At 42.8% G+C, this 71834-nt stretch overlaps 3 protein-coding genes and 1 non-coding gene across 5 annotated transcripts in view; 3 read left to right on the top strand and 1 right to left on the bottom strand.

Annotated features, from left to right (window-relative positions):
* Nucleotides 1-11798: 11798 nt before the first annotated feature.
* LOC110070120 (neural cell adhesion molecule 1-B-like) lies at nt 11799-25729 on the top strand. The gene is made up of 6 exons (XM_078380235.1): nt 11799-14775; nt 16645-16779; nt 17795-17985; nt 19060-19153; nt 20338-20521; nt 21102-25729. The coding sequence occupies exons 1-6, from the start codon at nt 14673-14675 to the stop codon at nt 21160-21162; spliced, it is 768 nt and encodes a 255-aa protein (XP_078236361.1). The 5' UTR covers nt 11799-14672; the 3' UTR covers nt 21163-25729.
* Nucleotides 22672-22837, bottom strand: LOC140702135 (U1 spliceosomal RNA). The gene has a single exon (XR_012081187.2). It is a non-coding gene; the product is annotated as a U1 spliceosomal RNA (small nuclear RNA).
* RAB42 (RAB42, member RAS oncogene family) lies at nt 23495-41487 on the top strand. 2 transcript variants are annotated; one of them, XM_072979528.2, is made up of 3 exons: nt 23495-33398; nt 33916-34326; nt 40238-41487. In XM_072979528.2, the coding sequence occupies exons 2-3, from the start codon at nt 34079-34081 to the stop codon at nt 40653-40655; spliced, it is 666 nt and encodes a 221-aa protein (XP_072835629.1). In that variant the 5' UTR covers nt 23495-33398; nt 33916-34078; the 3' UTR covers nt 40656-41487. The 2 variants fall into 2 exon arrangements, with proteins under 2 accessions (XP_072835629.1, XP_020633424.3); XM_020777765.3 differs by lacking the exon at nt 23495-33398 and having other exon boundaries at nt 33458-34326.
* A 30082-nt stretch (nt 41488-71569) lies between these two features.
* LOC110070121 (serine protease 1) overlaps nt 71570-71834 on the top strand; it is a 13135-nt gene continuing 12870 nt past the window's right edge. Inside the window, exon 1 of the mRNA XM_020777763.3 lies at nt 71570-71662. Within this exon, the coding sequence (XP_020633422.3) occupies nt 71617-71662 (46 nt within the window). The 5' untranslated portion in view covers nt 71570-71616. The remainder of the gene's footprint in view (nt 71663-71834) is intronic.

The raw sequence follows: 71834 nt of genomic DNA, 5'->3' as shown, positions 1-71834 counted from the left end.
AATTCTGAAATTGTCCCCTGCTTCTCGCTCCTAATTTGTGAAATCTGTGTAATTTCACTTTTTCTATTTTGCTTGTGTGGTTGTAACTTATAAATGCCATTAAAGGATTCAGAACAGAACAGTTATAAATATTTGGAAGGGCTGACCCCTAATTTTTTTTATTTATTTTTATTTTAAATCAGTCTGAGTTTTATAGCTTTTTATAGTTAGTCAGTCACAACGGCAGTGGAGGCCGGGGCAAGATCCATAGGAGGTGATGAGCTTTTACTAGAGCATTCTTTCTCAAGGAGATGGGTGTTGGGAAACGCCTCCGTGATGCTGATAAAGAGGATTTGCTTTCCTTTCCTGCTTCAAAACAAACCAAGATAATGGACTTTTTTACTGCAGAGCCTGAATTTACACTCCCCACTCACATTTCCAACTCCTTCTCTCCTTTGGTGGAAAGTGATAACGAAGGTAATCAAAAGGGAGAGAACAACACTCAAGCAGCAACCTTGTTATAGAGACGGGGCAGTTTCATGAGGAGGTAAACTCTCAAGAAGGACTCAAGACAACGCAAGAGGAACCCAAGGTAGGGATTGAACCAGCTGATATAATAAAACTGATGAAGAGAACTATGGAAAGAACTATAGACTTTATCCTGAAAGCTGTTAAAGATCTATCCATATTTTTGGAAAAAGTCTCCTCTTTGGGGAAGATCTTTGATGGAAGGGAGAGCCTAACATCTGTGGGTAACAGTGCAGACCTCCTTGGAAAAATACCAGAAGTGACGAGGATCAAGAGTAAGGCATCCTCAACAACAATTCCCCCCAACTTTCAACAGACTGGGCAGCAATTAGATGGAAGTCTAAGAAAAACAGGGGAGGAATTTAAAACATTTGCTCTCTCTTTGCAATCCCGGAAAATTTGCTTAACTGTCTGCCTCTATAAAGGAAAAGAAATAAACTGGTCTACCAAAAGCCAAGCAGCAAGACATCTAAACTTCCTCCTGAAGACTCCTCCCTTACTAAAGGACCTAATCTCAGTTGAAACCATGAACAAATCTAACCAGATACAAAAAGTAGTGCTACTGTTTCAAACCAAAAAAATATCATCGTTGATACTGAGGAAGAGACCCTTATTAAAGAAATTTGGAATTTTTCCAACTAGAGTGTTCCAAAACACCAAGATTTATCCCCTCCTCCCAAATCTTACTCACAAGCCTCCTGATAAAGAGCCGGCAAGAATAACATTGCTAACACCGAAACCAAGGACAGAAACAGCCATGGAAACGGAACTAATCATGTGGCCGGACCTAACGGATACTGCACATAAGGAGGACAGCTGTAGGGTAGATCCGGTGGAAACAGGGACATCTGCCGTTTTCCCAGGTCCGTCAAGGGAAGCACAATCAGAGATTCTGGACAGACTAAAAGATCTGCGCTCATGACTCCAGAACTCAGTAAGGCCTGTTAATACACCAGAGGGAAATATACAGGACAATGTGGGCCCATATGACACAGAGGAGATCCCTCTAATCGATATGGACCAACTTCCAGCTAGCAGCGGGGGAGACACCCCCATGTTAGCAAATGGCACCACATGTGGGTTGGAGTTGTCAAACGTAAAGGAGGATAGGATACCGTTGTCCACACCATCGACATCTATACTAGGAGCTACAGATCAAGAGTTAAATGGACAAACAGCTAGAATGGTATCTCCTCCACCACCTCTGGTATTAAAACACAGCGACCCCCCCAATCGCAATGGATGTGTATTCAACAATGCCGAAAAAATCCTGGATAACATTGATAAAACAGAATGACAAATATTAACCTCCACGCTTAAGATACTCTCATGGAATGTTGCAGGATGGTTTCGCTGTTTAACAAACTCACATGATAATCCCTTTGTCCGCCAGAAATGGGATATTATAGCAATCCAAGAGCCTTGGACCAACCAAGACATCACCCTGCAAGGGTACAATAACTATTGGGTGAAAGACAGAAAGGCTCTAGGAAGGATGAAAGGAGGGTTGGCAATTTTAATCTCAGATACCCTAAATTTCAAATGTCAAGAGAAACCTCCCATGGATTCAAGGGCTATGGCAATACTCCTGGAAAGTAGGGAAGATAGCCTAATTTTAATAAATGTATATATCCCCCCCATTAACTTTAAAACTACAAATAAATGAAGCATGGTGCTCTCTAGAAACATAGATAGCAAACCTATTAGTAGATCACTCTAAGGCAAAGGTGCTACTCTTAGGAGATTTTAATGCATGCCTCGGCCCTGATGGTACTAATCTTGAATCCAAGTGCAAGGAATTTTTCAGTGATCTGGATGATTTTGATAAACTTCTTCCCATCCCTAGGCTTTTCAAGGATTCATATTCAAACCTCGCAGGATTGTTTCTGGCCAAGACAGCCTCCAAGATGGGTTTGTACCTTCTGAATGGCACTTTTCCAGAGGATCCTCCCGCAGAGTTCACCTACATGTCAGGCCAAGGTTCCAGGACTATTGACTATATGCTAGTTTCTGCCTCTCTAATTCCGCTGATAACCAGCTTTCAAGTCTTACCTTATCTAGAGAGTGACCATTTCCCCTTACTGCTTCAGGCTAAACCTTTATTTACAACTCAAACTATGACTGAACAGCCTTCACATGAAGATTCACAAACACTAACTTGTAAGGTGAGCTGGTCTGCACTAGTGCAATCCAGGTTCAGAGAAGTACTGTAATAGTGATCAAAAATCACTGTATTCTTAAATTTGAAAACCTGGACTATAATATACAGAATGATCCCATTAAGACTTACAACAGTCTAGTACAGGAACTAAAAACAAATTTAAATGAATCTAAAGACCAACCATTAACAACCTATAGGAAATCCAAACCCTGGTTTGATAAAGATTGCCTAGGAGCAAGAAAAGCCCTAACAGCTGTCTATTATCAGTTTAAAAAAGCAAACAACAAACAAAGACAGGAAATTCAACAGAAGCTTAGGGTTCAAAAAGCAGCATATAAACATCTGATTTATCAAAAGAAAAAAGAATATACACACTCGCTATGGGCAGAAGTAATCCTAGCTGCGAAACAGAAAAATTCTTCCAAGTTCTGGCAATTGGTTAATGTTAAGAAAGAAAACCTCTCTTGTCAAATTGATCCTCCAATCTCCCAGTGTAAATGGGTTGCCTTTTATAATCAATTTTATAAAGACTTTCCTCCAATACCAGTCTCAGCTGGTGAATTTGATGTTCTACCAGTCTGGCCACCAGTTTCCCAAGAGGGAATTATATCCCATACAGTTGGCCCTCGACTTACGAACATAATCCATTCTGGGAGCAAGTTCGTAAGTCGACCTACCATTTCCCATTGAAATGCATGGGAACGGAATTAATCCGTTCCAGCATTTAAAAAAAAAAGAAAAAAGCAAAAAGAGTCCCACGTTGGGACTGCAAAACACACACACACACACACACACACACACACACACACACACACACACACACACACACACACAAACCACAGAAACATAAACCCCCAGTTCAAACCCACCCTCCAAAACCCACACAGAAAAGATTTAAAAAGAGAGGACTTACCAGTTCGAAGTCGCGTGGCGGTCCCCTGCCTCCACGTGGCCGGGGCCGAGCGGCCAGGCGCCCGGCCTGCTCTAGCCGCCCGGCCCTCCACTGGTTCTGCTGCCTTTGGAGCTTCCAAAGGGCTTCCTCCGATGTCGGGGAAAGCCCTTTGAACCCTCTCAAGGCACTGATCGCGGCGGCGAGGACCCCCAGGAAGGCCTCCCATGGTGGCGTGCAAGCCCTGGGAGACCCTCCTGGAGGTCCCCACCGCCGCGATGGGCGGCTTCGGAGCTCTCTGAAGCCAAAAAGGCAGGGAGAAAGCGTGGAGGGAGAGGGGAGGGCAAGAGACTCAGGCTGCCACCCGCCATCCCCCCTCCGAGGGCTCCCCTTTCCCTCAGAACCCCCCACCTCCACCCCGGGGAAAGAGCCCCCCTGCCCAGCTCCCCTCAGGAGCCCCAATTAAAGGAAAAAGAACGAGAAACAGGGGGCATCCCCGACTCACATGTCTCTCGCCTGCTGCGCCAACGAAGTAGCCAGCAAAATGGAGCCTCTCAGGCCCACTCAGGGGAGGTCATTCCGGACGCAGGACGTGTCACAATGGCCGGTGCCAACGGGCAGCCAAAGTAGGGGGGGAACCTGGTCGTGCCCATGTGGGAAGCCTGGTGGGGACCGGCTGTCTCTGAGGGAACCCCAAGGGCTCCTCCGGTCGGGCGCGAAGGAGGGATCGCTTAAACATAAGAAGGAAAGGTCGCCTCCCAGGGCGAACTAAGGGGCCACAATATTTCCTGTGGAGAAATAAAGTGCCAGAAAACAGAGGCTTTTATTTATCCTGAGTTGCCTTCCTTGGGGTTCCTCACACTTAAGGACCACACGAGTGCCCAGACTAGTGTCTGGTATAGAATGCTTCACCTCAGCATTCATTTGAAAACAAAATCAAGTTTCTAGCCCACATGGGTGTAAAGGGAGTGATGGAGACACATGTTTCAGGCCCTGAAACTCAAATGGTTCTGGAGGCCCTTTCACAACCAGCAATGAGGCCTGGGGTAAACAGGATCAGGGCTCGTAAAGCTGAAGCTCCCTTAGAGTCCAGGTAGAGTCACCTCCATGCCCAGTTTTTGGGGTGGGTGAGACATAACTCTTCTTAGTCTTTCAGGCTGGAAACGGTTTTTAGAAACTGAATATTGGTGTCTGTGTGGGGAATGTCTGCCATTTGGAGATTGCTAAAGACCAATATCCCTTAAAACGCAATGGTGGAATAAAGGCAGTCTGAGGGGAGGTCTCAGTTCTCAGAGCCCCTTCCTGCTGAGCATCATCTGAACTTTCCTTGCGCCCATCATCCTGGTTCTGCCTCCATTCTGTCCACACAACGGAAGGGTTGACAGAATCAAAGCAGGTCAAAACACGGAGCATTTCTGGATATTTTTGTTCTGCTTTGCTCTGATTTTCTCAGCCCTGGATCTGTTCCCATGGGCCATGAGGGTTCCATGCATTTGGGAGGTGGGCGTCAAGGGATGATGTTTCCTGAGGGCATGGCTGTCATTCCCCTTACACCCCTCAACCCCCTTTGGATGAGTAAAAAGAGGGAGGAGTGCCACTCTTGGCTACTGCAAAAATTTGGTACTCCAGGCTGAGTGTTCATGTAAAAAGAAATCCAAGTTCCTAGTCCACATGGAGAAAAAAGCAGTGGACGGGACATTTCTGGACGTTTTTGTTTTGAGTAAAAGGAGGGAGGAGTGCCATTGGTGGGAAAGGGCAGAGAAGAAATGCAAGAGGGGATGGCGTTTTACAGACCAAGTTGCTCAGATTCGCTCTCTTGTGGGCGCTGTATTTTCTGCAGGTCCGGTGGGTGCAGCCTGGGCTTCTGCCTGTCCCGTCAGGGTGGGAAAAGGATGCTGCTTTTTATGCTGTGCATCCAGAGGATGTGGCAAAAAGGAATGGCCATTGTGTTGGTTGTGAGATTCGCGGAAGCAATTCCAACAACACTTGGAGTGGTGGTACTGGGAAAACCCAGTGCCTTCCAGTATAACCAGTAACAAATATCTTCCCCATGGTTGGATGCTAATCATAGGGTGATCTATTCTAACCTGTAACCAAAAGTTCCAGAATGACTCACAACCACTCCCCAGCACAACTGGAGGATCCAAGAGGACTTTAGCATTGTTAAAAGGTATACCCAGCTTTTTAATTAATTAAAGAGTACTACAGTACTCCCCCCCCCGGATCAGTATGCACTGAGTCACTTATCTGCTCGCTGAAAATAATAAATAAAAAATATATATGTATTTCCAGTATGTATTTACGAGAACATACCACTACAGGGAGCCAGAAACCATGCAATGCAGAGTGTTCAGTATATACACCAATCCCCCATGGATACCATAGTCCCATTGAATAAAATAAAAGAATTAATGATAGCTTTACCAGATAGCCTCAATCCAACTGTGATCGCCAACAGGAGCGGACTGATTGAACCTCTTAGCAAAAAGAACATTAAGCCTTATGTAAATCCTTCTGACTCCATGGGTCTCCTCTTGCTGTGACTAGCAACTGCATTTAATCTAGTATGTTTATTGTTACTGTGACAAACCCAGACCTACTGGGATCTATCACACAGTTACTAAGCTGCCACCAACCATTCCCTATAATAAGTCACACAGACCAGGGATGGATTTTTAAACAACAAAAGAATAAGGTTTATTTTAAATACAAACAGGGTAAATAAAACAATCAGGTGAATAAAATAAAGTAACGTGGCTTATTCTCACACACACAAGCATACAGTTTGGTTCACCTAGAACCTTTAACTTAAAGCACAGACCCTGAACCCATCAGTTCTGGCTAACCCACAGACACCTGAACTTATCAGGTTGGTACTCTGACACACAGTAGTACCCTGTCAGACACCCAGATTCCCACAACAGCTTCTTCTTCCCCAGCTGCTGCTTCGTCCCACCCCAGTGTCTCACAGTCTGTCTCAGCATCTCCCTTCACCACACAGGCATCACATATTTATACAGTACAGCCCCTCCTCCTGATGTCCCGCCTTCCACTCCCCATAGGATGGAACTTTCCCTCCAAACCCATGACAGACAGGTAACATCAGTGCTGTTATGTAACACCTCCCCTCTTTATAAGTTGTTTTGTAGGGGGAAAGCTAAAAGTGCTTTTCACCAAAAAAACAACCTGCATAAAATACACAACAACATTTATACATACCATATAATACTTACATACATTCTAAGTTAAACATTTCAAATAGGCATTTAAACATTTACCATATACATTACACCAATTTACCTTTATTAATACAAACCAATTTAAAACCAGGTACATTTTAACTTTTTGTTTTCATTATATACATATAGTCCATGTTCTTTCGCCGTCTTCAGTCTTCAGGTCTTCTTGATAAGGCGTCAGCAACACAGTTCACTGACCCTCTGACCACCTTCACTTCAAAGTCATAGTCCTGTAAGTTCAAAGCCCACCTCATAAGTTTGCTATTGTGGGTTTTCATTGTCTTTAACCATTGCAATGGTGAATGGTCAGTACACAGAACAAAATGTCTTCCCCAGATGTAAGGCTTGGCCTTCTGGATCGCGTAGACTATGGCCAAACACTCCTTCTCCACGGTTGCCAAATGTCTCTCACCTTTTTGAAGTTTCCTACTCAGGTAGGACACTGGATGCTGGTCACCATTCTCATCCTCTTGGCACAGAACTGCTCCTACCCCGCTGTTAGACGCATCGGTGTAGATGATAAACTCCCGGTCGAAGTCTGGAGCACGCAGGACAGGATAGTTGATTAACGCCTCCTTCAACCTCTGGAACGCCGCCTCACAGTCGCTGGTCCACGGGATGCGGTCATCAGCCGTCTTCCTCGTCAGATCGGTCAGCGGAGCCGCAATCTCGCTAAACCTCGGGATGAGCTTTCTGTAGTAGCCCACCAACCCAAGAAATGATTTGACCTTTTTCTTGGTGTTGGGTCTAGGCCAATCACGAACAGCTTCTATTTTGGCCTCCAGGGGTTTTATCATTCCTCCCCCTACCATGTGACCCAAGTATTTTATTTCTGGGCTACCCAGCTGACACTTGCTGGCCTTTACTGTTAGCCCTGCTGCACTTAACCTCTGCAGCACTAACTCCAGGTGTATCAGGTGATCTTCCCAGGTATTACTGAAGATCCCTATGTCGTCAATGTAGGCCACTGTAAAGTCACTGAGCCCTGCCAAGGTCTGGTCCATCAGCCTTTGGAATGTGGCTGGTGCATTCCTGAGACCAAAGCTCAGGACTCGAAACTCATAGAGACCAAAAGGGCTGCAAAAGGCAGTTTTTTCTTGATCCCTGGGATCAATTCTTAATTGCCAATATCCCTTTACCAGGTCCAATGATGAGATGAACCGACAACCCCCTATGGTTTCAATCAGGTTGTCTAGCCTGGGCATTGGGTAGGCATCAGGAGTGGTTACACGGTTTAATTTCCTGTAATCAACACAAAACCTAATGCTCCCATCAGGCTTGTCCACAAGGACTATCGGAGAGGACCAAGGACTAGAAGAGGGGACGATTATGTTCTCCCTAAGCATTTCGTCCAGCTCCTTCCGCACCTTGTCCCTATAGGGTCCCGTTACTCGGTATGGGGATACTGCCTGCGGGGGTGCATCCCCGGTGTGGATCCGATGCATCACTCCCTTCACTATCCCCGGCTTGTTGGAAAACACCTGTTGATATTTACTAAGCAGCATTTTTAGTTCTTGCTGCTGGTCTTGGGTGAGTGCAGGACTGATCTTTACCTCCTCTGGGTTGTATTTTACTTCCCCTCTACCCTCCCAGAAGGGTAATTCAGCTTCCTCACTCTCAGCTGCTTTTATAGCAAATAGAACCCTCTGTTCCCCTCTGTAGTAGGGTTTTAGGGCATTCACATGAACCACCCTCCTTGCTTGGTTCTCCTCCTGCTCTATTAGGTAGTTCAGATCTGACATCTTGGAAATGACCCTATATGGTCCTGCCCATTTGAGCTGCAGCTTATTCTCTCTGCAGGGCCTAAGCCAAAGCACTTCCTCCCCTGGGTCAAAGTGCCTCTCTCTAGCTTTGTGGTCATACCATGTTTTCTGTTTGACCTTCTGAGCTTGCAGGTTTTCTGCTGCCAGCTCTAGATTTCTCCTTAGGTCATTCATCAAGGTGTCTATGTATGTCACAACGTCTTGTGGGTCATCCTGGGTGATCTGCTCCCAATTTTGTTTGAACAAATCAAGGGGCCCTTTCACCCCTAAGTGTGCAGCAAACATGTCAGAGTGACCCCTTTGTAAGATCATGGGGCGATACTTTTCAGGTACCACCAGCTGACTTCTGATCCCATCTCCCCCTTTTGAGATATTCCTCAGGGTTTCTCTATATAAAATCCCCTTTTCCTCCAGAAATCTCACTGGGGTTTCAGGTGTTAGCTGGGCGTCAGTCACCTGTTCAAAACACTTTTGGAGAGTGGCGTCTGCCTTTTGCTCTTGTCCAAATCTGCTGTCTGTGGTTAAGGTTTCCACCACAGCTTCTGAACTCCCCTCTGCTTCCGTCTCTGGCTCATCATTACCCCCTTGAACTGTCCCTGTGGTGGCTTGTGAGCGTGTAATCACTAGCACCCGTTTCACATGTTCAGCCAGGTCATTTCCCACGAGCACGGCTGCTGGCAGAGTAGATGAAATCGCTATCCGCCAATCTCCCCTCCAGCCTTGAAAGTTGACAGGTACCTCTGCTACTGGCAGAGAGATTATCTGCCCCTCAATCCCTGCCACCTTCATGCTCTCATTTGGGATTATAAACTCCCTAGGGATGATATCTGGATGGCACAGGGTTACCTGGGAACAAGTGTCCCGCAGCCCCCTATACTGACGGTCAAGTATTCCTACGTCCACCCCAGCTGTCTCAAACAACTGAGAATCTGTTTTTACCAGCAAGCAGCGCTTTACCTCCCCAAGAGGACCATTTTCCTCAGCCTGATCAGCAGAGGTAGCTGTTCCAGACTGAGTAGTCATGGCAACAGGCTCCCTCTGTGACAATGAGCTTTGCTCTTTCTGGACACAGAACACAGCTTTTGGCTTGGTCCCACTAGAATTCTGAGGCACCATTCCTTTTAGCTGCTTTAATTTCTCACACTCTGAGATTAGATGACCCTTTCCCTGACAGAAATAGCATTTTCTGGTATATTTTGATTCTCTCTCATCTTGTTTTGGTTTTCCCTCCAAAATCTGAGGTCTTGGTTTCATATCTGAGGGCTTCCCTTCACCATGGGCCCCTCCCCCTTGCTGCAATTTCTTCCCTTTTATTCTCAAATCCAGCTCCTTTCGCTTAGCCTCAAACTCAGCCCTGATCTGTAAAATTTCTTCCTCAGCCCTAGCTTTTATCTCTTTTACTTTTTCTTCAGTCTCATCTCTGATTTCTTTTAATTTAATGTCTTTTTGCTGATTATATTTTTCAAGATCTTGCTCACTTTGTCTGACCTGAGCCTCATACTTTTCTCTTTCCGCAATTTCTTCAACTGATAAGTTGTTATTTTTCTTATTTAGGAATGTTAATTTTAATTGTGCCATTCTAACTCTGTGTTCCAGTTCCATCTCTTCTATCCTCATGGCCATTCCCCTTTTCTTGGCATCTGCCTCTGCCTGACTGATTTCAGCTCTTTCTCTGGCCTCCCTATCCAATTGTCTCATTCTAAATTCATGCTGTTGGGCTAGGAGCATTTTTCTGAGTTCTAAGGTCTGTTCTCCCGTGCTGTCACCCTGCACTGAGCCAAATTCATCCTCAGAGCCTTGGTCAATCTGGGGGTCTTTCACTTCACTCATGTCTGCTACTTGGCTTCGAGTCAAGGGCATACCCCCCCTCAGAACAGGCTGCTTTAAAAAGTCAAGCCTCAAAATAAAACGACCACTTTTTTTTTTCCTTCTTGCCTCAGAACCAGCTCTCCCTAGAGATTGCTGCTGTTCTTCAGCACTTAAATTGCAACAGTATCGAGTCAGAGCCTACCCCCCTCTGCTGGGCCTCTCAGCTGGCAAGCTAGCTCACTGTTGCTACGCAGTTTTGCCTCAGCGTTTTCCCGCCAAAATCAGGCTGCCTCAGAGCACCTTAATCTAAGTCTCCCCAGTTGGCACGTTCTTCTACTAGTGCACCTCCCCGTGAGGTACACCTAGAAGATTACCTACGCGCCTCAGACTGTCCCTGACTAGACCCCCCTTGCTCTGGGCACACTTGCCAAGGCTTTGCTGGACCGCTGGACAACTGGACCAGTCGTATCCCACACGCTGGACACCAATCAATGTGACAAACCCAGACCTACTGGGATCTATCACACAGTTACTAAGCTGCCACCAACCATTCCCTATAATAAGTCACACAGACCAGGGATGGATTTTTAAACAACAAAAGAATAAGGTTTATTTTAAATACAAACAGGGTAAATAAAACAATCAGGTGAATAAAATAAAGTAACGTGGCTTATTCTCACACACACAAGCATACAGTTTGGTTCACCTAGAACCTTTAACTTAAAGCACAGACCCTGAACCCATCAGTTCTGGCTAACCCACAGACACCTGAACTTATCAGGTTGGTACTCTGACACACAGTAGTACCCTGTCAGACACCCAGACTCCCACAACAGCTTCTTCTTCCCCAGCTGCTGCTTCGTCCCACCCCAGTGTCTCACAGTCTGTCTCAGCATCTCCCTTCACCACACAGGCATCACATATTTATACAGTACAGCCCCTCCTCCTGATGTCCCGCCTTCCACTCCCCATAGGATGGAACTTTCCCTCCAAACCCATGACAGACAGGTAACATCAGTGCTGTTATGTAACAGTTACTTCTCCTTGGATTTTATCACGGCAAACCCATTAGGAAAGATGGTTCTCCTCCCAAACCTCTTGGTCTTTATCAAGAAAACAGAGACAATTTGAGATTGTTGCTCTCCTGTTCTCTTTTGGTTCGTGTCTCTTTGCATATAGAGCTTCAGAAAGTTCCCCATCTTAAATGAAACTTATTACATTCAATGGTCATTGTCTATGGAATTGACCGATTGCACTTTTTATGCTTGATCTTTAAAGGGGTGATTATGCAGCTCTAGAATATATTTCGCTCCTGTAATTGTTCTTATTGCTGCTGTTTTGCAATTAGTTACCAGTGAAGCCTCGCTAAGCCAAAAATAAAATGACTTTATGTCTTGAGGAGAAAACCCAGGTCTGGATGGAATGGTATATCAGAGAGGAGGAGGAGGAGCTAAACAAAAAAAGATCCATACTGCCACATTTTGTTGCAGTTCTAACTGGTAGATACAATATTGGTAAAGTATTATATGTTTAGAAGAGAAAGAATTTTGTTGTACTCCATTGTCCTGACAAGAGTAGCCTTCTTACACCTCCTGCACTGTGTTAGAAAAACAATGGTCCTCATCTTGAGTTCATGGGTGTTTCATAAAGAATGCATGCAAAACAACATACTCATTTTAAAATATGAACAGGAAAAATGCATACCATTGGAAGAAATTGCACAAACATGGGTTAGTTATAGGAGGTGAAAACATGATTAGGAAATATATGCACATGAAAAAATGTGTAAAAAAACCCCACAGAAATGTGTAAAAAAGACAGATTTCAATGCAGGAAGAATTGCTGGATAGCACTGTGGTTTAGGTCTGTTGGGAGTTCAATTCCCCGCTGTGCCTCCTTGACAGGGGCTGGACTCGATGATCCATCTCTGCAGTTTTAAGAGGTTGATGATGATTAAAAGGAATGTGGGATCTGTGGAATGTGATAAAATTGACTCCGATATTTCCACATCCATATTTGTATGCAGGGCTACAAAATCTCTAGCCATCAAAGTAATGGAGAAAAATCTAGGAAATTTCAACTTGAAAATGCATAGACAAACAGATGCACAAGTGACAGCTCCCTTCCCCTTTTCTGACAGGTCATGCTTATAAAGCTTTTCTTTTCTCCTTTTCCCCCTCCCCACCCAGTATAGTTTCCTGCTCCAACCCCCTTCTCCCCCTTATTTCCTGCCAAAGGGGTACCGAGGCGGATGGGAGGTTGAAATAAGAAGGGAGCTGCTCCGGATGGTGAGAGGGAAGCAATGGTGGGGATGATGGGAGATCTGCAAGATCTCAAAAGGCATCAGGTTGGAGGAGGCCAATGTAAGACATCCAGTGGGAACTGCAACAAAATTTTGCAATCTGCTCCGTTTCTTACTTTCTCACTCCAATAGATAGCAGAATAAATCTTGCTCATGATGACTCATAAGATTTCTATGTGCCTTGCAAATAATTTCTCTGCCTCCTCTCCTAATAGTTAATTAGTTAACAAAGTGACAGTATTTTTGCTTGTTACAAATGGTTATAGATCTGGGTTTTTTTAATAATAATAAATTTTGGAGAAAAACGGAAATGTAGTATATATCTGCTCAGTTATTTGGGGTCTTTCACTGCCTGTTTCCAGGTGGGGGCGTGGAAATGTGGTTTGATTCTAGAAGGAGTTTGTTTTTTTCTTCTTGCTGTTTATGAATAAGTTCTCTTTTAACCTGCTGTTTAATTGTGTGGCTTAGCTTTGTTTTGAGGTTACATCATTGTTCTGTTTGATGTGCTCATGTACTGTAACTTGGAAATGGAAATGCTGAGTTTACTTCTAGTAACTTTCCTTCTCTTGCTGCTGCTAAAACGAGGAACTGAGAAGATTCGTGGAACAATGCAGTGTCTGTTTCTTCTAACTGAAGGTGACGATTGCACAAATTAAGCTGACCAGACAACGCTTTTGAATAGGAACAGCTTGGTCCAGTTTTCTAATGCTTCTTCCATGGGATCCCATATAGACTTTATGTTGCTGACATAAGTGCCACCTCAAGCCATCTATGGTGCCAGGCTAGTAGCGAGAGGATCGCATTGTTAGAGACGCTAATTGCGACCTCAGATTTTGAAATCAGGTAGCTCACAAGCTTGCCCACGTCAAGATGGAAGGCTTCTCAAATGATCCAATCCTTCAGCTATGCTGCAGCTCAGTGGATCCCAGGCTTGGGTCTCCAGATGTTTTTGGACTAAAACTCCCAGAAACCTTCACGCCAAGCTGCATTGGCTCGGATTTCTGGGAGCTGTAGTCCAAGAACATCTGTGCCCCCAAGAGTAGGAACCACTGCACTTGCTCTTTCCCTTATAAACTATTGTAATTGCTGAGAAGATTTCTCATTTTGGGTGAGCTGTGATGATGTCAGAGGAAAAGACTACTTTTTGATGAGAGCTGAACTTTCCAACAGGTCTTTCTTCTTTCTCCTAGAGACTGCTCACTGTTCCAGAGAAGATTTGGAGATTATTCCAAGCACGGGGGATGTGGAATTGGGCAAGAAGTCATATTTTCTGTACAGAGATAAAGGCAGATAATTGAACATGTAGAGATCAGTGAGTTAGTTACCTGGCTATCAAGCTAGAGGTTGAACCAGCCTGTGTAGCCTTGGGCAAGCTGCACAGTCCCAAGGTGCCCTCAGAAGAAGGGAATGTCTTTTGAGTGTTCTGTGCCTAGAAAACCCTAGAAAGGGCCCTTATGAAGTTGGAATCGACCTGACAAATGGCAAGTAAATATTATCATAATCGTCATTATTATGCTCATTATTACAAGCATACCTAAAAGCAGGAGCCAGCTGTCTAGCTTTGCTCTTGTGGGTAGAGCAGAGTAGCAAGATATATATTTTGCAGGTGGGGTTGGTTGACTACAAGGTGGATGGTTCTTTTAATTTCGATTTCTCAGTTTTACAGTCTTACATCAATTTCCTCTTGTTTTCATATCAATTTGCACTCGCATATTGTCCTTCTGATAATTGTTCCTTTTTCTATCTCTTGATTTCTTTTATTTATCTGTCTGTCTGTCTGTCTTTTCTATCTTCAATCTTACTTCTCCCCCTTTCCTTCTTTCCTGTTGCCAAATGAGACACCTGCAATTATAAGTGTGCATGATTTAAACTCTTATGTCAAACAGTGAGAAATGGTGGGGAAGCTACATTGACGTGGCTTGACCCCAATGACAATGAAATTGATGCTGATTCAGAGCCCTACAACGAGAAAGCTGTTGATGAACTGTCCAAGGGGCTGGAGATGACCCTTTATGACCCACATCTGGGAGGAATCTTCACGTGCGCAGGGCAATTTGATCAATCTGGAGCTACTGCTAGAGCCCAGATTAGAATCCGTTTGATCGGTAAGTGGCATTCTGTTAGGGACTCCGCAGTTGTCAAAGGGCCCTGTTGAGCACAGTGTAGACCACGTTGCAGACAGACCTGGATATCCCAATATGGATTGGAATTCCAGGACTGAGAACTCTATATGAACCATGTGAGAGTCAAGAGCCACAGTCTCAGTCCATTTCCCTAGCACACATCTATAGGGCCTTACAAAGTAGAATATCCTGGTTTCCCCCAGAGAAAGGGGGCATTTTCACCCATTTAAATATGTGATATATGTGTCTTTAATATTGCTCAATGCTTATTCATTTTGGAGTATTTAAAATAAATACATTTATCACCCCTGCAGTTCAGGAAGTACTGGGCTAGGTGTACAAACAAGTCCGAACTGGCCAGAGCTTGAGAAAGTTACTATTTGATTCTACTGGGTTTCCCCAAAAATAAGCAGGATCTTATATTAATTTTTGCTCCAAAAACACATTAGGGCTTATTTTCAGGAGATGCTTTATTTTTCTGTGTGTGTACAACAATCTACATTTATTCAAATACAGTCATGTCATCTTCTTCTGGTTGCTGCACAAGGGTGGAGAGTGGGGTTTTACTTCACGGGGGCTTATTTTGGGGGTCGGGCTTATATTACCAGCATCCCGAAAAGTCAGATTCAGTTGTATTTTCAGGAAAACAGGGTACCAGAATCCTCCTGAAAGTGTGGAACTGTAGTATGAAATCCCCTCCCCCCCCCCATGTTCTGGATCTGTTGCTAGGCAACCTCCTACATTCTCCCACTTGCAGTAAAACTAGGCCTTGCCTGGCGGTTAGTCTCCTGAGAATCAAGAAGCAAAGGAATCATTGAAAAAAAAGTAAGGAAACTAGCCCAGATCCCTCTCCTACCATCTTCACTGGACACCCCCTCAACCTATTCCAGCACGATACCCTGATTTCATACTGTAGTGTTCCCTAACTGCAGCCTTTCGGATGGTGATTTTTTTGTTAACCTCTGGGTGTGCTTTCTAGAGTGACCCACATTTGTGACCCAAATGGAGCCTGTGAAGGAAGTTCTTGTGGGCACCCAGGTGGATTTCAACTGCCAGGCTAAAGGCATCCCACCACCAATGGTTAGGTGGATCTTTCAGAATCAAGCTCTCAGTAATACTGGCGATGGAAAGTAGATGATTTTTATATAGAGGGACTGATAAACGAGGAGTGGGCAGTGAGACCAGAGTCTTCTGACGCCATCTGCACTGGACCACCTCTAAACCTTCCATGGACTTCATTGCTAGAAAAGTTTTAGTGGTGATTGGTTTTGCAGTTATAAACACAACAATTGTGACCTTACTCGATGGTACAGGAAATACCTGAGTGTTCTATAACTCCCAGAAGCCTTCACTGTTAGCTGTTCTGGCAAGGGCTTCTGGGAGCTTTAGTCCAAGTACCTCTGGAGACTCGAGGTTGGCGACCATTGACCTATACCACAGAGCAATGATTCCCAACCTTGAGTCTCCTGATGTTCTTGAACTAAAACTCCCAGAAGCCTTCACCACTAGCTATTCTGGCCAGGATTTCTGGGAGTTGTAGTCCAAGAACATCTGGGGATTCAAGGTGGGAAACACTGCCATAGAGCCATGCTAATGTACAATTCAGAATATTTCCTTCCCTTCTGGAAGGAAATTTTGGGAGGGAGGGGAATGTCCAGTGGTGGTGGTGGTGGTGGTGGTGACAGTTTTGGTAGCTCAGTTGATCAGCAGTGGTAGTAACAAAGGCAGCCACGGAGATCGTGAAAGGCTGTATGTGGACCATGGAGTATGGGCCATGTGTTAATGACCTTTGCCATAGATGTCTCACCATCTCTCCTACTGATACTACATCATCTCCTTTCTGCCTGGCAGGACGAATCTCCGTTGAAAAAGGAGCACTGGTGATAGAGAACGTCCAGCCCTCAGATGCTGGCATCTACAGCTGTGAAGCCAGCATTAAAGAGCGGAATGAAGTGGCTTTCACAAATGTCTCTCTCAACGTTAAATGTAAGCACTGATCTGGCGTCTTGCTGTATCAACATAGTATATGAGTCTGCGTTGATTTGTGCTCAGGAATGTAAGTGAGGAGGGATACAGATATATTCCATGTATGGCAAATATAGAATGGGTCAGTCTATTTACCTGATACAGAATGATATTAGGGTTGGGTTTCGGATGGCAGGCCCAGATACCACTTGGGTGCCTGTTCCTTGCTGATGTGGTAGAAGGTATGTTTTGGGTAACCTTCAGCAGTTGTGGTGTTCAGGTCTACAACTTTCACACTCTCTTGCCATTGACAGCAGCAACAGCAACAATTCACACAGTACTATAAGCAGTTGCAGGTCTCAGAAATCATAGCACCATCAGAGCTTCCAAACAGGGCAATATTAGGAACAGCATATATACTGCGTCAATATTTAACAGATACTTACCGTAGGTTTTTGGTTAAAACTTGTATCTGCTATATAATACCAGTCAATATTTTTATAATTTTGACTGTGCCTGGTGTTTTTTGGATAATAATATTAGTGTGCCAGCATCAAGTGAATTCTGACTCTCGTTGTGTTTCTTCAAGTCCCTTAGCTTTTTGACCATCCAGCTCTTGCCTCTGGGTTTCCCATGTCAGAGTCATGACAGTGTTTTAGAATACATCATCCTCCCATTCAGGAATACATCTGACCAAGGAAGATGAGCAGTGGTGGGAAAGTTATATTTTAGAACATTGCTTTTGTGCCACTACTGTCGTTTTGTTTGGGGAACCTGTAAATGTTTGAGGAACCTCGGATTTGGAACACAACTTGAGAAATGGTGACAAGGATTCTTTTCAAGCAGCATTCTTTATCTAGTGGCACTGTCTGTTATATTATACATTTCATATATACTATGCATCGGCAACATGGCATGCCGGGTAGGGTATCAGAAGATAGTGCAAGCATCAGGTATACACAGGAAAGGAAGAACAAGACGTGAAGGGGAAGATGTCTCCTCAAATGCCAACAGCTAATCTGGTCTGCTTTCTCAGTCACTCCCAGGATACAGCTCCCTATGGCTGAATCCTCGGCCACCCAGATTGGGAATCCCACTCAATACAACTTCACCATATTGGCGAACCCGTCTCCTTCTGTCACTGTTTCCTGGAAGGGAAAGGTTTTTGAAGGTGATGATATCAAGGTGGTGGAAGAGGACCAAGGTACATACATGGTGTCTTTACAGGTGAGATGTGCCTCTCAGGTAAAACCCCAGGGATGGGGATGGGGAGGAAAGATCTTCAGATGCTAAAAGAATGGCTTCTACTTTCTATTTCACACTAACGACAATCCCATTAGCCTGAGGCCAGTCTAGTCCCTAGTTAGCTGAAGAGATTTGCTCATCTAATTCACAATCAGCTGATGATCAGAAAATGAGAAACGATCATTTGTGAGATGCAGAGATAGACAGATTTTTCCATTAAGAAAAAAGGAAACACCCACATAAAACGGGCATGCAATGGACTTGGAGCTGGGGAAAAAGCAAAAGGTTGTGGCAATGGTCTGGACAATTCTGCTTCTTCCTACTTCCAATTCCATTTATGAAGAAAAATGTGATTTTTTGGTAAGCCCATTTAACCCACAGATCATACCACATCCTCATCTATCAATGAGAGTTAAGTGGGAAGTCAACACTTATATGAAACCCATGAAGTTAATGAGTCTACTCTAGTTGGAACTAGAAATAGGTTACTGGCCAGAGGGCTGCGAGGCCATAACGATTTGGGTGAACTACAATGCAGGGGGAGATCTTCTCATATTCGGTGGATGCAATATCAGTCAGAAGAACCCTTCTGTCAGCAGAAGGCAGTTCCTAGATCCTCCTGGGTCTTCAGAGAAGCTTCTGCATATCGATCATTTTATGGAAATACCCATGTATCTTGTTACTGGCTTCAGGGACCTTCCTGAGTACATGCTACGAATATATAAGTGGACTTTGAAACTTGTTTTTTGCATAGTATGAGGTCCCACATAGCACTGTATCCTGTGTGTTATATGCTAACATTGAACCCCTCTTCCTAATTACAGTCTTTGAGTATCCAGAACGGTCTCATTTGCAAACAATAAGGAGGTGTGAACAGAACAACGAGCAGTTTGAATAGAAATTCCCCTGATTTATAACCCCCCAAAACCAAAATGCACTTGAGCATAATAACCAGAACTTTAGAGAACTTGGTGATGCAGAAAAATAAACCCACTAATGTTGCCCTATTCCACAGGGATAAAGCAGTAAATATTTTTTCCTAAATGTTTGTTTCAGTTCATGCCAACATCACAAGAAGATATTTCTGAACTTCTCATAACAGCCATCAATGAGTTGGGCAACACTACGAAAAAGGTTACTCTTAAAGAAGGTAAACTATGAACAGGTAGCCTTCAACCAGTTGGCCAGAAGTCAGGCTGTCAGGCCCAGCAGGGTAGTGGAATCAGGGCTGACAGGATCAGCTCCCTGGGACATACTAAGTACCAGGGACTACGACATCCCTTTGAGCTTCCCTGTTCCTTCTGAGCCCAGCTGCAATTCTCCCAGTTGCTGGGAAATTAATTGCAAGCCATCCCTGTTTGTAAAGCAAAGTATTTGAGGGTGGGTTGGTCTTGAATAGACCATGACAAGCCATTAACATTACAAAAAGCTTGCTTCTCAATTACTGACTGATCCAGCAGCCTGCATGTGTCGACTCCACTTATGGGGCAGGAATAAAATACCGCAGAGGCTGAAATCATGTTGCTTAGTGTGGGTGTAGTCACACTAGAGAAGGCTCATTAAATCAATGGTGAGCCAAGTTCTCCAAAGTTCCATTCATTCAAATGAACCTACTCCAGTTGTGACTAACTTTAGAGCAGTAAGTTACTAAAGTATTTATTTATTTATTTATTTATTTGTTTGTTTGTTTGTTTGTTTGTTTGTTTGTTTGTTTTTATCCCGCCTATCTGGTCGATATGACCACTCTAGGCGGCTTACAAAGTCATAACACGATAATGTAACAATAATAGCAATAAAAAAAGAATTATTACAATCAATATTAAACACTTCAAGATGGGAAAAATGAAAAATGAACTCCAAAGAAAAGAGAAGAGAAAAAGCAAATATTAACTGGAGGGGAAGGCGTGCCTGAACATCCAAGTTTTTAGTTAACTTTTAAAAATACTCAGCGAGGCGGCAGCATGAATCTCAGGAGGGAGATTGTTCCAGAGGCGAGGAGCCACCGCCAAGAAGGCCTGGTTTCTTGTTAATTCCTTCCAGGCTTCCCCTGGCGTCAGACTCCTCAGCCTCACCTCCTGGCTCGTGCGAGTGACATGGGTAGAGCTTGGTGGGAGTAGACGTTCCGCCAAATATCGAGGTCCTAAACCATTTAGTAGATCTCTATGAATCAATGGAAGGTATGGAGGAGTTGACTAACCAGATTCCCACTTATCCCTGCACCTATTCCATTGTGATTTACTATGTCAAGCAACAGGATTTCAGCCTAGGCATAAGACTCAGGCATCCTGGCCCCTACTTCCTTGGCATTTACAGAAAAAAGTTCTTCTCTTTCAGATATTCCTGACAAAGGTTTGGGGACAGGCAGCATCCTGGCCATTGTCTTAGCCGTCCTCCTTCTGTTGGTCTTGTTGGTGGTGGATGTCTCGTGCTATTACAGATGCCAACGAGGCTTCCTGATGTACTGCCGGAACAACATCCTAGGCAAAAATTCAGCTCGGACAGGCATTGAAAGCAACGGGTGAGTTTGTGAGAGAAAGAAAAGGGCAGGCCTTGGAGATGATGCAAACCAAGGATTGATGATCCATTGAATAAGAATTTCAACTGATGTCGCTCACCAATGGTGTACACTTCTCCCTCTGTCTCTCTCCTCCTTCCATCAATCTAATCAATTGATGGGGCAGTTGGGTAGCTGCATATCAGTCTCATTGTTGTAAGATACAATGGAAAGATCAGGAGATTTCAATATGTGCCTCTTGCAATCTGTCACACGGTTCTATGCTACTGAAACTGGAACCTTATTATGAAGCCAATATGTAGAATATTGTAGACAAAATGGGTTCAGCTGAACTTCATTCATACCAGGAGTGGATTAAGGAGATTGATGGGTTACGTTCTAAATATGTTGGTCTAGATCCAACCCAAAGCTTTTAGGCAGGGTGTTCAGTCCAGTTGATCATCTTGTAGAACCAGTCCCATGGATTTGTTCCTCTCACAGTTAAAGCTGAGTTGTTTTGTGGGGCAAACCAGAGAAAGAAACTGAGGAGGAGTTGAAGTCAAAGCATCTTCTGAAGAACCTAATTATTTCCCTCTTTCTACAGGAAAATGCTTTCCAAGTCTGGAAAAAATACAGTGGTCAATGTCTCTGGCATTGAGGCTTGATGAGTCCGAAGCTGTGACCTTGGACGATGAAGTCATCGGGACTATGCAGCAGGAGATAAAGAACTCCAAAGACCACTTCCACCTTACCACGTCCCCTTGACCCTTTGTTATGATTGTTAAGTGCCCAAGTAGACAATAAGGAGGAAAGCAGATCACCTGTGACTGACCGGTTTTATTGTTCGAAGAGGATTTTTTATTTCTGAAATGCACATCTCAGCAATCAAAAATCCAAATGAAGCTTGTGCTTACCTTTCAGGGACCAATCGCAGAAGAGAGCATAATAAATGCAAAATGCAGAGATGAGGCAGCAGAGATACTAAGTGTATTATCTGGATTGATCCAGATACACCCTGCTGCTCTAGAAACAGTGGCTGACAAAACCTCTGACATGTCAATTCCCAGCATTCCCTACAGCGATCGCCTTTGGTTGTCCTCTTTTTTTGGGATAATACTAGAATGCTTCATGTCCCCGTTCGTCTGCCATTCCCTTGCTTCAGCTGTGGCGCTTCTTTAACAATAGATCTTTACCATTGTGTGCTATGTTCTCTTTGAGATTCCATGATTTCATTTTATTAATGGGACAATAAGGATGTTCTGTCGCCCTTTCCCCAGTTTGTCATCAATCTATTCTTTTTTTAAAAAATGTAGTGTTTGGATGGAAAGTCCTCACTGTTCTTATTGCAACAATCTACAGTATTTCCTCATGATGGGCTTCAGATTGGAGGGCATGCAAGCCTGTAAAGTTATTGTGGAAGCAATTTGCTAATCAACTAAAAATTACAGGAAACGTGATTTGAACAAGTGTTTGCAAAATGGCAAATACCATATATATATATGGTATATATGTGTAATCCACACACAGTCACTATGTCATAAGCTTTTGCCATGGGATAGTTAAGAAATTCCCTTTGAAAACTGGGGCTGAAATCAAGTGCTTTTCCAAGAATCCTATGGGGGCAGTTTGTGGCACATGATCTTGTATGTTTTTGATATCCGTGTTATCCATTGTTTTTATAGATCTTTGCTCATTTATTGTTTTGAGGTATCGATTTTCCTGTACAGGTGCCTTGTACGGGTGCCCTTTTTTGAGCAATGTTGCGCTTCACAAAACGATTGTTCCTATGGGCAATATTCACTGGACGATGTTTGGGTCCTTGCCCACTGGACGATGTTTAGGTCCTTGCCACGCAAAACAGGGGTTTTTTTTACCCTGTTTCACAAGAAATGAAACACATTAATTACATAAGACCTACTTTTTTATCCCCAAAAAATGAGGGAGAAAGTGTATGCTGCTGGCTTTCCAGGGTCTGCCTCCTGGAAAAACAGCAGCATACACTTTCTTCCCCACTTTTTTGGAATAAAAAAAGTCGGTCTTATGCGACTAATGTGTTTCAATGGGTGGGGGGAACCATCTTGCAAAGCATCACCAACAGGGCTATGGCTGCAAATTTAAATAATAGAGGATGATGAAAACACAAAGGGTAAAGAGATTGTAAAAAAAAAAAAAAACCAGGGAAATCACAAATGTAATCTCTTGTTGACACAAATTATGCAATTGAGTTCCCCACATTTGGGGAAATCACAGGGATCAGCAACACACCCAAAGTGTAATGTATGAGCCTCCCCCTGGGAAAACCAGTTTTATGACATGGTATTTCCCCTACAAGGTATGAGTCAGAATGGCCCTTGCACCTCAAACCCCTTCTGTCCCCTGACCCTCCAAGGCATGGTGACCCCCTGGCTGCACCTCCCACTCAGTACAGGGCTGCACAGCCTCAGTCCTGCCAGAGGCCAAGAGAGCTCCTCAGTGTTTTGGGGTTCCCTGCGGGACCCCCATCAGGAGCTAGGTGTTCCTCCCACAATCCTTTAGTGCTTATACCTGTGCAAATGTGGGGAACACAACTGCATAATTTGTGTTAATGGGAGATTGTAGTTGTCATTTCCCTGGTTTTTCTAGATTTCTTTTCATCTCCCTTTCTCCTCATCAGGACCTATTGCAAAGGTAGCAAGTCCTGGTGATGTCTTGTATTGCATTTTCCTCTTTCTTTCCCCTATGGTAAAGGATCAGGGCAAAAGGAGTCACCATTATCAAGAGCCAGTGGGCTGCTTTGACTTCTTTCATTCTCTTTGTTGCTGGAGAGAGAAAGAAGAGGAAGGCCATCTGAGACCCACTGAATTTCCAAAGGCAATGCAGGTGAGGGAATTGTTTTTTCCCAATATGGTATGGTGAACTATGTTTTGCAAGACGGTGTCTTCTATAGACGATTTTCACAAGACAGTGATTTTTCCGCAGTTGGAACACATTAAATAGATTTCAATGCATTCCAATGGGGAACTGGGTTTCGCAAGATGATGTTTTTGCAAGACAGCGATTTCCATGGAACGAATTAAAATCGTCTTGCGAGGCATGTATTATTGTGAACTGCTTTGGACATTTAACATGAGAAATCATGATGCAGTACAGAAATTTCTAGCAAGCAGAGGCATGGCTTCTCGGAAGTAAGCCCCAATGAGTTCAGTGGGACTTACATCTGGCTCAGCGTGCAGCAGATTGCAGCCTAAGTTGTTAAGGTGCTAAGACTGGTTTTTCTGCAGCAAATGCTTTTAGCTGCACTCTTGGAGACTGTGCAGTTGTTTGCATAGGGTGTTGTTAAAAGCCAGGAAGGAAGGGAGGGAGGGAGGGAAGGAAGGAAGGAAGATAATTAGCTGGCAGGCTTTTCTTGAGTATTAGAGACAAAACTGAAATCAGACAAAGGAAGGAGGAGTTATTTGCCAGTTTCCATTTCATAGCTACCTGGCTTCTCTATCAGATACGTACAGTTATTGCCACATAGAATATGGTTCTTTTGAGTTAGAATCAAAAGGGGTGGGCAGTCTGCAAGCCTAAGGGCCACATGGGGTGATTTGATGCCACCATTAGCCTTATTTTCTGAGAATGGTAAGTTCAGGTTTGAACCACCAGATGGCAAGGATGAGGTAATGAATAAATTATTCACATGCCTCAAGTCAATTCTGACTTATGGTGACCTTTTTCAATGTTTTCCAACTAGACAATATAGTATTCATAAGTGGTTTACCATTACTTTCTTCTGGGGGGGGGGTGCCCTGGGACTGTGCAGCCTCCCCAAGGCCACATAGGCAAAGTGAGGAATTAAACTCCCAACCTCTGGTTTCCCAGCCAGAGATCTAAACCACTGAACTATCCAGCCAGCATCAAATTGCACAATTAGGCCAAACATAACGGCCAAGCATTCATGTTTAAAATAAGGCTTGAAATTTGCTTGTATTTCAGTAATCTCACAGGGATAATAAAGGTATCACCCAACCCCCCCCAACCCCATTTTTGCATTGTGCAGGAGGACCACACAGCTTTTTCTCTTTTTCCCAGCCTTAGTGTATCTTTTATGTAAGCAGTGTTAATCATTTCAAGCCGTGGGTTGCTTAAATTGGGGTGGGGAACCTTTGCCTCCCTGGAGTTTCGGATTGCAGCTTCCATCATCCCCACCCAACATAGCCATTGATAAGAGCCTGCACGACTACTAGTGTACTACTACTACTACTACTACCACCTGTGGTCCATCTCCAGCTATTTTTTTTTTAAAATCCTGAATTTCACCAACTGCAATGATAGGAAAAGCCAGAACATAATATTTCAAAAGAAAATAAACTGCAGATTCTGTAGGAGGGGTGGAATTAAAGAGAACACACAATTGCCTATGACATGCGTGTCTGTGCTGTTTCAGTCACTTTTCTAGGGGCAGCCCTCACTGTTTCTTTAAATGTCTCTGGAACACACGCTTTTGCCATGTGCAGCGACATTTGGTCTTCAAATCTGGAATTCGTCATCGTCGTTTAGTCGTGTCCGACTCTTCGTGACTCTTCGTCATGAAATCTGGAATTAATCCTTGTTTAATCCTTGTTGGTTTTACCAGACAGGCGGAGGAGGCGATCTTGTACGATCTTCGGCTCGCTGTGAATAAAACCTACACCAGCCAGCGAGCAGAATGTATTAGTTTATTAATTCAGTGGCAAAGAACTCAATTTTGAACAAACACACCTGTCTAATTTTATTGGATACAGTTAATCATTTATAAATTACAGATTATGGACAATGGCTAGGTGTTACCTTGAAACTATGTACTGCTGTTTTCTGTATTTTTATGCCAGTAAAGGTTATGATGATTATGTTTCTTCAAAGCAGAATTAAGTGGTAGCTCCCCCTCATGGCAGCTTCAGAAATAACACCATGCACTTGAATGGACTTGAAATTACTCAAGTTTAGTTGATGGTAATACACTTTCAGCAATCATGATTGCTGGCTATGGATGGATTAGTTCCAGGACTGCTGATGGGGCTTTAAATGATTATTTTAATAGAATTATACAGGACAGAGAGGAACATGCAGAGCAATATAAGAACAGTGGGACAGTGGGATGTTACTGTACTGCTTCACTCACTGCCAGCAGTAATACATCCATATAGCCGCCTAGAGTGGTCACAATTGACTAGATAGGTGGGGTATAAATAAATAAATAAATAAATAAATAAATAAATAAATAAATAAATATACTGTATGAGCTTTTCTTGGATTCATGGAAGAAAAAACAAACAAGGCTAATAATTTCTTTCTTGCTGGAGCATCAACCCTGATAAAATAAGCAGTGTTCTATGGGTCAGTTTCTCTGTATGACTTGCTGGATTCAGTCAATAAACTTAGAAACACTGGTGCAAGCCCCAGGCGAGTGGATTTGAGCACATTTCTCCATGTCCCAGGAAACATTCAGCCGGCAGAAATCAAGCACAGCTCTTCACAGTTGGCCACCAGGGGGCAGCATTGTGACAGCAGTTCTAACCTTGAGCACAATCATCCTCTCACTTTTAACAAAACCGGTGCTGTCTCATACCATATCTGCTCTCTTCCATTTGGTCCAATCCTCTTCCTGCTGGTGGGTCTGTTACTTCCGTTGTTCCTTTCCAGTGACCATGCTGATAAAGACTTCCCTTTATCAACATGGAGCTGGAGTCCAAAACATCTGAAAAGCCCATGGATCTGTTTTGCTTGCCTGATGGTAGAACTGGTCATGAAATTTGAGTGGAGCATCTAATTGGGGGTAAAAGGATAAACAAAAAAAAAAATCCTCTTTAAGTTGTCTCTGTCACAGCTGACAAGAATTAAGTCTCCCCTCAGGTACACCAGCACAGTGCATGCTGTTTGTGATGTGTGGCGAGTAAGTGGCTGCACACCTTTCTCAAGGGATAATTCTGACAAACCTGCCGTGCAGGACACGTGGGAAGGTTGCTGGGGGGGAGGAGGAGAGGACACCTCACCTCAAAAAAGATACTGTAATTTAATAACTACTGAAAGGGGCACAATTTGCAGTGTCTAATGCAGCAACACAGCCGGCCCTCCCATCAGGCAAAGGGAGAAGAGTATCTCAGGTAGCAGATGCTGAGGCAGCAAAGGGAACTTCCTTGGAGTGTCCACCCTGAACACACCGTTGGAGAATAGATACACTACACAACGTTTAAACGCCACGTGGCATCCCACTGTCCACTGTTGTAACACTATCTCATTGCCCCTGTGGAAATCTGGGTGTAACAACGTGACAGCAGAAATGCAGGCTGATCCACTGATTTTTGGAATTTCGGTTTCCCCAAGTTGGACCCATTGTAGAAATCTAGATTTTCAAAAGTCAAGAAGGATAGAGGCAGAGGACAATTTACACTAAGCTCCAAGAGCAGAAGCTGCCTTAAGCTATCTTGGAACTGCAGAGCTGAAAGGGACCCTGTGGATCATCAAGTCCAGCCCCTAACAAGGATGCACAGTGGGGGAACTGAACTCCCAACAGCTGGCTCAGAAGCCAGATGCCTAAGCTACTGAGCTATCGAAGCGCTGGTTGGCATTCTGTCTCTCTCTCTTTATTCATTTCTTAAGTGCTGTAGGAAAAGCTTATTCTTGCTGAAGAAGAAACACAATACTGTGGAGACAAGGGGGGACTGATACACCCACAAGTGCCGCCTTTGCTTTGGATCAGCAGTCACACCAGCAAAGAGCAGATGAAAGCAATACCCTGCTTTCCCGAAAATACAAGACCTAACCTGAAAATAAGCCCTAGTGTGATTTTTCAAGATGCTCGTCATATAAGCCCTACCCCCCAAATAAGTCCCAGTCCAGTGAAACCTCGCCCTCCACCCTTGTGCAGCAACCAGAAGAAGATGACATGACTATATTTGAATAAATGTAGATTGTTGTACATGAAAAAAAAAACATCCCCTGAAAATAAGCCCTAACGTGTTTCTTGGAGCAAAAATTAATATAAGAACCTGTCTTATTTTGGGGGAAACACGGTATCATTGCTTTTGCAGTAAGTTTGAACCAGTCCTGATGGCTGAACAAAAAAAGACAATTCCACAGCAGGCTTCCCCACATTCAGCTCTCAGATGTGTAGTCACCAAGCTTCGATTCAAATTCATCCATGCCCAATTGGATGTCAATTGTGGGGGTAAATGGCCAGTACTCTCATTCCTTCAGATTCAACTGCCAGTTCAGGCTGCTCCAGCCCAAGGAATGAGGAGGAGGGGCCATCTCATTTTTCACCTTAGGTAATAAAATGTGCTGCTTATATGCTGTCGATAGTGCTTAAAGCACTCTCTGGGCAGTTTGCAATTTAATTTTGCAGGCTACATATCCCCCCCCCCCGCAAGCTAGGTGCTCAATTTACTAAGTCAGCCTGCAGCCGGCTATGTGAGCCCATTGGAATCAAATCCAGGTCCTCAGCAGACTCTTGACTACAGAACTGCAGTTTCACCACCGCACCGCAAGGCTCTGATAAAATGTCTTCAGCTAGCGCTGTGTGGTTGCATCATTTGACACTGTGATAAACAAGCAGTGAAGCTTTGAAGATATCACAAACTGCATTTAATAAATTATATTTGCTGTCACCGATAGCAGTGCCTACTCTCTTCTTAGTAAAGAGAAGTAGAACCAAAAATATATAGATTGTGCTCACAAGCAGTAAAGAAATTGGACCTGGTAAAGATCCCGCTGACAGCAGTTACCTTGAGAAAATTGTTCGGTTTGCCTCTCTGTGAAGTAAACGACTGTCAGAAGTGGACGTTTAAGCTGGGATTGCCATTACTGGTTAGAATAAGTGGAAGTGCTGCTGGATTGATAACAACACAGCGCCATTTTCAACAGATTTTTAATCAGATCTCCCAGAATTGTGGGATTCTGGGAGCTATAGTCTCAAAAGATCAAGTTTCCTGTCAGTAAGTAATTTACATTCTGTCTTGAATTTTGCACTTTGCTGACATTTGTATGCTTAAGAAGCCGAGGGGGCGGAATCTGGCTAGCAAGACCTGAAGCCATGAATGCTGTATCAACTTGACTTGCTCCAATAGTCCAAGTCATGGGGAATCCAATGAACATTGTAGACAAAACATACAGGAAATTACTCACAAGAAGTAATGGCCTGCCCTAATGCTCTCTCTTGAGTAGAACCTAATATTGTCATTTCAGACTGAAAAGATTAAGGAGCATGCACAATTTCAATAAAGCAGAAATATGTACAGTACATTTAAATTGAGGAAGATGGTCTGTATAACATATTGCACGCTGCACTCCACCCCGCCCACCCCAAATAAACCCTGGTTTAAAAACTAAGAAAAAGGATTACGCCTTGCAGCAGTGACATCATAAATGTATGGTACTGAGTGTGCATGGTGCTTCATGGAGTACAGTACAAAAATAGAGGTCCCTGCCCCAAGGAGCTTACAGCCTCAAATATAACAGGATGAAAAGGAAATGAACTAGAGGCAACAGTGCATAGACAAGCAGCATGCCATTGTTTCATCTTGTACAATCTTCAGTCTTAGTTACAGACTCTTACAGGACAGCATCAGATCTAGCTAAATGTGAGTAGCAGAACACGCCATTCATTGCCTCTCGAACTGCGTCTGCCGTCTTCTTGCTTACCAGGGTATGGTCACAAGTGGCTTGTCGATATGGCTGGGTTGGATTAGGCTGGAACAGGCTTGACAAGGTTGCTAGGAGGTCTGGCATCCCAAGCTGTTGTTTTACTTGTATTGCTCTTGCTTATAATGTTTTAATATGATATTTGTATAATTCTTTTTAAACATTGTGATAATTTATTATTTTAGCTTCTGTCTTTTTCTTTTAATGCTGTAAGCCACTTTGGATCCTTTAGGAAAAAGGTGGCCTATACATATTTTACACAAATAAAGCAAACTTCGTGTGATCCTTGCATTCTGACCTCAAGTGACCCTGCTCGATCTGCTGTTTAAAATGTATGTAAGTATATGTTTTACAAGCGATATTTTTATACCTGTTCTTTTAATTAAAAATATTTTTAAATCTAACAACACATAAACAAAATTCCACTGACATATCAACTTAAAAAGAAATAAACAAGAAACACAAATATAACATTCACTTTCAACTCTATGCTCCCCACCACCCTCAGGACTAATTTATATTTATATTTTATTTGATGTTTTGTAACCCTACATTTACTACTAGAAATATATTGATTCATCTCCAGGAGCTTAACCTTTCCCTTTCTCAAATACAAGTACCAAAAATAAATTCCATATTTCTTTAAAACCATTTGTACTCAATATTCCTTTTGTAATCTTGGTTTCACAGGTTAGTTTATCAATGATACCCATATTCCATATTCCTTTATACTATTCCTTGATATTAAGATGATTATTAATCTTCCAATTCTTTGCAAATATCAACCTTGCCACTGTTATCATAAAAATAATTAATTCCTTTTGTTCCCTTTTAAATAGATTATTGTCAACTATGTTCAACTAAGCTATAATTAGAGACATTTGTGCATTACTACCCATAATTTCAGATTACAAGTGATCTTTAAGAGAAGTGTATTAGGTATGTTTATACCTAATACACGTACCTAAGACCTTTAGCTGCCTTAGGTCCCCCTATGGGGAGAAAGGCAGTGTACAAATAAATAAAATAAAAAGAGGTAGACTTGTCCACAAAAACTCACATTAAAATATAGCATAAGGTGCCACAACGTTTTTGTCTTCGTTATTTTTATTTTCGTTTTGTAGTTTTTTTGATATGCTAGTCTAGAGTGGTCGTTCAACTAGATAGGTGGGGTATAAATGCAATATTAAATAAATAAATAGTCCATACTAAGCTACCTCTTCTAAAACTCGACTTAAAGGCATGACCAAGAGCCTGATGCATCCAAATACACATACATGTACACAAATATATTTCTTCCCTTGTCTTAAAGGGTCAGCTGAGAAACTGCCATTGCGGCCAATTCAGCTATGGGCAGTTTATCGACCAGTCCTTTGAGACAAGGGAAAGAAATGATTTTTTTTAAAAATAACTGATGCAGCACATTTTTGCTTCTCTAATGGAGGCTAAGGAAAAAAATCACCTCCTCTGCCTCTCCACCAAGGAGCAGAGGAAGTGTTTAATTAGTTAATATCCTGAAGTGATATTGGCAAATTGAGAGGGGGGGTTGGTCTGTTTCCAGTGATCACATGCTCTGGAAATGGACCAAAACAGAGCACTCATACTTGCACCAAAAGAAGTCAAAACCTCTGACAGGGGGCAGAAAAATGTGATTAAGGCTGCTCATGGGGGCAAAGTCATTGCTGTCTTTAGAAGCAAACCAGCCCATCCCTGGAGTGGACCAAACTGGGCTAAACACCTGTATAGTTCAGCCTCTTGTTTGGGAATACAGTAACACCTTGTATGCAGAGGAATGTTTCTGGGTATACAAAGATAGAGAAATGGAAGTAACATAATAGCATTGCTTTTTATTTCATCTCCTGACAAACTTTCACGGATGGAGAAGATGAGACAGTAGCCTTTCTGTGACTTTGTTGGCTTCCACAGATATCCTTTCAGAGTGCAGGTGAGAAAGAAGTTTGATCTTGCTAGCTTGCAAACTCCTTGTTGGCAAACCAAGAATGATCCTTTAGCAAATAAATGCAGAAGCTCCAGCAACATGCAAGAACATGATGGGAAGGATTTTAACTTCCTTTGCTTTTGTTAGAGGCAGATACGTCTTGGCTGTCTTAGCTCTTCCTTACACTTTTTTGTGTTTCTCTAGGAACTTTAATCCAGACAGCTACCATTTCTTCCAAATTCTGATTGGCTTTTTAATCATTTAGCGTCTGAAAAGGATGTCCTTCGCCTGTTGAAACTGATTACACTAGCAGTGAATCCTGCAAAGCGTTACTATATAACTTTTTGCTGGTTGTAGTCCACAGCCGGGTGTGCCATTCCTCTAAGACCAAACTGGAAGCTACCTTAACCAATTTGCTGGGACAGATCTGGTATTGAACTGGACCAGCTTGGAACAACTGTTTCGCTTTGCACTTTAAGAGGTTATTCTCATGCTTCTAAAAATACCCAAATTCAAGTAACTTTTTAAATACCTAATTTAAAGTAACTTTTAGAAACATTACAGAATCATAGAATCATGAAGTTGGAAGGGGCCTATAAGGCCACCTAGTCCAACCCCCTGTTCAGTGCAGGAATACAAATCAAAGGATATCTGCCAGACGGTTGCCTAAATTTCTCTTGAATGTCTCCGGTGTTGGAACACTCACTACCTCTTGAGGTAATTGGTTCCATTGCCATACTGCTCTAACAGTTAGGGAGTTCCCCCCCCCCCCAATATTATACCTGAATAAAAAGCCATTTTGCTTTCTTGGAGCATCATAGAAAAAGTTGACCAATCCCCGAACAGACTGAATTGGCTCAAAAAACTTCATAAGCTGAGCTTCCAAGTAGAAACTTTAATAAATAAATAAAAGACCAAGCTTTCAACAGGAAAATATATCCTGAAGATGACAGGATGTGTTTTCCTGTTGAAAGCTTGATCTTTTATTGTTTTATTAAAGTTTTTACTTGGAAGTTAAACCTGCGAAGTTTTTTGAGCCAGTTCAGTCTGTTTGATTGAGATTGGTCAACTTTTTCTATTATACCTAAAATTTATCTGTCACTACTTGTTATATTTCTTTTATGGTAACTTTGTCACTTCTTATTATGTTTTTCATTAAAAAGAGAAAAAATGGGCTGCACACCCTTCACAAAATCTAGAACACTGAATAAAGTGGGTTTTTTAAAATCATTCAAGAATAGCTGAGGCTGAACTTATTTTTTTCCCCCCTCATGACTAAAGCTATTTTAACAAGAAATAAAACCACAAGGAGAAGGAAAAAAAGTGCTTGTGATCATTGTTTAACATTGCGAAATGTGTTTTGGAAGATTGTAATCACCATGTTTGGGTATGAAAGTTAGACAGTAAAGAAAACTGACAGGAAAAAAATGATTTATTTGAAATGTGGTGTTTGAGGAGAGCTTTGTGGATACCCGGACTGCCAGAAAGACGAACATGTCCTTCAAGCAGTCGATCTCTGGAGACAAAAATTTTGAAATTGAGGCTGTCCTACTTTGGGCACATCATAGGAAGACGGGATTCTCTGGAAAAGACAATAAGGCTGGGAAAGGTGGAAGGCAGCAGGAAAAGAGGAAGACCAAATGCGAGATGGACTGGCTCCCTAAAGGAAGTCATAGGCTTCAGTTTACAAGAGTTGAGCAGGACTGTGGAGGACAAAACAAAATGGTGATGGCTCATTCACAGGGTCCTCATAAGTCAGAGGTGACTTAATGGAAATAAACAACCACAGATCTTCATCAGAGCCAACTACGAATAGAAGTAAATATACAGCGCTTGAAAAACAGACAACAGTAAGAAAACCATTGCTACACGGGCTTCTGGAAACTAAAGCACAAGACACAGCATTGATGTATATGTTTCAAATCATATATACATATTACAGCAAAGCATACAGTGACACAGAAAAATGCAAACCTTTTTAAAAAAGAATCTCTTATGTGCCACCCATGGGTATAGCAGCAAGACATTCTTTATTCTAGGACAAACTGACAAACATCCACAATATTTGAAGGAAATTGCAGGCACATGACTGTTGGGGGCAGGTGAGCTGATTAGATAAGGGCTGGTAGTGAGGAGAGAAGGAGGAGGGCAAGCGAAGAAGCTCGATCTCTCAACCAGAATCTCATCCCAGACCTGTGTTATCTCTTTTTCTGAAGCACGTGGGGCGGAGGAGTTGCTCCTGGAGACGCAAAAGGAAAGCAGGAGGGGGGTGCTGGGTCCTTGGGCTGCCCTCTCGCCTCCTGCTTTTTAGAAGTCAACAAGGTAGGAGGCTCTGATTCAGCTGAAATTCAGCTGGGGTTGGGGGGTGGGTGGGGATTCCGGGACTAGCCTAGATGATTACTGGTCTGGACTTAAACACTCTGAAGAAGCAGTCAAGGCTAAAATCTGGTTGATGGAGTGTCTGTCATCCTTTGTATCAAGAAGTTAGCTGTGCAGGCACAAGAGCCTTTCAGTCCTGTTAGGATGAAGACCTACGTTTATCATCACTAAAGGAAAGGCAATTTTATCTCACAATGCTTAAAATGCTGGGTTAGTCAGACTTGAGTGGCGGTTCAAAGAGAACAGGGTTAATCATCGGAGGAGAGTGTGCTGTCCCTCTCCTGGCACCGTCCCTCAGCCCTTCTCTTTTGTGTTTGACTAAAATCTGATACATATCAGGCTTTTTCATTCGGGTGGGAGAGAGGTGAAAAGAGAATGGAATGGTTTCTGTGGGCAAAAAGGGGTGGGGAAGGATGGTGTTCTTCCCTTATCAGATATCTCAGGCTTCTCTTTGTTTAAGGACAAGGGCAGGAGAAGGCTCATGTGCCGACAACGGTGGAGGAATCTTCTCACCCAACCCGAGTTCTCCTAAAGCTGGAATCAAGCAGCCTGTCTCTCTCAAAAGGACTGGCCTGTGTCCAGAAGACACAACCTTCCGTAGTGTCCTTTCCCCGGGTTCTGAGATGGCATCAGCACCACTGTCTCTGGTCCAAAGCCTAAATGACAACTGCCACTACCAATTCCGAATCCTTCTGCTGGGGGATTCCATGGTGGGCAAAACATCTTTGCTGAGGCGCTACATGGAGAGATGCTTTGTCCCATCCCCATGTCCCACTGTGGGAGTGGAGTTTTACAGCAAGGTGATGGAGCTGCCCCCAGGCATCAAGGTGAAGCTACAACTTTGGGACACAGCTGGACAAGAAAGATTCAGGTGAGAAAAGACCCTACATAAGTTGAAGAAGAGGGGGATGAGCTATAAACTCTATCACTGATGCAAGTTAGGTACACTGTCTGTAAATCTGTTTCCATTGTTTCTGAAAAGTTCCTGGTTTCCTACAGACTTTTTTTTTACAAAAAAGACCTGTCATTCATAGCATTTAATACTCAGTAACTGAACAGAAGAAAAATAAGCATAAACTGCATTTGCATCCCATCTGCCTTGAAGCTCAGGGAGTAAGAAACAAGCTATAGTGGTGCCTCGCTAGACGATGATAATCCGTTCCACTGAAATCACTGTTTAGCGAAATCATTGTCTAGTGAAAAGCATTTCCCCATTGGAATGCATTGAAACCTGTTTAAAGCGTTCCAATGAGGAAGAATCATAGTTGTCTAGCGAAGATCGGCCATAGGAAAGCTGCTTTGCGAACCGCCGATCAGCTGTTTAAATCACTGTCTTGCAAAGCTTAGGTCCCGAAAGCACCTGTTTGTGAGCGCAGCAGAAGCTATCAAAATCGTAGTCTAGCAAAAATCGGTTTGCGAAGCAGGGACCAAACATTGTCCAGCGAAATTCCCTCATAGGAATCACTGTTTTGTGAATCGCTATAGCGATCGCAAAAAGCCAATGTTTAGCGAAAAAACTGTCATGCGGGGTAACTGTCTAGCGAGGCACCACTGTATACATTTTTAGCTGCTTAATAATCCTGTAAAGTAGGTTATGTTAGGAAAGAAAGCATGTTGCCAGGTCTGCTGTGATTTGGTCTACACATTTGTCCCAATTCATCTGTAGACCTTGTATGATGTTAACCACGTTCTCAGGATGCTTTTTGGTTGAGAAAGGAAGGGATTCTATGTTATAATTAGCTGCCCTTAGGCTCTTTGTTAATATCAGCCAACCTGCCCAGAAGGGGTTAACCAGAACTTTCTCAGAGCAAGGAGCTTTCTTGTGATGTCAGCTCCAAAACAGTATATTAATCAATGCTTCGGGCCAGCTTGGCATCCTGTGCAATAGAGCAGCTGAATGTTCAGTTCTTGTGCAGATCCAGAAAGAAAAAACATGTAAGGTATAATTTCCAGAGCTCGAAAAGGATTCTTTGTATGCACTCCCCTCTGTTTTTTTTTTTTTAACTACTGCTCCCAGAATCTCCAAGCAAGGTGGCCTGGCTGGTTTGTAGATTCTGGGACTTGATGTACAAAACAGTAACTTTTCCAAGATCTTCAACTCACATAACAATTTTTAAAATAAAGGAATCTTGGTATGGTTACTTAGAACATCATATCAAGGAAACAATCAGATGGCAATATAAGATCACATTGGATCACACTGGAAAGGGTCATTTCACTGGTGGAATCTCCCTTAAAGTGACCCGTCCCTGTATATGCAATCTAGTCTCGATCGTTCCAGCCCAGCTCCAAAAATTAAGAATAAAAAAAAAACAGTAGCCCTGTTGCTGGATCAAAAATTCCAGGTTGGGCAAGAGCAGAGTTGAGCTGCTTCAGGATTTCCTGTATTTTGACTGATTGTCAGAAAAAAATTCAAACCAGATCATGCCACCAGTGGTCCAAAGCATGTGTGGTATCAATTTCTGATCACACCCTAAATCTTGTATATGGACCCTCACCAGGTGCTGCTAAATTCCATTGAGTTGGAGGGTTGCAGAGCAGCCAATGGGCCTGCCTGCACTGTGAAATTTGGTGCAATCTGGCTGGTACTTAAAAGGTCCTTCTCTTCTGTTCCATCCGTTTTAAGTACTCAAGAACAAAGAGCTACTTTGCATCCCAAATGTGCCCTAGTTCTGTGCCCAAAAGATATGGGCAAGCTCTTGAAGGAGAAGGATGGATCATTTTGAACTGTGCTACTAGGGAACCATATACTATAACTATAGGCCAGTGTGAAAAATATACATATCAGAAGACTAGATGGTCCTGCATCAGCTGCCAGCTCCCCTCATTGAAAGGACTGAGACCATTTCCTCCTGGAGCCAGCCCCTCTTAAGGCAGAGAGCTCCCAAATATCAGTTGAGTCAGCTGCTTGCAACCTTATAGCCCCCAAGACGGAGTTCGAGGTTCATGAATGGAAACTGAGAGACTAATGTGTCCAGCTATAGTGGAGTTGGAGACATCAAATGTGGGCTTTTGGAGGGGGGGTTCCATAATCTGAAAACATTGCCATTAGGCACAATTAGTGTATCTTCTCTGTATAGTATCAACACAGAGAAAGAGTACAACAAGCTTCCCTTAGTGACTGGATGCTTGAGTGGATTAAATGGATTGTTGAGTTTTGAATGTGTTTTTTGACTTGCTTTTTTAAAAGCTGGTAATATTTTTATCCTTTTTGATTATTATATACTCACTATTTTTAGCTTTAAACATTGTCTTTCAATGATCTAAGCCGCCTTGGGTCCTTTTCAAGGAGAAAGACAGGGTAAAAATATTTTGAATAAAATATAAACAAAAGGGTTTATTATTTCAATCAATGTTTCTGAGCAATCAGCGTAGGCTGATTGCTCAGAAGCATAGAGACAACCGATCCAAGGCTACTGCTTCTACTAATTCACAAAACGAGGCAATCATTACTGCAGTGGCCTTGGGTTCTTTTAAAGAAGAAAGGCAGGGTAAAAATATTTTAAACAAACAAACCAACAGTTTTAAATGTACCCGTATTTTTCGCTCCATAAGACGCACCTTTCCATAAGACGCACCAATTTTTTAGGAGAAGAAAACAGGAAAATATAATCTGTTTTCTTAGCTCCATAAGACGCACAGACTTTCCACACCCCTGTTTTGTGGGGAAAAAGTGAGTCTTATGGTGCAAAAAATACAGTAACTTATTTTTGAAATAAATCTTCCCATCTCATGGCAAGGAGGGAAATCCTCGCATTGCCTTGCTCACAGTGTATCTGCACCCTTTGCCTACCTAGAGCAATAACCTCACTTGAGTTGGCTTCATATTGGAGGTGATTGTTTCAAGACTATTTGGAATCAGAAGGTGAGGGTTCTGTTGATTCAGGACGATTTCTGTTTGGCTCTGTTTTTTCGCTGGGAGGGAAAACAAATGCTATCAGGCAGACAAGAAAAGCCTAACCGTATCTTACCTCGTTGAGTTAATTATTGCACCAATCTGACCAAACTTTGATTTTATGCAGACAATGGTATTCCTATCAACTCTTTTTCAGAGTCAGTACTGATATATGATTTATCTGATGAACTGCTGTCTGTTTGTGTAGCTATTAACAATGCAAGGGCCCTATTAATAAAATAAAATTTAAAAAATAATGCATGGGGCAGCTTGATAAAGGGCAACTTGAAATAAGTGCACATTCTTATGCAGAACTTTAAAATGTTACTTTTCTCACCAGTAATTTATTGGACCTGTAATCCTGCAAAGTATTTTTTCTGGTTTTTCCCCATTTGCCTAGCCTGCTACTTTCCCTATTTCTTCTAAGTCATTGTCTTAAAGATTGTGGGCCCTCCTCTGACTTAAATGGAATCTATGTCATAGATGGTGGCAGCACCCAGTTTTGTGTAGTGGATAATGGGACAGTCTAGGACAGTCTAGAAAACTGAGTTCTAATCCCTGCTCAGCCATGGAACCTCACTGGGGGCATGAAACTGGTAGAACCACTTCTTAAATATCTTACTTTCCTTGAAAGCCCTATTAGGGTTTCTGTAAGTCAATTTCAATTTATTGGCACATAGCAACAACATGGATGGCAAGTATGCAAAGATCATAAAAACAAATGATAACCAAAGAGTGCGGTCTTTCATGTTTCTATACAACAAAGGCTTCTCTTATAATAAATACATTAGACCAGAATCTTGTTGCAATTATATGTGATCCCATAAGGTCAACTGCACAAGCAGTGGCAGGTATATTTCCTAGTTGTCTGTCTGTCACGTGCCCAGGCTTTCCCCTGGTTACACAATCAACTGGGTACATAACTGACAGCTGGCAAGAACACCCTTGCACAATTTTTGTTACAATAGGATTGTGGCTATTGTCTTCAACCATTGTTGCTTGTTGCTTTGTCCTATCAAGGCAGAACTAAATTATAGAGACCCTTTATAGGACTTTCAAAGTAAGTGAGATATTTAAGGAGTGAATTTACCCGTCCCGCTCCCCCAGTGAGTTTCCGTTGGTGAGTGGGGATTTGAACCCAGGCTTCCCGAGTTCTAGTCTGCCACGCTATTTACTACACCACACCACACTGGGTCTTTAACCTTTGCCCAAGCAGTCTGAAAACATGTGAATTGAGGGACTTCTGGGTGACTTCTCATGGGAATCCTAGTATGTTGAAAGTTAGGTTTAGGATTGGGTTTAAGGTTAATGGGTCTTGTACTTCTTGAATGCGCTGAGAATTCAAATGCCCCCTCCTGAATGGGGGCTACTGACAACCAACACTTGTGCTTCTCAGAGTCATAGCTTATCAAAAAGTGGTATGGCACAGTTTTTGTTTCCAATCCACTGGGTGTGAGAAAAAAGTATTTCAACCGCAAAAATGCTGTAGATTTGTTGGGAGAATTTTTTTTATCTCTGTTGTTTTTTGCCTGGGTTGCTGTTGGTTTTTTTGTTTTTGTTAGCAAAAGCTCAACTTGATATGCAGGAAAAACTTATCTCTACATGGTAAGCAGATTAAATTGGAGGATACTGTTTCTAACTCTTCTAATGACAATGTCAGAAAATGCCTCTGTTGCAAATCTACTCCTATTGAAATGTTATAACAAAACGTGACTCTAGGGTATTAAAACTCCTGGCTTCTAGTGCTGTAGGTTAACGAAGCTACCCCTTTCGAAACAGCCATGGCTTGGTCCCTTATCTTGTCATTCCTGGCGAAATTCCTAAGAAACTCACCTCTACCCTGGAAACCTCTGCACTTAATTTAACTTCTAGAGCCCTAGGAATATCTTTTCTAATAAGCAAGTATTACAATAATAATGGGATTCCCACTGTGGTGTAGTGCAGGAGTCCCCAACCTTTTTCACCCTGTGGATCGGCTGGGGAAGGCAGGGCACCTCCCGCGCTCGTGCGCATGCGCGAACAACCGCATGCCCTCTCTTGCACAAACAAGTGTGTGCTTGTGCACATGTGCAAATGGCAGTGTGGCTCTTGTGCAGGCATGCGCGCGTTTGTGCGCATGTGCAAACGGCAGAGCAGCGCTTGTGCGGGCACTCGTGCACATGCGCAATCGGCGGCGCAGCACTCTCACAGGCATGCTGGAGCGCATGCATACACAAATCAGCTGTGCGGGGGTGAGTACATGCAGGGGTGGGGCAGGAGGTCTGTTTCTGTGGCCCGGTCCAGCCCAGGCCATGGACCAGCACCAGGCCATGGACTGGGGTTGGAGACCTCTGGTGTTGTGAACAGAGTGCTGGACTAGGAGAACAGGGTTCAGATCCCTACTCTCCAGAAAACAGAGGGATTAGAACTAGTAAAACTGCTCCTTAAATATCTCACTTACTTTGAAAGGCCTGTTAGGGTTGCTGTAAGTCAGTTCCAACTTGACAGCACAGAACACACAATCACACAATAAATAAAAACAACATAACATTGCTGTAAGTGAAGATTACAGTACTTGTTTTTGATTAGAAAGACTATTATTAGTGGCATATCATAAGCACTGAAAGAATATGTTTCTACATTCAATCCTATCATCAAATTGGGCATTTTCCAATTAAATCAGCTCAAAACAGAGCATAAATATGAATTATAGTCAGTTATCCCATTTTGAATGAATTGTGTCAGAATTGTTTCCATCTCACAAATAAAACACTGACAAGCACTTTCATCCAGAAGACATGAATATGTTTTATAGTTCTGGACATGGGCATGATGGATTGGCATTTTGGTAGGCAAAACATCATGGAAGAAGATTTTGAGGAATAAATCTGTTTTTTTATGTTCTTAGGTGCATCACTCGGTCCTTCTACCGGAATGCAGTGGGAGTTCTCTTTGTTTTTGATATGACGAACCGGCGATCCTTTGAGAACATCTTTGAGTGGTACAATGAAGTCACCAATGTTATGGAGAAGGTCGTTTTCCTCCTGGTGGGCCACAAATGTGATCTTCAGTCTATCAACAGGGTAACCACAGAGGAAGCAGAAGGAATGGCAACTTCTCTGGGCACACGTTTCATTGAAGCATCTGCCAAAAACAACATCAACGTAGATTTGGCCTTTGAAACCATAGCCAGTGCCATTTATGAGAGTCTGAAAAACAAGGAGATTGACCTGCAGGAAGGATGGGATGGCGTGAAAATCATTCATAGGAGAACTAGCAGTATTAAGAGGAAGACAAAGCCACCACAAGAAAAATGTCAGTGCTAACAAAATCAAAGAATGGACATGGTGGAAAGATGGTGTTGGGTGGGTATTGTGTCCTTTTGAGGATAAAATGATAGAATACTTCCAAGGCTCTGAGACACAAACTACAGAGAACCCAATTAACGTGTTGACTCTGATGCCATCATTTGCTCATCACCAGATTGACTCCTAAAAGGTTAGGCTATGGAACCAGTACTCACCATTTGGCTCTCAAAACGTTTGGGGTTGTAACTCTTCAAGTCTTCTACCATTGGTCCTGCTAGCTAAAGTTTCTGGTAGCTGGAGTCTAAAACTGGAGAACCAAAAGCTGGAAAACAAAACCTTTTCCAAACATTTATGAAAAACAGGGTAGAAGAGAACTTGAGTATTGTGCAGATTGAAAAGTATACTGCTGTAACGTGTAAACAACATTGGTCTACTAAAATGTATTTGGACTATTTAAGATTTTACACCTAACAAGAGGGTATATTTCAGTTGTTTGGTAGAGATGACAGGGCTAGGTTTGTTAAGTCAAGAGCTGAGAAATAGACAGGGAGAATATTCATATGCTGTAGGCACAGAAGTGTTTTCAGACATTCATGAGCCCTATCCATTCCACTTCCTGAATCAAGTAAAAAGAACATATTTTCTCCCAGAAATAGGAGGTTTAAATCAGTTTTGGCACGATTGACTGCCATTTCTCTTTTTAAAATAATAATAATTTACAGCAATAAATTAATGGTTTTAATTTTTTTCATTTATTTTGCCACATTTTTATGTTGAATTATTTCCAAAACAATTTACTCAGAATGTTGAGTGCATTTCTTAAATTCTTGGAATAAAGCTGACGCCACAATTTGTTGTACGAAACTTAGTTGTTCATGGGAATTTGGATTCACACTTCTAACATTAGAAGGACAAAATACTATCTTTTGGAGCATGACCCAGATACTGGATCTGGATATATATATATTTGTATCTATATGCATATCTATACTGTATACATATACAACCCAGTGTGGTTTAACAGACAGAGTGATGGACTAGGTCTCAGGAGACCCGGATTTGAATCTACCTGCCTTCTTTCCACCAACCCTATGCCTTCAAGCCTCTAAGCCTGTTTCCTACTAACTTCTAACATCAAGGTTACATGAATGCCCTCCCAGAAGGCAGCTGGCCTATATTTAAGTGGAGCTGTTGATTTTTTTTTAAAAAAATACCAACCATGTTTCTTTTTATTTATTTATTTATTTAATTTATATGATGCCCAAACTACCCAAAGGTCTCTGGGTGGCTTACAAATATTAAAATACAATTTAAAAGATAAAACAATTAAAATATATACTCTAAAAATTGCCATCAGGACCCACAGTTGATATTATTTCAATTGAAAGCCTTCTGGAACAGGAAGGTTTTGATCTGGCACCGAAATGTCATCAGCGTTGGTGCCAGACGAATCTCAGTCGGGAGGGCGTTCCATAGTCTGGGGGCAGCTGCCGAAAAGGCCCTTTCTCTACAAGCCCTCCCTCTTATCTCCTTAAGGGACAGCTCTTTCAAAAGGGCCCCCTGGCTAGATCTTAGCTGCCGGGTAGGTTCATATGGAAGGGGGTGGTCCTTCAGGTATCCAGGGCCCAAGCTGTTTAGGGCTTTATAAGTCAAAACAAGCACTTTGAATTGGGCCTGGGCAGCAACTGGTAGCCAATGTAATTTAAACAGAATTGGCTTGATGTGTTCCCTAATGGCCCCATCACTCACCAGCTGTGCAGCTTGATTATGGACTAGTTGCAGTTGCTGGACTGTCTCCAAAGGCAGCCCCATGTAGAGTGCATTGCAGTAATCTATGCGAGATGTTACCAGTGCGTGTGTAACTGTCATGAGACTCCGCTCGTCCAGGCAGGGCCGTAGCTGGTATAATTTCCGCATTTGAAGAGAGGTGCCCGTGGCCACCGAGTCCACCTGGGCTTCTAGAATTAGACTGTGGTCCAGGAGCACCTCCAGGCTGCGGACCCTGTCCCTTAGGGCAGTGGTCCCCAACCTTGGGCCTCCAGATGTTCTTGGACTTCAACTCCCAGAAATCCTGGCCAGCAGAGGTGGTGGTGAAGGCTTCTGGGAGTTGTAGTCCAAGAACACCTGGAGGCCCAAGGTTGGTGACCACTGCCTTAGGGGGAGTGTAACCCCATTCAGGGCAGGGAAATGACCCTCCAGCCTGTTCGGCGAAGCACCCACTAACAGCACTTGCATCTTGTCTGGATTTAGTTTCAAATTATTAACCCTTATTCAGTTGATTTATCAGGTCCAGACATGAGTTCAGCACAGAAACCGCCTCACCTGGATTGGTGGAAAATGAAAGGTAGAGCTGAGTGTCGTCAGCATATTGCTGACTTCTCAGCCCAAACCTCCTGATGACCTCTCCCAGCGGTTTCATGTAGATGTTAAACAGCATGGGGGACAGTATTGAGCGCTGAGGAACTCCATGACATAAACGCCATGGGACAGAGCACTACCCCCTGGATACAGAAGGAGCAGAACCATCGTAAACTGGTGCCTCCAACTCCCAACCCAACCAGCCTATCCAGAAGGACACCATGGTTGATGGTGTTGAAAGCCGCTGAGAGGTCCAAAATTATCAACAGGGTCACACTCCCCCTGTCTCTCTCCTGGCAAAGGTCATCGTACAGGGTGACCAAGGCAGTCTCCGTACCAAAACCCGGCCTGAAACCTGATTGAAATGGATCCAGAAAATCCGTTTCATCCAGCAGCGCCTGGAGTTGCCCAGCCACAACCCGCTCCAACACTTTGCCCAAATAAGGGAGGTTCGCTACTGGTCGGTAGTTAACCACCAGCCTTGGGTCCAGGTTAGGCTTTTTTAGGAGTGGACGAATTACCACTTCTTTCAAGGCGGTAGGGACCACTCCCTCTCTTTAGACACAGAGAAGGTACAGAGTAGTTAAGCAAACGGGAGGGATGTCTGGATAATTGACACAGCAATTCCAGAGGATGCCAGAGTTGAAAATAAAGAACTGGAAAAACAAAATACCTGGCAATTGAAATCTCTTGCTTGTGGATGAAACACATTTCAGTGGTCCCTGTAGTCATTGTGGCTTTGGGAACAATATCAAGAAAATTCACACAGTATTATGAACAGTTGCAGATCTGAGAAATCCCATAATCAGAGCTACAAAAAACAGCAATATTAGGAACAACATACATACTGCACCGTTATCTACCCTGTTTCCCCGAAAACAAGACAGGGTATTATATTAATTTTTGCTCCAAAAACATATTAGGGCTTATTTTCAGGTGATGTTTTATTTTTTTCATGTACAACAATCTAGGTTTATTCAAATGCAGTCATGTTGTCTTCTTCTGGTTGCTGCACATTGGTGGAGGGTGGGGTTTCACTGAATGGGGGCTTATTTTGGGGATAGGACTTATATTACAAGCATGCTGAAAAATTATATTAGGGCTTAATTTCAGGTTTGGTCTTATTTTAAGGGGGAAAGGGTAACAGATACTTAGGTTTTTTGTTAAATACCAGTCAATGTTTTTATAATTTTTACAGACTGTTCCTGGTGTTTTATTATTATTGTTATTCCTGATCACTCCCTGGTGTGTAGTAGAGTAAAACTGCAAACGAAGAGATTGTATCAAGCAAAAAAGGAAGGAAGACCACGTATTGACATCAGCAAAACTAGTGATCAAAGAAAAATGGAGGAATTTGCCCAAGCGCTTGAGGAAACCCGTCCAGGCCCGGCTGATGCAAAGGCGTCTAAACAATGGGAACATTTCAAGAACGCTGTTTATAACACCACCTTGTCCACATTTGGCAAAATGACCAAAAAGACAGCCGGCTGGTTCGAAGCCCATTTGGAGGAGTTGATGCCAGCCATCGAGGATAGGAGGAGAGCTCTAGCAGCATACAAAGCCTGTCCTAGTGAGTACAACTTGCAGGCTCTTTGAGCCGCTCATAGCCGAGTCCAACAGACTGCCAGGAGATGTTCCAATGATTATTGGCTTCAGCTCTGCTCTCAGATACAGATAGCAGCGGACACAGGTAACATCAAGGGAACGTATGATGGTATCAAGCAGGCTTTAGGTCCAATACAGAACAAAACTGCTCCCTTGAAGTCAACTACAGGCGTGATCATCTAGGACTGAGCACAGCAGATGGAATGCTGGGTGCAGCACTACTCTGAGCTATATTCTAGAGAGAATGTAGTAACGGAAGAGGCATTAAATAACATTGAGTGCCTGCCTCTCTTGTAACAGCTGGACAGTGAACCAACTTTAGCAGAAATAAAAATGGCCTTGGATTCCCTCGCCTCCAGCAAAGGACCTGGGAAGGATAACATCCCTGCTGAAGTGCTGTAAAGAGACCATCACCACTGAGCTGTATGAAATATTTTGTATTTGCTGAAGGGAAGGTGGAGTACTACAGGACATGAAGGATGCAAACATCGTCACATTGTATAAGGAGACAGGGGCGACTGCAATAACTACCCCCAGCATCTCTTTTCTCAGCGTTGTAGGGAAGCTGCTTGCCTGTGTCATGCTGAAGAGGCTCCAGGTGCTTGCAGACAGAGTCTATCCAATAAGTGATGTGGGCAGATTATATTTACCATGAAAAATAGGAGGCCATGGATTACTGCAAATACAGCAGGTAGTAGAGGAGGGAAAAAGAAGCCTAAATGATTATATCAGTACATGGAGAGAGAAATTACTTAAGTCAGTGAAAATAGAGAATATTTTTAAAGTGACAGAAACAAAGGATCAATATAAGAAACAACAATTTGAAAATAAATTAAACAGCTGGAAAAATAAACCATAGAAATCACCTGAGAAATATTGGTGGAAAGCATGATCATAATTCAATATGGGCATGGATAAAACTGGGGTACCCTTAAGAAAGAAACTAAAGGCTTGATTTTTGCTGCACAAGGACAAGCACTCCAAACCAATGTGATGAAAGCTAAGATCCAAGGAGTTAGTGCTAAGAGCAAATGTCAACTCTGCCAAGAAAAAGACGAAACTGTGTCACACCTCATCTGTGAATGTCCAAAGATTGCACAAACAAATTACAAAATTAGACATGACAAAATTAGTGCACTGGTCTTTATGCAAAAAATATATAACTTACCAGCCTCCAAAAACCTGTGGGAACATCAGGTAGAGAAAGAAAATGAGGAAGTCAAGATCTTGTGAGATTTCTGAATCCAAATGGACAGACACCTTGAACATAACAAACCAGACATAGTAGTAATAGAATGAAAAAATGTCTGGATCACTGACATTGCAATTCCAGGGGATGAAAAATGTGAGCTTCTAAAAGTACTAGCTGGTCTCCCTACTTGGATGAGATGTATTGTATTTTTATTTAAATAATTTCCATATGTGCACCTTTGGAATTATATTAGCATATAGGCATTTTATGGAAACGTGGACATTCTTTTAACTTCTTTTTCAATGAGCATTCCTTCATTTTTGGCAATATGTAAGTGGTCTCCCTACGGGGAATGAGAAAAGTTACTTTTTGGAATTCCCAGCCAGCATCACCTCTGGTGTGAATTCTGGGAGAAAAATGACTCCACCCTCAAACTTCTGGCCCTCATAAGAAGCTAAACTGACAAGAATAGAGTCTTACAGTATGGGCACTCCTCACCTAACAACCTTCCTGTTTAACAACCACTCGGATTTACGACCCTTGTAAATCTGTATTTGAGGCTTCCCCATGCCCCTTCTCAACAGCATGCTCACTTATTGACCACTTAATGACCTAGTCAGCTATCCTGTATCTCGAAAATAAGACCTAACCTGAAAATAAGCCCTAGTATGATTTTTCAGGATGCTTGTAATATAAGCACTACCCCAAAAATAAGCCCCAGTTAAGTGAAACCTGCCCTCTATCCTTGTGCAGCAACCAGAAGAAGATGACATGACTGTATTTGAATCAATGCAGATTGTTCTACATGAAGAAATAAAACATCCCCTGAAAACAAGCCCTTATGTCTTTTTAAGAGCAAAAATTGATACAAGACCCTGTGTTATTTTCAGGGAAACACGGTAGTTGTAAGAACGGAACCTTAAGTGACGACTGCCTGTACTTATTCTACTAAACTGCCTTTCTAGCTCATGTATCACTCTCTTAGTATGCATCAAACCACCAGATGAGTCAAAGGTGCAGTTCTAGCTAGAGCACATCTATCATCTGAGCCAAAAGATTTGCCCGTGTATTTCTGCAGTTATTTTGGGTATTGTGCAAAATCTTTTAAGAACGCACGGTTAATGTACCTATTTCTGATGTCACTCCATATGAGTCATAAGGAACACTTGTATGTTTCACCACCATGCAATCTGTAAATGCCTTAGCAAGTAGCAGATAAGGAAATGGCAGGTCATTTCTGGAACAAGGGGCCCATGACCCTTTTTATGCATTCCATGAATGGCTAATAGCAACTGGTTACTTGAAGGGGCGGTGGTGGTTCATTCATACATTGTGCAAACAAGGCCCTCCCTACCATTAGGCAGAACAAGGAAGCTTTTTTTTTCAAGTGGCAAATACTGTACTAGGATTAAGAGGTGGCCCCAAGGTATCGGAGAACAGGGGCGTGTACCATGAGGTCTGCTCTGCACCTGAAACCTGCTGTGTTTAGAAGCATGGGGCAATCCTGCCCACAGGTTGGTAGAGAAGAAAGGTTATTCCAACAGCCAAGTCAGTTTCTGCCGCCTTGCGTTTTTTGCCTCAGGCAGTAAAATTTCTTGGACTGACCAGGATGCAATGTGGTCCGCAAAATGCAGAAAGCTCTGATCATAGCCTTCCACTGGAACAGTCTAGGACTCAAAAGCCTCTTGCTTTTGATTTGTATGTGTGAGGACACAAAGGGAACAATGGTGTGGGTGTCCATGAGGGAAGGCGAAAGGGGCGCCTAACTCCCTGCAATCCTAAAGACAAATACAGTTTGTTGCGGGGGTGCCCACTATGAGTGCAAATTACACTGAAATGTCGCTATGCATATTTCCCTCCCACCCACATCTGCAGAGAAATAATGTGTGGCCAAGATAGTGCTTGGAAAAAAGCCTTGTGGTGCGGTGGTTAAACTGCAGCACTGCAGTCAATACTCTGCTCGTGAGCTGAGTTCGATCCCGATACACTCAGGTAGCCATCTCAAGGTTGACTCAGCCTTCCATCCTTACAAGCTGGGTGAGCGGAGGCAATATGTCACCTGCATAATTAAATTATAAAGCACCCAGAGTGTGCTTTAAGCACTAAGAGGCAGTATATAAGCAGTACACTTTCCTTTTGCTTTGCTTTTTTTGTTTGTTTTGGATGTCAAGTCCTAGAATACATCAGCCAAGCCTGTTCAGGTTTGTCTTGGAACAAGTGCACTGGCCCCGACCAGTCTTTGCCTTGAGATTCCATCTACCCAAGAGGCTGGACAATCTCTACTCTGAAAACATGCACCGTGCACGTAATTGTCTTGGGGTCTGCACCTCATGAGATGTTTGTGAGTACCTCCCTGCATTGAAAGGATCTTACTGAGAAACCGAAGCAACATATTCACGATTGACAGGGATTTTAGGGCTCCCTGCAGGTGTGATCAAGCTCAATGCTCTTAGTGTATCTTCTCCTAGTGGGCTGTGATGAAGGGCTGTGAGCCGAAAGCTATAATAACCACTCATAATTCTGTGGTATAGTGTTGTTGGGGTTAATTATGCATGCACATTCTCGCCATATCTGCACTGATCAAATTCAGTCTGTACAGACATGACAAGGGCCATGTTGCACTAAGCTGATATGAAGGTGTTAAAGACAAGCAGCTTCCCAGAATAAAATAATAAAATAAGATAAAATTTATTTCTTTAAAAGTTTTTTAATTTTAAAGAAATTTTAACAGTTATTTAAGAAAATGTTTTTAAAGAATTTTTAAGGCATTAAAGGTTCCCCTTGACAATTTTTGTCCAGTCATGTCCGACTCTAGGGGGCGGCGCTCATCCCGCTCTTCAAGCCATAGAGCCAGCGTTTGTCCAAAGACAATCTTTCCGTGGTCACATGGCCAGTGTGATTTAGACACGGAACACTGTTTACCTTCCCAACGAGATGGTACCTATTTATCTACTTGCATTTGCATGCTTTCGAACCGCTAGGTTGGCGGGAGCTGGGACAGGCGACGGGTGCTCATTCCGTCGCGTGGATTCGATCTTACGACTGCTTGGTCTTCTGACCCTGCAGCACAGGCTTCTGCGGTTTAGCCCACAGCGCCACCACGTCCCTTTTTAAGGCATTAAGCCTCATTAATTGCTGCAAAATTAGTGAATACATTGGGATTCAAAGACAGACTTAAAAGCCGAGCACTTAGACCACTCTACTAGTAGGGAGAAATCTGCCAATTTTATCTTCTTCATCTGTTTCTTATTATTATTTCAAAATTTGCCACCCCTTCTGTGTGTACAATTTGTGAAGAAATTTGATTTAGCTTAAAAAAACTCAAATAAAATTCTCACCCGTCCGAGCCGTGTTTCCTAAGCACCAAGAACTTGATTTCTCAATAAGATACATCCCTTTTCCTCATTTCCCCCTCGGATTATTTATTGTGAAAAATTCTGATGACAGTCACCTCCCTATGTCTGATAAAGCCTTTGTGCTTCCACTTCCCTCCTGTGAGTTGGCAGGTTAGGGAGATTAAACCCTCTCAAACTTGGGCTAATTTTGGATTATGACACTGCTACATGAGACTGACAAAGTTAACACACCAGTTCCAGAAAATTGCTTCCAGTTTTTCTTTAATTAAGGCTTAGAATGTGAGCATAGAGTTGACACCTTGTGAAATTATGCATTGAGGCTGCCAAAAGAACACAGAGGGCAAGCTAAGAAGATGGAGGGGGAGGAGGTAAAAATAACGGAGGGGGAAGAAATTAAATACAGATCTTTCCCTACATGTACAAGATGGAGACTTACAAATGAAATCTAAAGATTCTAGGGCAAAGGAAAGTACCTGTAGCTAGGGTCACCTATAAATCCTCTTGTGTCTGTAGCCTTGATTTTAGATTCTTCTCAGAGGAGTAGTTCCTGCCTTGCAGCTTGACTTTTTAAAAATTAAATAAAGCTACCCAAAGTAATAGGAAACAGGGATGAGCACCACACCCTAGAGTCAGACACGATGGGACTAAATGTCAAGGGGAACGTTTACCTTTACCTAAAGTAGCATACAAAAGTAAAGGAATAAAAACTAATGTAGTTGCAATATGATGGTCCAAAATACACATGTGGCAAAGATAACCTCCAAGATACAATGCATGTTGTTTGGATGTTGGGAAAATTCCCACTAAAATCAGGATATAACAAGATCTTTAAGATGGAACAAATATTGTGATATCTAACACATAATCTATCTTAATTACAACAGCTGACTTGTAAATTATTTTAAAAATGATTTATATGTTTACAAATAAACCTCTGAATGAATTTCATCAACATATGTGCATTTTGAGGGGTGATTTTTCTCATTTATTAACATGTATAATATTATGAGACGCAATAAATATGACCTTGTTGACTGCATGAAGTAGGTAGCATTGAATGTATTTTGCACATCCTGAAGATTGGGGACACCTCTACAAAAATAATCCTTCCATTAAGAAATCAGACTGTTCTTACTTTCACTGGTCAGGATTTTTACACAAGTTCCATGTAAAATTTGTACCACAATGACCCCCCCCCCTTTCAATGTTTCAGTCTCCTGCTAGACTCTAGCAGCTAGACCTAGTTAAAAAGATAACAAAAACAGCAATGTACAGTGCACACACTATTAAAACTAATTTCTCACAAGTGTGTTCATTTCCAAAGGAAGATATTTAAAAAGTAAAGTTTTGGCCTTCTGGTAGAAGGACAATAGGAAGGGGCCAAAATACACTCATTTTGGAGGGAATTTCATATCCTGGGGAGTAATCACCAAAATGACCCCTCTTGCATTTTAATCCTCACCCGACATGCTTGTGATAATGACAGGACCAAGAGAAGGCTATCTCCTGCAAATCTCAAGTAGGAGAGATCTGGATGTTTCAAACAGCATGGACCCAAGCCATAAAAGGCTTTCTAAGATCAGTCACTTTGATTGAAAGGAAAGCTGTTGTAACAAGACGGTTGTACTGTATGAACATTGTAAGTAGCCCCAGTCTGACTACGCATAGATTCCCAAAGTGGTCTATATGAAACCCCAGGGGTTGATTTCGACTTGCAGGGGGTCCACGTCAGAGAGAGAAAAAATTGGGGGTGCGCGAGATGTAAATCAGGGTCTACGTGAGCAGATCCCATTAGGCAGATCATAAATAAACATTTAGGCGATCCGTAGTTACACCAAACACAAATTCTGTGTACATAATATTTCATAATATTATTTAATTAGGTACTATGTACTATCTGTATTGTGGTGTGCTACATTCACATGTAAGTTCGTAAAATTATTGGTAAAATGTTATGGTAAATGTCAGTGTGTTGTAAATGGGATTGACGACATTTTGTCATTTCTCATTACTGAGCTATATGGGCACACACATCATGCATGTATGTACTTGTTTAAACTTGTATCAAAGCTTTGTGTGGACTTGTTTTATTCATAATTGATAAATAGGAGTGTTAGAGACATTCAGTTGCTTTCTGAGTTTTGAAAAGAAAAGTGGCTTAAAAATACGTTCAAAAATATACACAGAAAATAGGTAAAAGTCAAGTGAATCAAAATCATCTTCTTTAGGAGTGCCTAAGAAAAGTAAGTACAAAATTTTATACATATTTTGTAGTCCTTACGATTGCATAGGGGGGTCTACGGAAAACAAACACGTCAGCAAGTGGTCTATGGGGCAAAAAAAAAGTTTGGGAACCTATGAACAGTACCATGAACCAGCTGAAGATTCTGAACCGTCTTCAAATGCAGTCCCACGCAGAGAGTGTTACAGCAATCCAAGCAGAATGTAGCTAAGGCATGTGGCACCATAACCAAGTCAGAGGTTTCCTGGAACGGATGCAATTGACATGCCATCACGCACGGCTAGCCAGTACTGAAACCTGAGCATCCAGGCTTAGAGGTGAATGCAAGGGCACATCCAAGCTTCAGATCTGAGTTCTCATGGGGAATTCTAATCCCATCCAACATTTGTCAACTCACTATTCGCTGACATGCTTTCAATTGTCCTGGAGTGCTTATGTCTTGCTGTACATCAATTTGTTCACTTTCATTCAGTCCATTACTGACATCAGGCACTAGCGAGCACCAAGGCATAAGAAGAGCCCTGCTGGATCAGGCCAAGGGCCCATCTAGTCCAGCTTCCTGTATCTAGGAGTGGCCCCACCAGATGACTGTGGGAGCACAAGAGGCAACCAGATACCTCCCTCCTGGTACCTTCCTTTTAAGCCTGTAGATTATACATCTCCATCATGGCTTGTCACCTGCAATGGGTTTTTCCTCCAGAAATCTGTCCAACCCCCTATTAAAGACATTTAAGCCAGATGCCATCACCACATCCTGTGGCAAGGAATTCCACAGACTAACAACATGCCGGGCCCAAAACAATAACATTTCCAAACGTCCAACATTTCAGAAATCTAGTTTTTTGCTTGCAGGAAGTGAACCAAAAAGTTGAACCCAGAATCTCTGCATTCATGTAAGGACAGGCCCATGCTAGGCATCCTTCATTACTTTCATCAACCCTTTGGCATGTGAGTAGCAGTTGAAAGGCAACCCTATCATAACAGGAAGCTCGGCCCAAACCTGTCCTATCCTAGACAAGGAAACCTTCCAGCCTGGCCTCTCTCCAGGTGAGCACAGTTTAGGTATATATAGGGTGGGTCCAGCAGGTGGAACTTCCAGAATGGAAACAAATAAACAGAAAATGATGGAACATCCCTGTCAAGCATTGGTTTAGAATCAAGACACTTTTCTCCGAATTAGATGAAATTTTCATCTAAAATTTATTCAGACAATAGAGTATTTGTGATAGTACAGTTTCTTCTTGTCTACCCTTTACAAATTGCTATTATAGAAATATCTGTTTGACAGTCAAATATTTTTAATTTATTGTTCCTTGAGGATTATCCAATAGCTTGTATTTACATTGTTCACTACATGAAAATGTAATTCTTCCTTTTTGTCCATTCTTGTCTGTATATTACAGAATGAAATCAAATTGATTAAGAAAGAATCTGTTTCGTTTCCTAATTGCCAAACTCTAACCCGACTACAGTAGTAAGTTTCTTTGCCAGAATTATAACAGAGATATAATGCTTGTGGATTTCCAATAAAGAAATCTTCATTTAATTTTGATAGGGCTGTAATTTGTCTGCTTGCCACCATAAAGAAGGCGAACATTTTTTTTCCAATTTGGCAATTCTAATGGTGATGATGGTGACAACACTACTACCGCTACTACTATCTGAAAGTTGTGTCATGGCAACTGGATGTCTTTCTTATTAGACTGGAACGTTTCACTACTAATCCAAGTAGCTTCTTCAGTCTGAGGAGAGTTGGCAGGAGACCCCTGATCTATCCTCCATGTTGGTTTCACTTCCGCCTGGTATGAATAGGTTCTTCAGATGGACAAAGGAGGGGGGGTGAGTGAAAATCCCACTTCTACAGTTCTTCTCCACCCACTGTCATGGGTCATTAAACAACAGTGGTCTGTCTAGTGGGTGTGGTCTTGATCTTTCCGGGGAAGGATGAAAGGGCAGCATGATAAATAGGAGACAGATTGCATCTAAGGCCTCCATCCCTGTTGAGTGAGGGATTTTCTATATGCACATGCATGACCTCCCTGACCTCTCTCTGTAACCACCTATCTTCTCAGTCCACAATGAGTACATTCTGATCATCAAATGAGTGTCCTTTGTTCTTCCAATGAAGGGACACTGCTGACTGTGGTCTCCTGAGCCATTCCCCCTCCATCTAATGAGCCTATTCAGACCAGGTTGAGTAGCAAAACGTTTCAGCATAATAAGAAAGAAGTACAGTTGCCACAACTCAACTTGGAGATAACATCACCTTGATGACTGAGAATCTTCATCACCACTACCACCACCACTACTACTACTACAGCACACTTCAATAAGATGCTAACAAATTGAAACAAGTTCAGAGGAGGGCGACGAGGATGATCAGGGGGCTGGAAACCAAGCCTAATGAGGAAAAGTTGAAAGAATTGGACATGTTTAGCCTTGAGAAAAGAAGACTGAGGGGAGGTATGACAGCACTTTTCCAATATTTGAAGGACTGTCCTACAGAGGAGGGGCAAGATCTGTTCTCAATCACCCCAGAGTGCAAGACATGTAACAATGGGCTCAAGTTAGAGGAAGCCAGATTTCAGTTGAATATCAGGAAAAATTTCCTAACTTTTAGAGCAGTGTGATAATGGAACTAGTTATCTTGGGAGTTGGTGAGTGCTCCAACACTGGAGGCATTCAAGAAAAACTTAGATAATCACCTGGCAGATATCCCTTGATACCCTGCATTGAGCAGGGAGTTGGACTTGATGGCCTTATAGGCCCCTTCCAGCTTCACTATTCCATGATTTTATGATTGTCTTCTTCTTCTTCTTCTTCTTCTTCTTCTTCTTCTTCTTCTTCTTCTTCTTCTTCTTCTTCTTCTTCTTCTTCTTCTTCTTCTTCTTCTTCTTCTTCTGCTGCTGCTGCTGCTGCTGCTGCTGCTGCTGCTGCTGCTGCTGCTGCTACTGCTACTGCTACTGCTACTACTATTACCAACAACAACACCAACAATAAAAGAATGATGGAAATTTGGAAAAGGAAACACACAAGTAGTGGTGTAACTGAAAAATGATTAATGGGCCAAATAAGGTTTATCATCCAATTCAGATCTGGAATTGGAAAGTGGCAAAAGGCAGAGACCTGACAATTGAAACCTCTCGCTTGTGAATGAAACGTACTTCAGTGATCCCCATAGTTATCGGGGCTTTGGGAACAATATCAAGAAATTTCACACAATACTATAAGCAGTTGCAGATCTCAGAAACCACAGGGTCAGAGCTACAAACAACGGTAATATTAGGAACAGCATACATACTGTGCCGATATTTAACAGATACCTAGGTTTTTGGTTAAAACTTGTATCTGTTATATAATACAATTCAATGATTTTATAATTTTGATTGACAGTCCCTGGTCAATCAAGAGTGCCTTCCAAATAGTACTGTGCTATCAATTTGATTCTGACTTATGGCGACCTTTTTTCAGAGGTTTCTAGGTAGAGAATATATAGAAGTGACTTACCATTCCCTTCTCCTGGGGGCATCTCGCGACTGTGTGGCTTGCCATGTCTACATAGGCTGGCTCTTCTCCTAGGAGGCACAGTGGGGAATCAAATTGCCAGGCTCTCACTGTGCAACGAGATGCATAAACCGCTAAATCCACCCAGTCACATACTAATAGTAAGAATATTTTATGATAAAATTGAATATCCATATGAATAATTCTATGGTATTCCTAGAATATTTTTTCCAAAATATTTATCATCCTCACAATTCCCCCTTATATGGAAATATGTGCCTGTTCCTTTATACCTAATCCTAGAAGTGAGCAGATTTATGTTTTTTTGCACTATACAGTGGTGCCTCACTTAACAGGTGCCCCGTTTAACGACGAATCCGCATAGCGACTAAGTTTTTGGCGATTGCATTGTGATGATTTAAATGGAAATAATTGCTTTGCAATGATCGGTAAACTGTTTCGCTTACCGATTTTTGCATAACGATGTTTTTCCAACAGCTGATCGGCGGTTCCAAAATGGCTGCCGGGTAAAAAAAATGGCCACCCGCTGTGTTTTCACACCGATTCCTCACTTACCGGGCAGCCGTATGAAGGATTTTCGCTTAAAGGTGAGTTTTTGCCCATAGGAATGCATTAAACGAGTTTTAATGCGTTCCTATGGGCTTTTTTATTTCGCATAGTGACGAATCCGCATAGTGACGATTTTGACTGCACGGATTATCGTCGCTATGCAGGGCACCACTGTAATACCCAGAATTCACCATGCAGAGAATTCTGGGAGCTATAATCCAAAAATAAATAAACACCATAGTTGTACTTTCTTCAGCCCTGTGGATCATGTTCTTAGATCCTGAGACAAAATTTGAGAGCGTCTACCACTCAGCATGGACAATAATGTTGGCTCCTCTGGTGCTCATCTCTGAGCAGGGCTCCTTTGCCTTCCCTCTCAGGAATAATGCAAGACTCCCCCAAGTGTTCTGCCTTTTTCTGAGGATTTCATTCCCCAAGGCGGATGGCTCATTGTGCTGCAGAAATTTTAACTGTGCAACAGTGCAGTCCAGCTGAGTAGCAGGCAAGGAGGTTGAAGGGCACATCGGTGCTCCCCAAGGTCAGATTTCTTTTCCGCGAATATATTCCTTGAGTTCTTTCCCATTTTAGGATCCTTATGGTTGTGGACAGACGAGTGGGCGAACTCAGTTGTTAGATTTTGGTGCAATAGTTTGGCTCTGTGGTATATGTCATCAACACCTTATCTTCAAGATCTGAGTGGGTGATGAGGCTAGTTCAAGCATTTGTTTTACGCACCTTGAAATTTAACATTGTCGTCCAGGCATGACATATTCCTGGACAAGACAACAGTATAGCTGACGCCCTGTCCCATTAACAGATCAAGCGGTTCAGGGTGTTGGCTCCAGGAGCTTGCAGGTGGCCCCAAATCCTTCCTCAAGAGGTATGGTTAATTGGAAGAGGGAAGCCCTATGAGCCATAGGGCAGGCACTTGCCCCATGTACTTGAAAGGGGTTATTAAGCTGTCTGTGAAGAGTTTAAGGAACTCAGAATTCATGAAAGCTTGAAGCTGGCATGGCCTATACCAGTAGAGCAGTTACAACAGTTCTGTGTCTACTTATTTAAGAAGGGTTTGGTACCCAGTTCTATTCAGGGTTAAATGTCTGCGTTGACATTCCAGGCCAAAGCAATGGGGTTTTTTGATTCATCGGCTGACTTTAGAATATGCAAAATGATTGAGAGATGGTGCAGAGAAAAGGTGATAGGTCCCCATTTACTCCTGCCATACTGATAAGATTTAGCCAGACTTAGAGCACCAAATGTACCGATGTGTATGAGGCGTCCCTTTTTCAGGCAGCCCACTCCTGACATTCTTTGGAGTGTTGAGGGTCAGCGAGGCGGTTGCCGCAGGTCGAAGTGACACATCAAAGGTGGCATTGCAGCTATCGGATGTGGCGTTGGTAGCAGGTAGAATACAGTTGAAAATACGAACATCTAAACCAGGGGTCTCAAACTCAAATTACCTGGGGGCCACTGGAGGCAGAGTCTGGGTGAGGCTGGGCTGCATTAGATTAAAAAAAAAAAAAACAACCTCACAGAATTGCCTTGCCAAAGGAGAAAAGCCCCCATCGGTACCTATGAAATTAAACAAAATGGGGCGCGCCCCCACAGGTGCGTGCATGTGCATGCACACACACACACACACACACACACAGAGAGAGAGAGAGAGAGAGAGAGAGAGAGAGAGGTCTGGCAACCTTCCTCTGAGGGCCTCCCCTCAAAAAAAGGCGCACTCAGCAGCAGCAGCTACCTCCACCACAACAGGGGAGCAAACTTTGCGAGCCCAGGCAGCCTCCAGAGCCGAGGCGGCTGAAGCAGGACGAAGAGGAGGAGGAGGAGGAAGCACCGCCTGGCGCTGAGGCGACCGCTGGCTGGGCTGGTGCTGGGCTTGCCGAGAGAGAAAGAGAGCCAGAGAGCCACTTCCCTGGAAGAGGCGGCAGCGGCAGCAGATGCTGTTGGAGGCGCTCTTCAAGGACGGGCCGGGAGCGAGCTCCGCTCTCAGGCATCGCTCGCCGGCTCTCTCCCAAGACAGTGACTCTTGCACCTTCCATCTGGAACTGCAGCCTGCCAGCCAGCCCGCCTGTCTGCCAGCTGGCAAGCTGCAGTTCCGGATGGAGGGTGCAAGAGGCACTGTCTTGGGAGAGAGCCGGTGAGCAAGGCAAGGCTTTTGTTGACTCTTGACAGCAGAGGACGTGTGGGTGCTTCGGGGGGGGCAGGCAAGGTGGGGGCCACAAACTATCATCTGGCGGGACGCAAATGGCCCCCGGGCCACATGTTTGAGACCCCTGATCTAAACAGACCAGACTGCAAGAGGGACAAACATCACATTCAAGACATGTTCTGTCAGGGAGATATGCCCTGTTAGGGCCTTGGAAGGGTACCTAGCTCAGAGGGGGTGTGACGCAAGGTTACCTATGTGATGAGATGGGTTTTTGAGTTAAAATCTTTTAAAGGCATATGGGTTTTGTAATTATGAAGTGAGCCAGAGAGGTTCCATTTTGTTTCTTTGTATATAATATCTGTGCTATGCTGACAAGTTGTTTTCTAGGCGAGCAGAGAGCATGTTATTCTGAAGGCCTGAGAAGGACTCTGTGTGATAAGATAGATGGAAATTGTTGTGACTCTTTGAGAAACCACCGTAACCCAAATAACATCTGGTGTGTATGAGAAAGAATTCATGTGATGTAACAGGACTGTTTGCCTAGTAACGAACTCTGATTGGATGACATCGTGGGAAGGTGCATTAGGCCCTTGCCAGTTACTCTTGAAAAAGGAACTTTTTACCTATGGACATTGTCTTTCCGAGACCGACCTTTCAGTGATTCGTGACCTACACTTCAGCCATTTGGGACTTACCCTGATGTCTTTAGAGAGAGTTTGGTGGCCTACCTACATGGACTAGTTTCTATGCTTTGCTGGATTACTTTTGGACTTATGGGATTTTCATAAGGAATGTACATGGACTATTTTCTATGGACTGTTACCTATGGAATATTCTTTATGGACTTCTTTTCTTGGAATACTCCATATGGACTATGCTCTTGTAATTTAGTAAGGACTATGGGACATATAATGGATTTTTACTTTTGTTTAGGGATTTTTATTCTATAGTATCACTGAGGACTATAGCCTTGTTATAACCAACTTGGATTATTTTGTTTACTAATGATTTCCTGGACTGGAACTGTTTTTATTCATTTTAATGGCTTTTTTGGGTTTTTGAATACTTTTATATTTTTCATGTTTTCTTTGCCTCACTACATCTGTGTAACTAAACAGCACAATGCTAGTTTATTTGTTTTGGTTTAATTTGGCTTTGAATATCTAGTAACATGCTTTTTCTTTAATAAAATAAAGATTATAAAACTCATTTGGTTTCCTGAACAGTACACTTGCCATAGGGTCATCTGAGAGTGCTGCCTCGGCCTAGCTTACTTAGAGTCCTGTCAGTGGTGCAAGTTAAGTCTAAGGACTACAAAGCCCACTTGACCTTTTCACAATAATATCTGAGAGTACCAGGGCGTTCTTATGTGGGCAGACTTGTGAGAAGGAGTGTTGTAGCATGGCTGTCTGAATTGGACTCTTTCAGCTCATTTTAGCATGTGCAAACTCCTGATTGCTCTCTGTCCAAGCGTACACGTGTGTTTTCGAACCCGTGTTCGTCACATGGTGGCAGCTGCGCGATGGACCACGTGCTGGGTTTTGTAGTACCTCAGGATGACCAATTTTTGTTCTATCTAACAGCTTGAGTGACTCTGATCCACAAGCTAAGTTTTGATTGCAGTGGGACACTGAGGCTTCAAGGAGCTAGGTGCTTCCCTGGGTGTAAACAGTAATTTCCTAGGAAACACTGTTTGCCAGCAGTTAGATCTAAAGGCTGTGGTGAGAGGTGTTAAATTTTCAGGCTGTGGTAATGTGTGTTAGAATCTGGGGTGCTCTTTTAAGAAAGAGATTCCCAGTGGGACAAGCAAACTGTTAGGAAACAAATGGAGTTAATCAGTAGGCATGTGCAGGTTGTTACAACGTTGTAGTGAAGAAATTCCAAGATGCATGTCCTTTATTTTTGGAGTGCTTGCACCCAAGTTGAGCAGGTCATTTCACAATCTTAGGATTGCATAAATGACTCTGGCCACTTTATTCTGGCTACATTGTTTTGGAACTTGCATCCAGGTTTTTTTGTTTTTGTTTTGGCCTAAGCGTACTCCTATAATCTTAGGATTTGCCGGAGCACCTGGCCGTGTTCCAGACTAGCTCTGGGTCTCCCCACTACGATCTTAGGATCTGGCAGGAGTACCTAGTTGCATCTGGCTTGGCCTAGAGTCATGCCCTATGATCTCAGCATCTGTTGGGATGACCTGGCCCTAGAGGTATCTATCTGCACCCAGTTCAGTCATTGATCATCTCTGTAACTTTAGGGTTCACAGAGTGATCACAGTTTTTCTTTTCTCTTCCTATTGGATTTTTCAGTATTCTGGTTTGGCAGCTGTCTGTCTTCTCACAGACCTTAGGGTCTCAGGGACAGCAGTTGGTCAGAAGTGCAGAAGACATTTTTAATTTTATTTTGGTTTGGCAGCTGTTTGTTCTCCCGCCTATCTTAGGATAGCAGAAGGGACAGCAGTTGGTCAGAAGTGCAGAGGAGATTTTTAAATTTTCATTTCTATTATTAAAAGTTTTGTTTGCTGACCTAGCCAAGGCTAAATTGCCAGCAGAAATGGAGGAGCAAAATCAGTTTAAAACCGTGGATCTACTCTTAGAAATGGCTTCGGGATTTTTCGAGGAAGCCAAGCAGAAAATTAGGGAAAGAGATTTCCTGATACGTGAGCTTTATCAGGAAAACATCCTTTTAAAACGTTTTCTTAGCACAGAACCTGGCTTGATGCAAAGGTTTTTCCAAATTGGGAGCAACCCTGAGATGCAAGATGTGTGTGTGGAAAGAGTTAACGAGGCCCAGTGGAATGCTAAGGAGCATTCCAGAGAAGACAGCGATTTATCGCCCGTCCAAACAGAGGATTTACAGGCCCTGGAGACGCGCGCAGAGAGAGGAATGCAGGAGAAAGTTTGCCGGGAATCAGCATCAAACGACGCAAGAGAGAACTGCAGTGCATTGGAATTCAGCTCAGCACCAACTACAGCTCCTTTTCAGAGCACAGGACAGGTGAGAAGTTCTGAAATAATTTGGGAGGAGACTATGGGTTTGCTAGAAGAAGGAGAGCAAGGGATTTTCCAAAGTAATAAAGCAATTGCTGGGACTGAGAGCTTAGAAGCAACAGCAGTTAATGAGGGAGTGGAATACCGGGATGGTGGAATAGAGACTCAGCTTAATTCTTCGCCAGGACTTGTGTCAGTAGATCTTGATGCATGTCAGATCTCAACCAACCCCCCTTCTCTTAGCCCAGAGGGAACAGCGAAAGCAGACCCTGTTAGGTTGGCAGAGACCCCATGTAATTCAGGGCAGTTCGGAAGTAAAGAAAATACCAAGGGGGTAGCCTACTCAAGGTACCGGAAAAGTCAGCTGAGGAAGCTGGAGGAGTGAAGGTTTTCTCAGAGTCTTTGCCCAGTGCCATAGGAGGTGATGGTGGAGCAGTTTTGCAGCATGGACTTTCACATTGTGAGACTGTTCCTAACACAACCAACGATGGGGGAAGCGCTAACTTTTTGGAATTACAAAGTATTGATGTTTCTCCAGAGACTGAAAGATTTGGCCCAGTACCACAGTTAATCTTCTCAGAAAGATCTTTAGAAAGAAAAGCAGAGGTTGGGGACCATTCTTATTTTCAACAGCCTATTTTCCAAGGAAGTGGTGAGAATGCTGATACTGTTTCTGAGGCTATGCAGAGTACTCCCGAGGGAACTTTGTTGCAACAGCGGCCTCTTGTGACCAAACCTGATAGCACAGCTAATTCAGTGATACATGTGTCTAGGGGTGTGGCATTTCTGGACCAAGGCGTGGAAGGCATTGATCAATTTGGCCCAGGACAGATATTGGAGCCTGTGTTAGCTAAACCCCAAAACGTCTTCTCGAATTCACCGGGAGAAACTGATGTGGTGAAACATTTTATTACAGTCAATGAAGGATTTACTGCTGTTTCTGTTCCTATAGATCTAGAAGGGTCTAAGGGCAATTTAGTGTCTGGAACTGTTGAAAGGCTTTATCAGATTTTAATTAAAGAGGAGCATCGCCCTTATACATCATTTACTTGCCCTCAGGGAATTTACCAACTCAGAAAACTAGCACCTGGAATGGAAAATACCTATGTTACTTTTCAGAAATTGGTTGATGAATTCTTTGGTGATTTACATTATGTGATTGGCTATGTAGGCAACCTTGTAATTTACAGCCCTGATCCAATTCAAGCAGACCAAAATGCTTTGCCCCTTCAGGGGGCTTGTGATGAGATGGGTTTTTGAGTTAAAATCTTTTAAAGGCATATGGGTTTTGTAATTATGAAGTGAGCCAGAGAGGTTCCATTTTGTTTCTTTGTATATAATATCTGTGCTATGCTGACAAGTTGTTTTCTAGGCGAGCAGAGAGCATGTTATTCTGAAGGCCTGAGAAGGACTCTGTGTGATAAGATAGATGGAAATTGTTGTGACTCTTTGAGAAACCACCGTAACCCAAATAACATCTGGTGTGTATGAGAAAGAATTCATGTGATGTAACAGGACTGTTTGCCTAGTAACGAACTCTGATTGGATGACATCGTGGGAAGGTGCATTAGGCCCTTGCCAGTTACTCTTGAAAAAGGAACTTTTTACCTATGGACATTGTCTTTCCAAGACCGACCTTTCAGTGATTCGTGACCTACACTTCAGCCATTTGGGACTTACCCTGATGTCTTTAGAGAGAGTTTGGTGGCCTACCTACATGGACTGGTTTCTATGCTTTGCTGGATTACTTTTGGACTTATGGGATTTTCATAAGGAATGTACATGGACTATTTTCTATGGACTGTTACCTATGGAATATTCTTTATGGACTTCTTTTCTTGGAATACTCCATATGGACTATGCTCTTGTAATTTAGTAAGGACTATGGGACATATAATGGATTTTTACTTTTGTTTAGGGATTTTTATTCTATAGTATCACTGAGGACTATAGCCTTGTTATAACCAACTTGGATTATTTTGTTTACTAATGATTTCCTGGACTGGAACTGTTTTTATTCATTTTAATGGCTTTTTGGGGTTTTTGAATACTTTTATATTTTTCATGTTTTCTTTGCCTCACTACATCTGTGTAACTAAACAGCACAATGCTAGTTTATTTGTTTTGGTTTAATTTGGCTTTGAATATCTAGTAACATGCTTTTTCTTTAATAAAATAAAGATTATAAAACTCATTTGGTTTCCTGAACAGTACACTTGCCATAGGGTCATCTGAGAGTGCTGCCTCGGCCTAGCTTACTTAGAGTCCTGTCAGTGGTGCAAGTTAAGTCTAAGGACTACAAAGCCCACTTGACCTTTTCACAATAATATCTGAGAGTACCAGGGCGTTCTTATGTGGGCAGACTTGTGAGAAGGAGTGTTGTAGCATGGCTGTCTGAATTGGACTCTTTCAGCTCATTTTAGCATGTGCAAACTCCTGATTGCTCTCTGTCCAAGCGTACACGTGTGTTTTCGAACCCGTGTTCGTCACAACCTATTCTGTCACAGGGATGGCACGCCATTAACAAAGTACCAGTTTTGGAGGGCCACTGCAGCTAACCTTGGGTACAGCCCAGAAGACATAAAGAAGGTCGGGAGATGGTAACCCAACAGGCCGTATCTTTGTAACATGCCACAGTTGTAGGCTGGCTCCTGGTTCTTTGTGTTTTTTGTTTCAGGAAATGAATGGCCTAAGAGAAGACTGAGGATCTGGCTAATGGGCCACAGCTTTATTTACTGGGCAGGCATGCATGCTGCCAGGATGGCTTGGGGCCATGATTTGGGACATGGAGCCTCTGCCCATTTAGGTTGGAGAGGGCAGCGAGGCATGCTCTGGAATGAGTTCAATGGAATCGTCGCTTCAGGTTTGGGTGCGCTCCCAGACATCCCGTTGATCCATCTGAGTGGAAATGACTTGGCTAAAAGGAGTGGCAAGTCCCTATAGTTGGATATTCTGTGGGACCTTCAGTACTGGAAGGCCAAGCACCCATCATCAAGAGTGGTTTGGTCCACAATGATCCCCCAACATGTTTGGAGGGCCAAATATGATCCAAGTTGTTGAAATAGGGCAGTCATTTATGGGCTGGGTTCAGTAACTGGACACCCAGAAATCCATTTGGACTGGCCTGAACTATAGAGGTGATGGGTTCATTTATCTGAGGCTGGTTTAGAAATTTTCCTGAGCGATTTGTACAGAGGCCTGCGTGCCGTGTGTGGCTTATGTGTGGGCAATGGGTCATAGCTAGGCTTGTCCATGCTGTGGCGGGTAGTGCGGAAGAAACTAGGATCGGTGAGAGCCCATGGAATACAATGGAAGTGATAGCATGTCTGACAGGAGGAAGGACAGGCTGGGGCCCCCACCAGGCTGAGGGCCGCCAAAGAGCAGGGGCTTACAGGCCCAGGGGGGCTTGATATTTTGCCAGCCGGGGTCATGCTGTCTTAAAGACCACGCAACAACGGGGTGTGGGACTTGTCCGTATAAGATTGGGGAAGGGGTCCTGTGAGACCTTCAGCTCCAAACCAAATTCCTCCACTGATTTTCTGTGGGCAAGAAGTTAGCTGAGGTGTTCTAAATAAAGAGTGGCCCTAGTTAACCCCATCACCTGCATCTCGCCTCTTTATTCCGGGGTGGGAGGACAAGGAGCTGGACAGAAGCACAGATATTCTAAGGCACCTTTCTCTGTTTCTAGAAGTGCCTATGAATCACAGATAAATCAAAATCTGTTTTTTTTTCCTTTGCATGAATAACTGACATTAGCAACATCTTCATGCAAATGATAATTACATTCTGAACTATAACATATTTATCTCACTCTCAAACTTTGTAGACCTCCAGACACTATTTACTCTCACACACTCAGACATGCTAAAATATGTTTTTAAAAAGCATGACCAGAAACAATTTAAAATGGACAACCTAACCCTCACCAGTAGATTCACCTCTAGACTTCAGAAAACTTTTAGCACCCTCTAAATTTTGGTGCCCTGGGGCAATGCCCTAGTTGCTCCACCCTAGCTACAGCCCTGATTTCCCCCTCCCATTGCATGCCAAATGGACTAGCAGTTGAATCTTGTCTCTGGGGTGGCCACACAATCGCCTCTGCCACACCTGAAGGCAGCAGGACACAGGCAGGTAAAGTGGCACAAAAGTCCCTCGCTTGCCACCTGTTGCCTCATAGCAACTGCTGCCTAAGGTGATTGCCCCACTCTGCCCCATAACATGTCCAGCCACGCTAATGATGATGTCACCATAACTTGTAACATGTCTTGGATTACTTTTCTTTATTTCAGTAATGCAGGATTGCAGCAATTGGGGTGCAGGAGAAAGAGGAAACTTTATCTTTTGTATTTCTATTACATCATGCAATTCTTAGGGGAATATGACTAACATCAGTTAAATAAAGTAGCATTAACTCTAATTATGCTGTGCATTCTGTTGACTGTGCAGGCAAAGAACATGGCATGGGTCACAAACAAGGGTCAACAAGGACAAGGAACACTGTGGGACTGCCATTTAGCACCTAGCAGCTAAGCTGGGTGTGGCTACCTGAAAAGTAAAGCCTTCACACCACAATTGTGTATTACTCTTTGTTTAGATCCTTTGACTCACATATTGCAGTTCCTAACAGTGGGCCATTATTTAAGTTGCTACACAGATTCCAGTACAGTGTCTAATCCAGAAGCAGAGGCTGGGGGTTCAATTCCCCCGGGGTGCTTTCCAAGAGAAGAGCCAGCCTGTGTGACCTTAGGCAAGCTGCACAGACCCAGGATGCTCTCAGAAGAAAGGAATGCTAAACGACTTTTGAGTGTACTCTACCTGGGAAACCCTGAAAAGGATCATCATGAGTCAGAATTGATTTGACAGCCACAATTGTTATTTAATCCAGAACTGAGGAGAATCATAGATTTCTGCAGACCGATGAGGGGTGCCTCAGCTCAAATATTTCAGAAGTCCTCACACCAAAAGCTTGGTCTGCCTATAAGTTAAAGAGTTTCTTTACTTCCACTTTTAGAAAACAGTATTAGCAACAAAATGACTCCCCATCACTGCCCTAAATTATTTTACTGAAATAAGAAGGCTGTTTCTAAACAGGATTGAACTTTATGTATGGAAGGACCATCAGTTGCATTCAGTTCTGGTACTTCGAACACATTTCTGGCTCAACGTTATTAAAATCTAAGTGGATATTTTTGTCCCAGACTCCAGATAAGTCATGGGGTCCCATCATTATTACTGTTCTTAAGGTACACCCACCTTTCCTCTAATGAGCCCAATTGACTTACGTGGCTCCCCTCTTCTGCATTTCATCTTTACCAAGACTCTTGGGGGGGGGGTAGATAAGACTGATACATGCTCCAGATCTCCAGTGAGTTTTCAGGTTCAGCCAACACTAGAAACTAGATCTCTTCAGTCCCACTGTAGTACTCTAAACACTATATCACGTTGCACCTCAGTTGATAATGCATCTATTAGTAGTGGTGGTGAATCCGTACAAAGTACTGTATATACACTAGCCCTTCTCTGTCCTTGGCTGAAATCTTGTTGTTTAGCGTAGTAAGTCTCACCTGAGCTGGCCTATTGAATTTATTTATTTATTTATTTATTTGATTTGTATCCTGCCTATCTGGACTTCCAGACCACTGGGACTTGGTGTGTCAACACCTCTTTACATTCCGCTGATTCAAATGGGCCTATTCTAGTTGCAGTTTACTGTGGTGAGGTACAAGTAAAGTAGGCCTATTTCAGTTAATGGAACTTATGGAAGAAATGACTCACCACTGATTCAATGGGACTACTCTAATGCAACTCCCTATGCTAAGCAACAGCCTGAGTAAGACAGAGTCATCTACATATGGAGACTTTCCACTTGTCAGTTGGGGGCTTCTTGAAAAATCAAGGTCTAGCCAGGCCCTCAGAAAGGGGTCACTCTAAATATATGAGAAGAGGCGAGAGCAAGCCCTTTGTTGTTCCCTCTCTGTGTGAAGACCAACAGTCTGAATGTGTGAACTTTCTCTACACATGGAGGTTTTCCATGCAACCAAGAACCTTGATTTCTCTCTCTCTTTATATGCAGAGTATCACAGGTAGCAAAGCAAGAGTTTGGGAAAGGTGTGTGTTTTTTTGGGGGGGGGGAATATATGGAGATCGCCCTCATTGCAACTTTGAAATATAATTATATATATTAAGATTTAGCAATTATATAAAGATAGCAAATGAATTTCATATGTATAACAAAAGTCCAGTAACAGTGTCCCTCAATAAACCATGGGAAAACAGCAATGTTCTGAGAAGTGCAGAGACACATCTTCCAAATGTTGAAGCAATAAAATAGTCTGTGTTCTTCCTGAAGGAATACCCAAGGGAACATCCTGAGAAAGCAATTTCAAAGGAACGTCCTGGGAAAGAAAGTTCAAAGAAACACTGATGTAAACAGGGAACAGATCAATTTAAATACAGTGGTGCCCCGCAAGACAATGTTAATTCGGTTTGCAAAAATTGCTGTTTTGCAAAAACATTGTCTTGCGAAATGCGGTTCCCCATTGGAATGCATTGAAATCTGTTTAATGCGTTCCAATGGGGGAAAATTGTCATCTTTTTGCGAAAATCACCCATAGGAAAACAATTTTGGGAAGCGTGGATCAGCTGTCAAAATTGCTGTCTTGTGAAAATCGGTCCTGAAAACACCCGTTTTGCGAGTCGCGGACCTAGCTGTCAAAATCGTCATCTTGCAAAAAATGGTCCCCAAAAAAACCATTTTGCGAAGCACGGACCGAAACATCATCCAGTGAAAATCGCCCATAGGAAACACCGTTTTACGAAGCGCTATAGTGATCGCAAAAACTCATTGTCTAGTGAATAAACCATTTTGCAAGGTAATCATCTAGCAGGGCACCACTGTAACTCATTTTATGGCCATTTGTGTATTTCCTATACTGTACTCGTATAGCGATGCACTCTCTTTGGTTCTGTAGACTGTCCTTACATGTATTGCTGTACAGTGGACCCTTGACTTACGGAATTAATCCATATTGGAATGGTGGCTGCAGGTCGAAAAGTCTGTAGGTCAAAGCTGCATTGACCTACAATGCATTGAAAACCGATTAATCCGTAACCGGCCGTTTTTGTTTCATTTTGTGTTTTTTTTCCCAGTCTGTAGGTCGATTCTCCGGCTGCAAGTTGAACCTAAATTTTGCAGCCAGAGAAGTCTGTAACTCGAAAAGTCTGTAAGTGGAGCCGTCTGTAAGTCGAAGGTCCACTGTATATGGCTGGCACTACTGGCCAATCTTGAATAAAACCCTTTCCTAAACCTGCGATACGCCTCCTTACAGATTCTAAAGAGAAAAGTTCTCCACAATTATAATTCCCAGAATTTCCTAGCTGCCCAGGCCAGAGCCATGCTGCTTTGGGGCTGTGGAAATTCAGTATATATGTGTAATGCTTCCTGTCTTTGAGACTAAACAAAAGGAACAGAAATGGCCATTTATTAACACCCACTATCCAGCAGTATGTTGGCACTCTCTATTGAAAATCTTGGAGATATGTTTTCACCAATAATGTTCAGCCAGTCAAGAAATGATCAACTAATTCTATTCTGTGGCCTCTCTCTGATGTTGGTAATCTATGAAATGGGCCTGCTGATCCTGGGAGATGATGATAAAAGGCCTCTATGTTTGCCTGCTCAGAACATATACCAAATGTCTTTCTTTCATTGCACAAGAGTTGAGTTTGACCCGGTAGGTATACTTACGGGAACTTGGGATTCATGATGGGCTGTGCAAGCCTTTTAAATATCACTCTAAAAGTCAATTGTACAAACAAAATATCAGATAAAATAAATATGATTTTCACTGCCCCACCAGACGTTCAGCAGGAACAGAGCTAGCTTGACTTCCCTTTGCTGGGAATTCTACAGTGAAGGTACTGCTTCCAAGAAACCCATCTCATGTCTTCAGTACTTGAGCCTCGTGGGATAGAGGAAATACAGAAGGGCCTCTGCTAAAGGTATCATGTTATGGGTACATTCATCCAGAGAAGGGTGTAATCTTGCAGGGTCACATCACAAGGCCAATATTCTCATTCTATCAATATTCCTCTAGTTGCAGGCACACAAAGTCTTCAGTGCTATGGGCCTATGATATCTGGCATACAAAGCAAGCCATGCTACCTCCCAGGTGATCAGGTTCAAAACAAAAGCAAGCTAATATGGCAAATAGTGACTGATCAAGCTCTGGTTAGAATACCACTAGATAGTATTTTGCTCTCAGGGGTGCAGTGCTTCTGGATACAGAAACTGCATCCTGTCCACAGAAAGGGTTCAGGATTAGCCATCTATGGTCTTTGATTAAAGCACACACTCTGAATCTTGCACTAATTGTTGCATCTTGACATTAATTGGTGTTTTACTCTAGCTATCTGATTTTATGACTGCTTTAAGGGATTGGGGAAAATATAATGTGCTTTTCAGTGATTTTGTGTGAATCTATTTTATTACTGATGAGATGGATGGACAGTGTCATCGAAGCGAACAACATGAATTTGACCCAACTCTAGGAGGCAGTGGAAGACAGGACGGCCTGGCGTGCTCTGGTCCATGGGGTCACGAAGCGTCGGACACGACTAAACAACGGCAGCATTTTATTACTGGCCATCGAGACTGGCTATGGAACACTCTGAATGCTATCTGGGGCAGAAGTGGTCATCATGCAGGGAATGAATGAGTAAAATGAATGAATGAATGAAATCATAGCATTCATAATATCCTGCCTTGAGATTTGACTGGAGGGCCAGTCTAGGTTTCAGGATGGTTTGTACCAAGCAGACCCATGATTGATGCTCCAGGCAAATGATTCAGGCAATTTCTGCAACAGAGAGAGAGGAAAAAAAAGTGTACAGGTGTTGCAGGTTCTCTTCTTTCGCCCTCAAGGTGGCCAATTTTTGGAAGGCATCTTCCGCCTTCTCTAACAATCACCTCTTATAACATCAGGAAGTTTGAATAATGCAAACAAAGGATGAGGTCCTAGTCACTCGGCCATCAACAGTCAAGACAAGGGTGTTAACAAGCATTTCCCCATCAACTAAACCTCATCTAATATGGGCAGGACTTGAGATAAAAGCCAGCAGATACCTGCAAAGCAGTGCTAGGTGCCATTGGCCTTGGGGTAAGACTTCATAACATTTCTATTGCTTTCTTGCTGGTGCTAGTGGGATCCTTAGTAACTTGGCACTATTAAAGGTGTGTTCTTTCCTTGAAAGGAAGGAACAAATTATTTCTGGGGCACCCTCCTAGGGAACCTCATCTGGAGGCAGAGGGTGTTGTCTGACAGTCTCAGCCCTGATGGCTGACACCCTAATTTGTCATTCCCTCTGTCTTTTCAAATAGACCTTCGTCTTTGACATAGCAATCTGGACCGATTTAGGCAGGCTGTAAGCTGCAAACAAGGAGGGTGTTCTCTGTGTTTACTTCCCAGTCAGGAGATGCTTAGAGACGACTCTAAGGGATATAGCATTTCTGCTTTTCTCTTGCACTCTATGGAGCACAAATAATTCTTAAGGGCAGAAATAGGTGTTATGAATAGCCTTTCATCAGAACTGGATGCCTGTTAGTGTTGGTGAGTTGTTAATCGGAGCAGGTTTTCATGATTGGGAATTACTTCAAAGGAATCCTGTATTCAAGTTTTGAAGACTAATCACCAACAAAGTAAGCTAATTTCAAAATGATATGAGGTGAGAAAAGCTCTTGCTCTGCACTTTTTCAGCAGTTAAGATTTTCCTCTTCCAATGTTGGATTGTCTGTAACATCTGGTCTTTACCCTCACCTGTTAGGTCAACTGATCAAGTAGCTTTCTGTTCAGTCAGGATATTTTAAAGCTGTTCAGAGTTCCGCCATAGGTTGGCCGCTCCTTGTCTAGTTCCTAGCATCATCAGCATAAAAGTCAGATTCTGTCTCATTTGCCAGGTAAAGATCAGAAATTACTATGAATGGAAATAGAGCTGCTTTTCTCTTTAGTTTCTTCAAGTAAACTAGCAACTGAGGCATTCTACCAAGGTGCAGAATTGTTCCTTTCTCCTTCCTTTAGCTATAGTTCTCAAAGTTACTAAACCAACATGGCTAGTGCTTGTTCTGATTGAAGGATTCAACTGTCCTTCAAGGTAATAGCTTTTCCAAGCTATGCACTCTGCCTATTATGCAGGATAAGGAGATGCCTGCTGAATTGTACCAATACAGACTTTGTCATATGTTTGTGTGACATATTTTTAATGTTACATTCCCTTTAATAATTTTCTGACTATAGTAATTAGCTATCAGGATACAGTATTTCATAAACCTTTTGTGCAACAAGTTAGCTGTCTTACATATACAGTGGTGCCTCGCAAGACGATTGCTTCGCATAACGACAAATTCGCTTTACAATGAGGTTTTCGGAGCAATCTTGCGCTTCGTTTAATAATGTTTCCTATGGGCAATTTTGGCTTTATGATGTTAGGGACCTTGCCTCGCAAGACGGTTAAATTTTAGGTCCCTGTTTTTCACTTTACAATGTTTTTGACAGCTTGGTCTTGCTTCGCTATACGAGTCTTTTAATGGTCTCTGTTTCGTTAGACGGCTGTCTTCGCTTGGGAACCGCGTTTTGCTTAACGATGTTTCCTATGGTAATTTTTGCTTTACGATGACAATCCATTCCCATTGGAACAGATGATCAGGTTTTCAATGCATTTCAATGGGAAAACCTGTTTTGCAAGACAATGTTTTCACTTAATAGCGATTTTCACGGAACGAATTAACATTGTCTTGTGAGGCACCACTGTACATGGAACATTTCCGTGTATGACCAATGAACTTATAGCGTCCCCCTGGTACTGTAGTTTTAAATGGTACAGACCAACATTCGATTGTTTCAGTCTTTTTTTACATTCTGTGTAATGGGTAGAACAGCTCTCAAAGAATACTGATTCCTTTTTGCAGGGGTGATAAGAAAGAGATTCCTGGAAGAATTAATTGCAAACACCATGTTCCTGAAATTGCTGATGACCATTTTCTGCCTTGTACCTGCTGGTAAGATCTTCTTGAGTAAATAGATAATTGTTTTCTTGTGTGCATTTTTTAAAGATGTGGTGAAATGTTTAGGTTTATATGGAGTGAATCCAGGGCCAGTGTAAGGCGTTTTGCTCCCTGGAGTATAACAAAAAATGTATCTTCCCCACATATCATGTTAAAGAGTGCCAGT

Source organism: Pogona vitticeps, chromosome 9, assembly GCF_051106095.1.
Source record: "Pogona vitticeps strain Pit_001003342236 chromosome 9, PviZW2.1, whole genome shotgun sequence".
Taxonomy (NCBI): domain Eukaryota; kingdom Metazoa; phylum Chordata; class Lepidosauria; order Squamata; family Agamidae; genus Pogona; species Pogona vitticeps.
Note: the sequence above shows the minus strand (reverse complement) of the source record. Positions and strands in the feature narration are given on the sequence as shown.

Coding starts and splice junctions, on each gene's coding strand:
- LOC110070120 (XM_078380235.1), top strand. CDS start 14,673: ATGACCCTTTATGACCCACATCTGGGAGGAATCTTCACGTGCGCAGGG. Junction 14,776..16,644: donor GATTAGAATCCGTTTGATCG/GTAAGTGGCATT, acceptor TCTGCCTGGCAG/GACGAATCTCCGTTGAAAAA. Junction 17,986..19,059: donor CATACATGGTGTCTTTACAG/GTGAGATGTGCC, acceptor TGTTTGTTTCAG/TTCATGCCAACATCACAAGA.
- RAB42 (XM_020777765.3), top strand. CDS start 33,836: ATGGTTTCTGTGGGCAAAAAGGGGTGGGGAAGGATGGTGTTCTTCCCT. Junction 34,327..40,237: donor GCTGGACAAGAAAGATTCAG/GTGAGAAAAGAC, acceptor TTATGTTCTTAG/GTGCATCACTCGGTCCTTCT.